This window comes from Acanthaster planci, linkage group LG02, assembly GCF_054643075.1.
Source record: "Acanthaster planci isolate LZ-2023a linkage group LG02, COTS_SCS, whole genome shotgun sequence".
Taxonomy (NCBI): domain Eukaryota; kingdom Metazoa; phylum Echinodermata; class Asteroidea; order Valvatida; family Acanthasteridae; genus Acanthaster; species Acanthaster planci.
This window is the reverse complement of record NC_141778.1, coordinates 34,821,323-34,887,832: the sequence shown is the minus strand read 5'-3', so window position 1 is coordinate 34,887,832 and position 66,510 is coordinate 34,821,323. Positions and strand designations below refer to the sequence as shown.

Genomic DNA, 66,510 nt, shown 5'->3' with positions numbered 1-66,510 from the left:
AAAGAATGTCAAAATGACAACAATTACAAATCTTCAAAACAATCAAGTGGTGACGTCAACATGACATACATGTAACCCACATTTCATAACACATTTGCATTTGTTTTTGTGCAAAATTTCAACCCACTGGGGCAAATGGTTCCAGAGATACAAGCCCGAAAAGAATTGAACTTTGTGGGTTTGTCACCTGACAACTGATGACATCATGAAGACGGATATCTTCTAGGACCATCCTAGGATGGTGGTCTAAGTATATGCAAAGTTTGAGGGCAATCACCCTTACTAAAGTGCCACAGTGTTATGGAGGAAGATTACTGACAAGAAAAACACCCAAAAAGTGGTAATTGTTAAAAAAAAATTTTTTTTTCTTTATCAAGATGTCACTATTCTGTGGGATATTTCTTTTTTTTTCAAACAGGTTTCATAACCTAAAGCACGTCTCTCTTAATCCTCTTGATACCAACTTGTGTACTTTGGAGAAGTACTTTATGCTGAAACATCTGGCCTTCAGACGTAGGTCATACTTTAACCTAGTAAAAATCACCCTATCCCCCATCCTCCCACCAGGTGTACTGACGTGTAATAAATGGGTATTGCGCAATCATACATTTTTCGCCCTCTTAATCCCAATGTTTTCTCAAAAACCGCTGCAAACTGTCTGTGACATTGTTCATTGTTAGAACTGTAGCAAAAAAGGCATTTTGAGGGGTTTCTGTTCCTGTCTCTTGATAAGTGTCCAATACTTCACCATCGTGAACCAGAAAACGAAAACAATAGCTGCTTCAGCAGTGTTGCCGAAGCAGCTAAATATGTTCAAAAAAGAGAATTAAGCGTTGGCTCAATAAGGTTGCCTTGTTCATTCCAAGGTGTAAATCAACTAATCTGAGAACATATCTGGCTGAATCAATTTCGAATACATCACTATTTGAATATTCAACCTTCAATTTGATCGAATATCCGAATATTCCGTCGCACTTGTTGATGAACAAACCTATACAAAATCAGTTGCAATAACAAACACACAATTATTAATATACACTGTAGGTTGGGTAAAGGGCAAAACCTGTTATATGAGTTAACATCTCCCCAAGGCAATCAAAAAAAAAAACATTTATCTTGAAAACACACGCAATTGTACATTATGATCAATATAACGGCTTCTCACATCTAGGAGTATCATCAGTCACAATTTAGGAAGATTTTAGAGATTAACAAGACTTCTTGCCCCGTTGAAAATTTCTACTCCTTTTAAATTGTTTAATGAATAATTTTCTTTTTAAATCGTAGGATTTCTGATGCTTGAATCTGCTTGAAACAAGCCTTCATGGTGCAATTTTTCTCATTTAAAACAAAAGAAATTTTCTCTTGCTTTGAATGAATTTTGCATTCTAGTATTCAAATTCAAAAAATAATATTTGAATATTTGACAATCAATTGAATAGTTGGTTATTCGGATATTCGGCACAGCCCTAAGAAGTAGTGAACAACAATATGTTAACTGGTTGCTGATCCATTAATAAACTTATACATTAACTTACACACTGAAAGAATTCCACTTGTCTGTTTTGGAAACCACACTAATTACACAAACATGTGCAGTAGATGAAGATCACTGGACTGATACTCCACAAACCAAGTTGGAGCATTGCTCACAGTGAATCTTGGTTGCATTTGACTTTCTCAATGACCTGAGTATCCATTCTCTGACAGTGTGGAGTGATGTGCAGTACTACATGTATTCCACCAGCTGGTAATTTTCCACTCAAACTGAAACTGGCTTGAATTCATAAAGATAAATACTCACCCTTTGCCTCAGGATAAGGAGTGATTAATATCTAGATGTGTACTTTGATCCAATTTTCATTTTATCTACCGGCAAGTGCAAACTACACTTCAGATAGACTCAAAACAAAGCCTGTCAATAAGAAAGTAAGATTTTCTCAATACAAGATTGATGAGGGGTGTGGAAGGGACCCTATGTGTTTTCTTCGCCATGACAACAGTAAGCTTCTGCACATGGACTTTTGAAGACACAGTTTTGTAAATTGTTACTTTATTCCTCTAAATTAAAAATTAATTAATTAATTTGAAACTATCGGGTACATGTTTAAGTAAAGTCCAAGATGCCACCGAAGTGACAGGAACACCATTATCTGCAGACTAGTCCGATCTGCTGTAGTAAAAGTTCACTATCAATTGTGCTTGGACTGCAATCGTCATTTTATGGGGTATCGGTAGTGCCCTACTTCTGAAAAATCAACCAGTTTGGGTCTCTCGAATTAGGCACAATTTTTCTGTGTTTAGTTCTTTGGTTTGGTGATTCAAGCTGACAAAAAAATCAACTTTTATTAGCCATACAGGTATCTTAACTTCCCATCACTTCCTCTTTCTTGTTTTAGTTTTGATTATTCAATTTAATTTCAAGTTACACAACTTACAGTGAGGCATAAATTTTCTTTCTTTCAAATGAACCATATTTGGCCTTAATTTGAGTGATTGATCTTTTTACTATTTACAAACAAACCTTCTCTTTCTGTGCATATTTCTGAAAATAGCAGTAAAATAAAATGGCCAAGATCTGAGCTCATTGGGATGGAAACCTCAAAATATAAGGGGTGCAGTTTTTAAGACCGTGTAATTTTTGCTTTTACTTTGCACATAACTGCAAAAAGAAAATGGCCAATGTGGCAATCGAATGACAGTAAATTAATGTCAGTGTTTAATTTCAAGAGATTCGCAATGACAAAGTTAGACGTGCTAATATTTGTATGTGCAAATTTACGGTACTCAAAGATACCGTCATGACCATACCTTCTTATCCATATCATCTTGTGGGTGCAGTCCACTTTAAATTCAGGTTATAACATCTGCCTAGCTTGTTAGTATGAAAAGAGCATCCCCTCCGTTTCTTTTAAAAAAGGAGTTTGTTTGGCCAACAAAATGTTCAGATTGTGTAAATATCTGCAGAGATCAACTCCGTGGTTCTTTGGGCTTCCGTCTGAGGGCACAAAAATGGGTTGAAAAATGGTCCTCAGTGCCCAAGAAAGTAGAAGGGTGACATCTGAACATGGCTGCATGCAGACTTCCAAACTATCACTTTTGGGGGGGATTTTGTTTTGCGCAAATAATGAAAAAAAATAATTGGCTACCCCACAAAAAATGTAAAAAGAAATGGAAAGATTAACAGCAAAATAATCATTTAATTGGAAAGAGTTGCAAATACGGATGCAACATGACACCTTGTGCATAAACTCTATGAGACTGGTCTCAAAAATTGTGTTTTCTACAAGAATACATCAATATTTTCCCTGCTAAAGTGGACTTATTATTGCTTTCAGATAGCTAAAGGTTAACTGTAGGGAAAATTAGTGGAATCCATATTAGTGTGAGTAACTTACTCTTTTCTTAGACTCTACATGTATGAATTGCCTTTTTAAAAACATTTTGACGTAGGCTAGCTCGGCCTATTTATGTACATGTAAGCCAATTTCCTGTTCTGTTGCCACGTTGATTTTTAGCACCCTCGAGTAAGTGAACAGAGCTAGAGGGGAACAAATTGTCTACCATGTCTACAACAGTAACAATTGCGAGCATTCAATCGCCAAACATTACGCAATGTTGCTGCAGAGCGTGCGCACATGAAACGTGAAAAAGGCTCCTTTCCATTTAATCTTTGTTTCATGGTTTGAGAAACACATGTTGGGATGTGGGCTAAGTTGCATGTTATTGAGCCCAGCACAATGATGATTTTACTCTGTTTTGAACGGGGCTTGTATTTCTGGAAAATACAAGGCGGAGATGCCCTTTATGATTTCCACAACTTAAAGTAGGCCCACAAAAATGTCACTCAGTGATGCCATGCCTTCGCCGAAGTCTGAACGTCAACTCATATGATATGAAAGATGGAACAGTCAACTCAAAATGCTGAACTTACCTCGGACATGGCTTACTGGAATGGTGACGAAAGCATTTGAACGAACACAAAAATGTATAAGTTACAATGGTTCAATAACCACGAACGGCTGTCTGCAGGATGCATGAGCATGAACACTTTTTCCTTCCATTTACATGTACAATGTACATGTGTACTGTACATGTACAACATGTACCTGTATGCATGTACATGTACTGGGTCTAGGCCTTCAATGCACGTGACGCATGGTGATCATTGAGGGCGCACTCGGTAGTTTTGCGGCCGATTTTTTTGACGCTGTCCTGATCTATCCTGTGGGGGAAGCATTATTTTGCACCCTCCTGTTAATATCAGCACAGCTTGGGGAAAGTGTGGGGTCACACGGTGAAAGAGGTTAGGCTGGGAGGAGATTCCTTCCTTCACGGGTTAGGTTAAGCGGCTTCGTTGTGACAGTCTATTCATCCCCCATATGAGATTCTCCACCAGTTGTTTTCATAAGATAATTCAGAAATGATTATTAGAGTTGAATCCCCCGGCACATGAAAAAAGAAAGAAAAAAAGTGGACTTCTGTCCACTAGTGACCGTACTTCAATCCAGTAGCGTATCCGAGTCCGGGTGTTAGGCCAGAAGGATATTTTTGAAAATGACAGTCAAATTCAGTTCCTTGCAAAATATAACACGTCTCTGATTTGCTTTGTTGAAAGATGACTTTTACTTGCACATAATTATATCTACTGTGCACTAAATAAAAGATATTTAAAATGATTTCAGATGTTGTTTGTAAGCAAGCCGGACGTAAAGAGGATTTTATAATCTTTACCTAGTTAAAGCAAAGGTAATGCTTCTGGGAGAGTTGCTGAGAGCTATTATTATTCGGCTCTTCAAAGAGTCAAGCATATACGTTGTGAGTCCTGCACTGTGTGTAAATTAACGTTTCATTAAAAAGAACGATATTGTTCAGAAATAATAACAAATTACACTTCTTCGTAGCAGTTTGTACAAATTGTGTTATTGTCATTTTGTATCTCTTGCAATAAACGCAAAAACATGCAAAATGGTCTTCCGGTTTAACAGAATCCTGAACACGGAACAGTCGTTATAAAAGTCATAAAAGAGAGAGAAGACTGCGACACAACAAAAACGACACTGCCGATTTCGAATATTGCACGATGATATGCAATGGGAAATACGAAATGCTGGAGCCTGTGAGCCCACACCGACGTTCAATAATGCATACAAAATGCAAATGAGCAAGCTGAAAGCTAAACAATAAAATAAAATTTACAAAAATGAAAATGAAAACAAAAAGAGGCAATGAATCCTCTGTACTTCAACCACTTAAATAACCCAAACTACTAGGGGTCGCAGTGATTACCAGCACATCCGCCCTTCGATCATTCTTTTGCTTTAGTAGCGGGATGACGGGGGGAACACTGATTACGTGCCCCTGTCTTTCTTTCTTTTCTCTTGCGTGAGGGTATGTGTGCAGGCGTGGCATACATAGTGTGGACTATAATGTAGGGTATGTTGTGTGGACTAGCACACGTCCACAATGTTTTTCCCTCTCTAAAAACCAGAGTTTCAGAGGTATTTTGGGTCAGGGTTATCTGTGTCAAAATGAAGAGGAACAGTCCGGGAAATCATCATCAAAAATCCCGCTCGAAGGAGTTATCCTAGTTGGAGAAAAAGGGGTATTTACCTCAAGTTTCCTTAACCACAAGAGAACAAAGGAATGTCCACACTTTGTATGTAAAACAGGGGGTGGGGGTGGGGGATACACATTTTCCTTCCCGGTTCAAAAGGGTTATCTAGTAACTTTAAAGACAAAAATTGTCCCTTGTATATGTCTGGCTTGTACCTAACAGTTTTCTTTTTGTAAATATTGGACCCGCAGCCACGTCAAATATCCAGTTGTAATAGCAAGGACTGTAGGATATTAAGAAACTAAGCTGAGATGAACACGCGTACCCATCTAATTCCCCTCGCTTTCGAGAAATTAACAACTTCTTTGGGGCAACAGTCTTAAAATAATTCTTTTTGAAAAGTTTCCTTCTTGTGTGAGATTGATTTGGGGCTTTTTGTCCAATATGCATTCTTTTACCCATAAAATAAATGAAAGCACAGGGAATGCCCAAGAAAACCCCGGAAGTCTGGCCGCCATCGAATCTCACACTGCGTCATTATTTTTCAGTGACGTGTCGGCCCTCCACCTCCGTCGAAGCATCGTTTCTTAAATCGATCCCCGAATACAGGCTTACAGTATTAAAATTGACTAGAAATACATCTACTTCATAATTTGGCTTTGTTGTATGTGCATACTAATTTGATTTGTTTCGTTAGGACTCATATTGACCTAACAACAGCAAAGTCAGACAATTTTCAAAGTTGTGGGTTATTTGAACTGCACTTGCAGCTGGCCGCAGTGGCCGGGCGGTGAATTCTTTTTCCGTAGGTGGGTGAGTTAAAAACATGAGAAGGCCTCGTGAATAATTCATAGTTTGACTCACCCACGTACGAAAAAAATCGAAGCTTGGCGCACGCACGGACGCCGCTAACAATGAAGGGCGCCCTCGTTTGGTAAGTAAAAGAATGCGATAATTTGCTATTTCCCTGTATTTATTTCTCATTACCACCTACATTTATCCTTCTATTTATTTTCTATAAAACAAAAATACTTTGAAATTTAATTTTTGATTTAAATATTATATATGTGGAAAAAGTTTTATCGTTAATTGCAGGCATTGTGGGCCTACATTACGGACGAGCCTGTCCGACAAGTCCTTGTGTGCGGCGCGAGAGGGAAATTCTGTCACTAGTATCTTTTTTGTTTCAGACTGATTTTACAGTTCTACTCTTCAAAATGTCAGACAGTGAAGAATCGCAGGGCGCACCAGCCCCACCTCTTCCTTTTGGCCAACCGGTATGAATCCTGTAGCATTACTTCATGGTTTTACTGGCAGTTTTCTCATGTTTCTAGACAATGCGAAGTGGATTTACGAAAAATGGCAGAAGGCCTATCGTCAGGGTTGCTGACGCACGACATGCGGGCCTAACTAATTACTTAGCCTTATCTCTAATACCCACATAAACGCATAGACCGTCAGTCTTGCGTTTATAACCGTGATTTCGAACAGTAAGGGCAAACGATAGGCGAAACGATGGGTGGCAGTGCGTTCAGTGCGCATTACACACAGCGCACTTACATTGCCTGTCATGCCTGTATTGTTTACATGTGCTTCCAAATAGGTTCACCTTTTTTGCTCTTCTGCACTGCTATCCCTTCATGCCCTTCTTTTCAAATGTTGCGACTGCATTGTTTTAAATCCCTATGGGCCATATTAGCCCTAACCCTCCTCAATCCTCCAACAGGTGAAGGATTGAGGAGGGTTAGGGTTAAGTATAGAGAGGGTTTTTTACAATCTACAAATGGTTTCATAGAATTTTGTGGCTGAAATTCTTCAACTGTGCATAAATTCCCTATGCCGAGGGTAGCCCCATTAATGTGGCCTATGGTACACTGTGCTCCCCTACAGCCACATGCCCATATACGGAATTCTTGTTGACTTTTTCAAGCGCTTCAAAATGAAAGTATTTTCACAAATGGAGTCCTTCACTACGTAATCTTACCTCCTGCTTTGAGAAATTTGCAGCTAATTTTTGAGCTTCATACGTTCGTGCACATTGACATTGACAGCTCGAATCATCATGGCGTCAACTTTGTGACCCCTAAACCGTGACCCCACATTATGCAAATACAGCACCAGGAGTTCAGATGCGACGGTTAGTTCCTGTTTACACACACATGGGCTGGCAGTCATGGCAGTGAGCAGTTTAGGAAAAAAGGGCACTGTTTGCTCATTTTTCCTTCCCACAATACCTTTCTGTTACTGTGTAAAATCACCCATGCTGTATTTGCGATAAGGCTTAGCCATGTTAGCCAATGAATTCAATGACCAAATTAGAAGCCATTGCTTATATATATTTATAGACAGAGTACTCAGTTGCCGAAGTGCGCATACGTGCTCAGGTTGGCGTCTCATTGGACAGTGTAGGCCTCGGCCCCATTCAACTAGGCCTAGTGGCTGCTGCTAGCGATTGGCCAATCTGCAGGATCACATGATTGCTCTTCGCAAGTTGTTGATTTGGCATGAAATACTCGTATCTCACCAGACTTCCCTTTTTGAAAAAGAAAATCTTTCACAACTGTCAGTGAGAAAGAGAAGGCAGTTGGCTGATGACAGAATTGGAAAGAGTACCATACACTGTATGGACATCACGTGACGTCTTATGCACAGACTAAAGGGACTGGTCTGAAAATTCCCAATTGTTTTCTAAGTAAATGCTTCGATATTTTCCTTGCTAAATTTACCTTGTTAGGACACGTTATGTCCTGATGGGTAGCAAACTGCTGCAAGGAGAAATTTGTGATGTCCATATATGGAACTCTTTCTGTAGAATTATCAAGCAGAAGGGCCTAAGATTGACCAGTCACAGAAAAATTTAGCAATCACACATCCCTGTTGACTAACTGTGCCAAATGTGGCCATGTTATTGTTTCGCTCCTAACCAAGGCTTTATGCCCTCATAATGCATGTGCTTGTTGAGAATTTAAAGAGGAAAGAACTCCAAGCCTCTTGAACCCCTGTGCACAAACCTCATAAGACTGGCTTGTAAAAATCTAATTGCTTTCTTAGTGAATACCTCAATATTTTCACTACTAAATTTGACAATTTAGAACATTTACTGTTTCCAGATGTTTGATAGGTCCTGTGGAAAAATTATTGTCATCCATTTAATTAATCCTTTCCTGTACAGATCCTGGCAGCCCTAGATAATGGTCAAATATCCAGATTTGGGAGTTTTTGTATGATCTATCAGCTTATCCCAACCAGATTTATCAAGAACCTTACCTCCAATTTACAAGAAATTTGGCCATTGATTGCATTTCCACAGCACCCACAACATTCAATCAATGGTGGCCATGCTTAAAATGTTCTTTTGAGGTCTCGCATGGCAGGAGGTCTGATGCAATGACTGTTTCTTGTGAACCACAATGATTTGCCAATAGCCACACAATAAGTTGCACATCTGGCCAGCAGTGAGAACTTGCATACTCGATCTGTTGGTCATACTTTACAGGCTGCTGTGTGATTCACACCAGGTTCCAGTGAAGCAAAGGAGCAGTTTGGATTAGGCCTACATCCAAGACTTGTTGATAACAGTAATGATTTGTTTTAAGCCAATGCAGCCATTTTAAGAAGTAGAAAATAGATACGTACGACCAGATTACATGTATGTAGAAAATCATTTTAAAGCCATTTTTTAGGTTTGTCGTGAACCTTAATCAAGTTTATTTTCTGTTCAAATATTCTAGCCTCCTTTCAAGTTGAAAAGTCCACCAAAGGGCAATGACACTGGAGAGACGAAAGCAGAATATGATGCCAAAATGGTAAGAACTCTGAGGGACTAGTCAATTGTGAGGTCATATTGCAATTACTTGGCTGCTGCTCGAGATATACTCATGACTGGATGGGAACTGGCTGAAGCCACGACAGAAGACTCACACTTAATTGCACGCTGTAGCCATTACTGAAGACCCACCCTCCAATTGTAGGCTGGTTCAAAATAACTTCTCAATAAGTCTTGTCCATACAAGTGTGTTAGATTTCCCATGTGAAAATTTGGTGGCCCAGGTTGAGTACATGTAATGAAATCAATCAGGCCCACCACACATGCCCATTTGCGTCAGTCCAACTTCTTTACCAAAACAGCTGATTGGCCAGTCTGGTTGGACTTAAATGCACTTTTTAAGGCCAAAAAATAGTTCTGCTTCTGGATACGTGACTGATCCTAACTTTTTGGCGTGACCGTAAAATTCATATTGGTAAGTTAGAAAAACACATTTAAAAATTAGAAAGGACAAAAAGATCTTATCTTTCCTGTCTTCACAAAATACCTCTCAACAATTTTTTCACATCTAAAAGCTTGTATTTTTGTTTGCCTGCTTACATTCACAACATTTGGAAAGAAAGTTCCATTATTTTCACAAGTTCCCTTCCCAATTTGCTATTGCTGTGGTGAAAATACACACACAGTATTTCTCGATGTATAGAAGCAAGTCTTCACTGGTTCCTGCTGTGTCGTGCCACTGCCAAAGAAGACATGATGTTAATGTGGCAACTATCCATGCATCCCAGTTAAAATAGCATTGCACAATCACCGTATACACACGCAACTCTACAGCTGCACCGCGACATCGCTGAAACCATGCTGAAACGAAGAATGCGACCCACAGCATCAGAAAGTTCATGTCTTCTGAAGATTTAAGCATGATTAGAGCAGCGACCCTTTGGACAGATTACGTTTTTCAGCACAATCTGCCATTCGTGTCGTCAGATGATTTCACAGACATAGTAGAGACGATGTTTCCAGAGAGCAAAATTGCATCCCAGTTTGCTTGTTGTAGAAAAAGTACACATTTTGGAACCTCCTAAGACACTTTTGCGATTCTAAAGGTTGGCAGGTCTGTCAGTACTCAGGTCATTCGCACGTGTATGGGCTGTATGCACGTCCGTGCAATGAACAGAATGTCGTCCCGCGTGCTACTTGTATATGTGGCACACGAGCCCGGCGCATTATAGCCTGCAATCAGGGCTGCGTGGACTATGCAATTATACCATGGACTCGAAAGTGCTGCGCCAGTGATTTGAAACACGAGTCGTAAAATGTGGTGAAAGTTTTGAAAATGTGGCACTGTTCCTCAAATGACCACTGTCCCGCCGGGCCATCTTTTTGGAGAATGCAGTAGCCCGATGAATTTCTCTGTGGCCCTGGGCCGGCAGACCACTGTGAATTTCGACCCCTGCTGTATGTAGCTGATACTCAAACTTTGCTGGGAAAATACCCTAAACTTGGTTTGCATTTTACATCTTCAACGTGCAAGTTGCATCTGTGACATGATTTGCAGACTAAGCCACAGATTCAAGTGACAACTCTTGTGCTTTCCCCAAAGGCCAAGGACCGTGCCACCAGGTTTGGATTCCTTCTCCAGCAGACAGAGATCTTCACTCATTTCATGAGTACTACTAGCAGTGTGAAGTCTCCAACAAGCCCACTCAAACTGAAACCTGGGAGACCTCGCACCAAGAAAGATGAAAAAGCCAAACTCTCCTCAGTTGGAGAGTGAGTCATTATTACACTTGGTTCATTTTCAGTGTCTGCCTTTTTAAAAAATAGTAGTACAGTCTTGTTTCTTTAATAAAGTCGTTTTGTGAACAAGGAACAGGGAGGGAAAGGAGACTCGGAATGATATTGTAAATCCAAGCCGAGGTTCATATTTAAAATCCCATGTTGAGATTGAAATTGAGATATAAGAACCTGTTTGGCTTTGTGTTCAAGAAGAGATCAGTTGAACAATCAATATGTCACTGGTTCCCTACAGCCACCGCCACCGTATGACTGAGCAGGAAGAAGATGAGGAGCTGTTGATGGAGTCTCGCAAGGCTACCAGCGTTATTACTCAGTTTGAGAAGTCGCCATCATACATCAAGAATGGAGAGATGCGTGATTACCAGATCCGAGGCCTCAACTGGATGATTTCCCTTTATGAACATGGCATTAATGGCATATTGGCAGATGAAATGGTTTGTTGCACTAAATCATAAAAATAATGTCTTACACATTTTATGCATAACTGAATTAAAAAGCCTTGATATATGTCAGTGTTACCCTTTTAAAGTGTTTGCCCCCGCCCACTTGGCTACAGATTATCTTGTGTATTTTTTTCCCCTAATCTATTCTCACAGTTGTGGAATGGACTAAACCTCTGAAATCCTTAATCCTTATGTTATTTGAAGGAAACTTTGAGCATTCTTTCTGCCCTTTGCCTGCAGGGTCTTGGTAAGACTCTTCAGACCATCTCTCTCCTGGGTTACATGAAGCATTACCGTAACATCCCCAGCCCTCATCTGATCATCTGTCCCAAGTCCACATTAGCCAATTGGATGGCAGAGATAGAACGCTGGTGTCCATCACTACGAGGGGTGTGCCTCATAGGAGATCAGAATACGAGGGTGAGTAGGATGTAGGAAACCAGGCAAGAAAAAGCATCAAAAGCATGACTATCACTTCTTAATTGAAGTTACCACTTGAAAAAAATTGAAAGATGATTATCTTTTCCACCTTCAGGCAGCAATTATACGAGATGTCATGATGCCAGGAGAGTGGGATGTTTGCATCACTTCCTATGAGATGGCAATCAGGGAGAAATCTGTCTTTAAGAAGTTCAACTGGCGTTATTTAGTCATTGATGAGGCGCACCGCATCAAGAATGAAAAGTCAAAGGTATGGCAGCATTAAGCTTTAGCAAAATATAACTTTTGAAAATGAAAGTGACTGAAAGCGTCAGTAGAACAAATAAAAAAAAATTCTGTAATGATAATGTTTAAATTGTTCGCTAATAATAACGTTTGTGTGAAATTCATGAAAACATAAGACAGCTTAGCCATTCCTTTTGATCGAGAGCCATATACTTGGCCGGTCTTCAACAGGTGATTAAGCACCAGCTGACTGTCTACCACCTCATGGAGTAAGCACCAGGTGGACCAATCCCCACATAAGGAAATTTTTATGACTGCTTGCAGGAGAAACATACCATAACATGGCTAGAGGTTTTTTCTTTTAATGAAGCAAAATTGTTAAACAAAAACATTGGACATAATTAAGGTTTAAACTTGTTATATCTTTTTCACCACAAAGGTATTTATGAATGGGAATAATAAGATGCTTGACCGGTTAACATTGTAGACCTGCTCAGGAGAATGAACGCTGACAATACCTGAACCGTTGGTCACCAAGCTAAAACTGTTGGTCACCTTGCTAAAAGCGTTGTTATGGAATACTAGCTTTTGTTCTAGAAGTATGTTTTTTACAGTTGGCAGTAGTATATTTGATACGAACTTTCTTGGTTCTGTGTTTGATAGCTTTCAGAGATTGTGCGTGAGTTCAAGACAACAAACCGTCTGCTACTGACTGGTACCCCGCTTCAGAACAACCTGCATGAGTTGTGGTCACTTTTGAACTTTCTACTCCCTGATGTCTTCAATTCTTCGGAGGACTTTGATGCCTGGTTCTCAACAGAGGGTTGTCTGGATACTGACAATACCCATTTGGTGTCTCGCTTACATGCGGTAAGTATGGACAGAAATCTCAGCTAATGAAGCCTTGTGATAAAGGACCTTGGGAACTGAAACATGGGCAAAAGACATTTAATGTTAACTGATGACACATGAGAGAATCACAGGGCATGTATCAAATTTCTGATTAATCTGCGTGCGCTATTTTCTGAACCATTTACCATAATCACCCTTGAGAAATTCAGTTTCAGTGTGGATGCTGAGCACCTTCACTTAGCAATAGCTTTTTTTCTTTTCTTAAAACTGAAAGGTCGTAAAGCAAGTGCATGGTACCCGTACTGCAGAAGTCTTGCATATTACTTTTATGCTTCGAAGCTTACAGTGTTTGAGTTCTGTTAGAAGAGTGATCCCATTGTGCAACAATGATAGAAATTTAGTATGTGCTCGCTCTTATGTTTCATGGCCTGTCTTTTCCCTTCCAGGTTCTGCGGCCATTTTTGTTGAGACGTCTGAAGTCAGATGTAGAGAGAGGCCTACTACCCAAGAAAGAAACCAAGATCTATGTCGGTCTGAGCAAGATGCAGCGAGAATGGTAGGAACTTCTTAACCTAACTCCTTAGGCATTTCTCGCTCCTCCTTGATGTAGGAAACTGGTGGCGCATTCTCTGCACTCACCTCTCAAGGAGCATCAAGCCCCAAGTGAAGTAGGGGTTTGCCTGTCAGGAGCCAAGTGTGTATGAAAAGAGCCAGTTTTCAGTGCAAGAACAGGCCAGTTTAAAGCAGAGTTGATTTTATGACTTCGTATCTGGCGTATCTCAATCAGTAGCCAGGGGTCGACATTAACCCTTTAATGACGGGATTTTTTTTCCGAAAGCCGACTCCAAGAATTCCGCCCTCGCTTGGCCACGAAGGCCACCTGCCAAACTGCAAATTCTCGGTTTGTGGCCCTGCGTGCTCTGCACGCTTTGAATTTCACAGTGAAAAGGCTCATTGTTCGGTGGCATGCGGCTTTACTCGCGCTTTCGCATTCCCGTTGCCTCTTTTCAAAGTGGGGACTATTGTGAAGCTGGTGATTATGATGCAAATTCAGTCTTTTCATTTCTGGGCTACACACAAAGGCCAATCACCATGTATACAAGAGCCAGGGTCTGCCTTCTTTCACCATGTTCACTTGAGAATAATAGCTGAAAAGAGGGCCGAGGATCTCAATTTTTATGGCGGCTCTTACCATCTCTCGGCGCGAAGGGGCTAAGCGACTGGCGCTTTTGCATCTGACAAACCATGATTAGCACCCAGTAATCTGTAATAAAGCGAGAGGTCAGGCACTGAAATTAACGCCAGGCTGTTACTGATCCTCTTTGAGGTGATGACACAATTTATTCCAAAGAAATCATCAAAATATTAACTTTGGTGAGGGTAGGTTCCACAACCTTTTCTCATGTTAAAATGCCTGATTTTATGTTTTCCTATTTACATTTGCAATTTTTGTAAGAAACAGCTGTTTTTTCTTTCAATCCTGTCTTTGTGTATCCTCAGGTACACCAAAATTCTAATGAAGGATATTGACGTTGTCAACGGGGCGGGCAAGATAGAGAAAGTTCGTTTAATGAATATTCTGATGCACCTGCGTAAATGCTGCAACCATCCTTACCTGTTTGATGGTGCTGAACCTGGCCCTCCATTCACCACTGATAAGCATCTGGTAGACAACGCAGGCAAACTCGTGGTCCTTGACAAACTCCTGGGTAAACTTAAAGAAGATGGTGAGTTTGAATACAAATAGAAGTAGGAGGTTTTATCTTGAGTTTGGTCAAAGGCTTGCAGAGTTCTGATACAAGCTAATGTTACGGGACACACCCAGAATGTATCATTTTCGAAGTCAATTAAAAGCTCTCTTGACCCTTTCTGGAACCTTTCACAGTCACTTGTAGCCTGATCAAGATTGCATTAGTTGACGTTGCGCTTGACCTTTCTTCAATTTGATTTCTTCCTCTTGTTTGTTTTCAGGCTCGCGAGTCCTCATCTTCAGCCAAATGACTCGTGTCTTGGACATCTTGGAGGATTATTGCACCTGGCGAGGTCACAGTTACTGCCGATTGGATGGACAAACCCCCCACGAGGACAGACAGGTCAGCATAGTGCTCTCTTAAGTTATTAGATATGTAAGATAAGGCTTTGCATCAAGTTATAGTTATGTTTGTAGTGTAATATGGTCTAAAAAATGTATGTAATATTTATTGACAATATGTGCCTTAGTTAAAGTTCCAGTAACTAAACAGACTCCAATAGTTTTTTACTTCAGTTAACTTGCTTTCTCAATTTTCAGAGGAGCATTAATAATTTCAACATGCCGGGTAGTGACAAATTTGTCTTCATGCTAAGCACAAGGGCCGGTGGTCTGGGTATCAACTTAGCTACTGCTGACATAGTTGTCCTGTATGACAGTGATTGGAATCCTCAGGTGGATCTTCAGGCTATGGTGAGTTGCTTCTGGCAAAACTCAGAGGGAAAAAAAGAGAAGTTGAGGAAACTCAGTATCATCCTAGTGAAAGGCCAGTACTAAAATGTTCTGAAAAAGTATTTGAAGATGGGACTGTTGAGAGGGTTTGGAACCTGTGAAATATTATTGTACTTTGGCTAATTTTGTAATAACATTTCTGTTGCCTTAACAGTCATTGTGTGGTGATAGTACTGAATTTCTCAAGGTTTATATCCTGTCAATACCAGTGATTTTCTCCCTGTGCTGAATCCAGTTGTCACTTAATAGCTGTACGCAAATCCAAGCACGTGAGTGAGTTTGTCCTTAGGAAACTGCATATTGCAGTGAGACTGTCAAATTGAACAGTGTCTCTCACCCCTAAATGTTATCAAGGCACCTCCCCTACTCCACCCCTCCACAAAAATCTAGTGTGTCTGGCCAAAAAGTGCACATACGGGGCTTTTTGTCACACCAAAATGTGTCACTCAAGATTAGCACATTAATGTCCGTTGATGATTACATCAATGTAGGATCGCGCTCATCGTATTGGACAGAAAAAGCAGGTCCGTGTCTTCCGTTTAATCACTGAGAACACCGTGGAGGAGCGCATTGTGGAGAGGGCTGAGATGAAATTACGACTTGACAATATTGTCATTCAGGCAGGTGAGTATTTCCAGAGAAACACTATAAAGAATATATGGTCGTCTTGGCCCTTTCTTGACGTGATGGTTGTTTTTTGTTTATTGAATCAAAACTAAATAAAGCATAGCAAAAATATCTGTTTGCTCTGCTTTGTGTTTTAGTTTAACTAAGGCTATTAACCTGTAGCCATTTTGACTTGGAAGATTTAAGTCAGCCCAGCTCAACACGTTATATTTTTCACCCTCTAGTAAGCTATTACCATGAATTAAAATATGCAGTATCTAGGTTGGTACCTGTGTAGTTGGGTATTTGTAGAAGGTACGGCACCTCTTGAAAAATTAGTGGGGCTGCACCTGATCATTTGAGGTTAAATGAGGTATGCTGCCTCATTCGTGTGGGAGAGTAGTTACCATTGTATGGTGTTAGTCAATAAGATTTATGATGACAAAAAACATGCATTAAATGTACTTGAGCACTTTCTGTGGGAACAGTTCGCAAGATGATCAGGTCTGCCTTTTGACCAGAAGCTAATGCCACTGTTGTAACCTGAAGTGTGATAAAATCTTTTCACCTAACAGGTCGTCTGGTGGATCAGAACGTGAAGGTAAATAAGGATGAAGCTCTTGCTATGATCCGATATGGAGCTAACTTCATCTTCTCCTCCAAGGATTCTACTGTCACAGATGAGGATATTGATGGCATCTTGGAGAGAGGTGCTAAAAAGGTACTGCCAGTCTACTATTCCAAAACAAATTACATTAACACAAAGTCAACACAAATTACTTAGTTAAGTCTTTCTTTTTTAAGAGAGTTGTGAGTCTTTTTCTTTAGAATAGACTTGATAACATCATGTGCGTGCATAGTGTTTATGTTGTCAACTCTAAAATGCAAAATGTGAGCAACGGCACCGACAAAATTAGAAAGTTTGCTTTATTTTCACAAACAGACAGAAGAGATGAAGAAGAAATTGGAGAAATTGGGCGAGTCAGCTTTGGGCAACTTTACCCTGGACACCAACGAAAGCATCTACTCCTTTGAGGGTCAAGACTTCCGAGAGAAACAGAAAAATACGAGCATCAACTGGATTGAGCCACCAAAGAGAGAACGCAAGGCAAACTACGCTGTAGATGCATACTTCAGGGAAGCACTGAGAGTCAGTGAGCCCAAAGCACCAAAGGTATGTGTCCAAATACATAAGTGACAAGGTCATTACAGACTAAAGGGTGCAATGTGGTGGTTAGCCTGGTTTCTTGGAAACTGAACGACTTACTGCCGGGGACTCCGGGATCGGAGACGTATGGTTTATATGGGTGGCCGGGGTCTCCGAACTCGGACAAAGGAAACAGGGCCCTGTAACAAAAGACCGTACTCCGAACAAAAGACCAGGCTGCTGGGCATTACCGGCATTTTTCACTCTCAAAAGTGGTGATAATCCAGCCTTGTTTTGAAACCCAATACCAGGGTTTGGGGCATTGAGAGCGAGCGGATTACCACCGGGGACAAAAGCGCTCCACCACCGCAGCGATGAGCCACACAGCACTGCTGCACGCTAATCTGGCCCCTATTGTAAAGAGGTCAGCAGTGCACTGAGCCAGGTTCGTGAACAAAAGACAGTTACATAGCACCGCACAATCTGGGCTCTGTTTACAAGGCTGCAGGCCTGGCTGAAATACTCGGGCGTCAATGAAGGTCACCTATCAACTTAGAGTGGTGCCTAAAGATTACTTTGTGGGGCCGTTAAATGAAACGATGAATTTTTGAAGGATTTTGAAAACGGAAAAAATGATAGTCATGCCAGCCCAACATCTTTAACATTGAAAAATGCCCCTGCACGAAGTGGATAACACTGAAGAATACTGTTTTGGGCAAGCTGCAAAGCAAGTGTTAGCCTATGTTTTACCGATTACCATCTTCTATCGTCCGGCCGGCCGGCCGTTCTCAAATGTTAAAGTTTTTCCTTGCAGGTCCATAGGTGTTAAAATGTGCCACTGATTGCTTGTTTGCTTCTTCTTGAAACTCCATCAGTATTTAAATAGTCTCATATGGAATTAATACTTAGCAACTTCTGAATTTAATGAAAAAATTATGAAAGTTGAATGTTAACGTTTTGAGTTGTATTGTGTACTTACCCTGTAGTACATACAGTACATCTGTACTGAGCACTCCTGTAATGTACATGTGTGTATTGAAAGACAGTGTTTAGACTCGTAAAAATGTACATGTGCAGTATGTGGGAAAAATGTAAGGGATGGGGGGTGGGGACTCCAAGTGACAGGATGTTTGTTGGGGGAGGGGTACCTGTAGGAGGAGGATCATGGGGACAAGGTACATGTATGTAGAAAGTGGATGAAATGCTGGATAAGGTTGGTGTAATGGTTGGGCTGGATTAGTGGGATGATGGGACAGCCAGAGTAAGAAGTGAAGGAAATGATGAGGAAGGGGTGAAGTAGGAGATGAATGGGGTGATGGGGAAGGGGTGGAGTAGGAGATGGATAGGATGATGGGGAGGGGGCAGAGTAGGAGATGGATAGGATGATGGGGAGGGGGCAGAGTAAGAAATGGATAGGATGATGGGAAGGGGGTAAAGTAGGAAATGGATAGGATGATGGGGAGGGGGGGGAGTAGGAGATGGATAGGATGATGGGGAAAGGGTGGAATAGGAGATGGATAGGATGATGGGAAGGGGGCAGAGTAGGAGATGGGTAGGATGATGGGAAGGGGGTAAAGTAGGAAATGGATAGGATGATGGGAAGGGGGCAGAGTAGGAAATGGATAGGATAATGGAGAAGGGGCAGAATAAGAGATGGATAGGATGATGGGAAGGGGGCAGAGTAGGAGATGGGTAGGATGATGGGAAGGGGGCAGAGTAGGAGATGGGTAGGATGATGGGAAGGGGGCAGAGTAGGAGATGGGCAGGATGATGGGAAGGGGGCAGAGTAGGAGATGGGCAGGATGATGGGGAGGGGTGGAGTAAGAGATGGGTAGGATAATGGAGGGGTGGAGTAGGATATGGATGGAAGGATAAGGTGGATGTGGGTTTGGAGATAGATGGGATTAAGGGTTGGAGTCAAAGTAGACATGGTAGATACGGGATGATGGGGTGGAATTATAGAGGATAGGATGATGGGGTTGGATACAAAGAGCAAAACTGTACTTTAGAGGAATTTTAATTATGCATCAAACTCACAAACGTGCTGCTTATATAATCATTCAGGTCTAGTCCAACTGTAATGGACCCACATTCTATAGACATTCCTCTCTCCTGTAAAGAACTGTGAAGCCTTTGTACCTGTATCTCCCCTGTTGGTGGTCTTTGTTGATTCACTTTTAAACAACAGTCACCTTTCAACACAGTCTGCACACAGCATTAACTAGGTTTTTATTGCTTAGGTCTATAAAATATCTTGTACGTCTGTATTGCAGTCATATGTCAACCTATCTTGTAAAATTTTTTGATGAAGCTTGTTTAGTGTTTCTTGTTTAATTTAGTAACCATATTTGTATAACTTGGATGTCTCTTTCTTTCCTGTTATTACAGGAAAGAAATTCAAATTCAAAACAAGCAGCGAGCCATTCTAGTTTCTTTTGAGATAGGATGCTAGTGACAAGCAACTCCCTTGCTTATGAGATATAGACATTCAGTAGTTGGAGGGATGCTTAGAAATGGATGTCCCATTACTGCCTTTGAAATCTGGATTTGATTTTCAGTAACAGCAAAAGTGAATTATATTCCTTTATTCTGCAGGCACCAAGGCCTCCTAAACAGCCCAATGTCCAAGATTTTCAATTCTTCCCTCCGAGGCTCTTTGAACTTCTGGACAAGGAGATTTATTCATACAGGAAGATGATTGGCTATAAGGTTTGTGGATCTTTTATGATTTTGTAAATTTCCCTCCAAGAAATATATGCACAATATACCAGAGCAAGACACAAATTTTGGTTCAATTTAATGAATCCCTGATCTATTATTATTTTTATTAAGTTAAGTTAAGGTAATGAAACCAAGGATTCTTCAAAAGCACCTTGGGTACTTTAGCATGCAAGCATGAAGAAATCTGTAGAGAGGAGACAGTGAGAAGCAGTTACAGTTTTAGAGGTGGGAGGAAAACCCCAGAAAAATGTTCTAAGTAAATACCTGTGGAATCAGGAAAGGACTGAAAAACCCAATCCACATGTGGACTGAACCAGGAATCAAACCCGGGCTACAGGGGCGGAAGGCAAGGAAAGAAGTTCTATGCCAACCTGACTCCCCAAAATGAAATAAATGGTGTTCTAATACAATAAAATCTTGGTTGTTTATTTGTGATTGTGAAGATTATAAATGAAGTTGGCTTTTTTTTGGTAAGTTCTAATCACAGTGGTTAAGGTCATACATTTTAATGTTTGAAAAGATCACAAGCCTTATTCAAAGATTAGATTGAATGGAATAAATGAAATGGATTGTCATTGTGTGTGATTACTCTGTAGAATATTGTCAGCTTGCTTGACTGTCCAACTAAAATTAGTATTTGTACATTATGTGAAGCCATTGATGTTTCTTCTTATAATCTTGATTAACTTTGGATTAAATGATAGGTGCCCCTGAACCCTGAGGTTCCCCATCCAGCACAGGCTCGTAAGGAGGAACAGAGGAAGATTGATGAGGCCGAGCCATTGAATGAAGAGGAAATGCAAGAGAAGGAAGATTTGCTCACTCAGGTCAGGACTTTTGCCATAGTGCTTTGACTTAAAATTTCCCTGTCCTCTGTTAGTCCAAGATTTGTCATACTTACCTGAATTGAAGTGACAGACTCTTGCACTCTGACAGACTTGAAGTAGAAGATTTTGCTGTAAGGAGTTTCTACTACAAGAACTCCTGAACAGGGTTTCTTAGGGACTGAAACATCTTCCCAAGAGTGGGAATACTCTCTGACAGCTAAAACTGTGGTTGTATTGACAAATCCGAGTTCAAATTTTTAAATGTGTCCTTCCCCAGGGTTTCACCAATTGGTCCAAGCGTGACTTCAACCAGTTCATTAAAGCCTGTGAGAAGTATGGACGAGATGATGTGGACAACATCTCCAGGGATGTAGAGGGGAAGACACCTGAAGAGGTTAGTACAAACATCTATGCCTCAAGAGTCGTGACTGGAAGATTGACACCTTATTGATTGACAAATGTTGGGTACTGTCCTTGGTCATGTGTGATGAAATACACTGGATTCTGCTCACTAACTTGGGCTTTTAGGCCACAAAAGGAATACAACTCTTTTTATTTTATTTACTTTTGTTCATCCAACAACGTATTTACTGCCAATTACAGGATGAAGTGACAATCAAGAATACAATGAAGCAATGTTCAGTTTTATAGGTGGGAGGAAAGAGGAAAACCCCAGATATATATTCTGGAGAAAACCTACAGATTCAGGCAGGGACAATCCACATGCTGACCTCAGTTTGACTTAACCTGGGTTGCAGAGGTAGATGGCGAAGAAAGAGCCACTACACCAACCCGACTCCAACTCTTGTTGGAGGTGGGGAAGAAGTAGCAGAATCTTGACAAAGCTTCCCAGTTGATTTTTTTCATAATTATCTCCCAACTCTTGTCTTTAATTTGAATGACATTCCATTCTGTTTGACTCACAAAATTTGGATATCGCTGATCAACAGCTGAGCATCGTAATTCATTGATCAAGAGATCAACCACACATTTTTGTATTGCAAGAAGAAGATTGTTCGAGTTTTTATCACTGACAATGAAAAGCTACTTTGAGTGAGAGTAGACCTCACTCAAGCCATAGAGAGTTGATATTCATTGGTGGAATTCCAATCCAGGTGCAAGAATACATGGCTGTGTTCTGGGATCGTTGTCATGAGCTGACAGATATTGAAAAGATTATGGCACAGATAGAACGAGGAGAAGCCAAGATACAACGGAAGATCAGCATCAAGAAGGCCCTAGACTCCAAGGTAAAAGCGGTGATCTCTCAAACTGGTTTGTGACAGGGCATGCAAACAATTAGTACATGAGCTGTTCAGAAACCAGAGAAATATAATAATTTGTACATTTACTACCGTGGCAAAGCCTGGTACAAAATTAATTGTTTTTTATATTTTGGTCTCTCGGTGGTTGGTTTGAAAAAAATGGAACGGAATGGATTTGCTGTTGTGCTGTGCCTACTTAATGATGCATCGGATGATCTTTTAACTCCTTCACGCTGGGATTCTTTTAAACATGATTGCTGGGCTGTGGTATGCCCAGTATGTAAAGCTCTGTCCAGCAGCAGGTCCCATTGAACAGCAGCTGCATGGTGAATAGACTGTATGTGTGGTATGCACTAATCCTCACACAAAGCCGCAACTGTGGACGGCACCCGCTATAAAGGGGTTGAATGTGATAGAAACACATAAGTTGGTACTGTGAAACATACCAAACATGACTGTTTGTGAGTGCAATTGTAAGAATAACTTCTTGAGGTGACAGATCGATTTTTCAAACAGACTTCATCTGTCACTAAAAAAATCTGTTCTTTCCATTGCTCGAATATGAAACATTGTTTCAATACAGTGCCTTACTAAATCCTAAAATTCTCTGCATTTCTTAATCCCTGGATCACCAACAAGTTCATAAATTTCTTGGGATCATGGACTAGAACTTCTATTTTTGTGGTACATGCTGTTGGAATGAATAATTCAATGACAAGTGATCAGTGACTCACCAGTCAGATCACGTGGATTTATTCAGGTGGTGTTTGACAGAAAAATTACCAGCCTGGCCTTTTTGGTTCACCTTTCAGATGGCTAGGTACCGAGCTCCCTTCCACCAGTTGCGTCTCTCCTACGGTACCAATAAAGGCAAGAACTGGACAGAGGAAGAAGATCGCTTCTTGGTCTGCATGTTGCACAAGCTGGGTTTTGACAAGGAGAATGTCTACGATGAGCTGCGGACAGCTGTCCGACAGGCACCCCAGTTCAGATTTGATTGGTTTCTGAAGTCACGAACAGCTATGGTAAACCATTTTTTATTAAAATGTATAATAATGCTGGTATGTTGTGCAGCTGAAAGAGATGTATGTCATGTTAATAATTACTGCTTTGATATGGGTCTTTGAAAATATACTGGAGTTGGATTTGGCATCAAAAAATTGTTGACCCAATGCCTCAGGTAGGGACCAATCGAGAAGTGACCTTAATTCCTATCAATTTGATTTTGAAAATTTTACTTTCAGTCTTTTCAGACCATCTTTTTCATTTTAATTTAGGAGCTGCAAAGACGCTGCAACACACTGATCACATTGATTGAGCGTGAGAACCAAGAGTTGGAAGAGCGTGAGAAGGCCGAGAAAAAGAAACAGGTCAGGGCAAAAGGAGGCATGCCAACACCAAAGGTGAAAAAAATTAGGAGGGGGGTTCTAGCTACTTAGAGCTTGACTGTGCTAGCGGCACAGATCAATTTTCTGACAGTGAAATGCGGAAGAGTTTCATTGACATCAGTTGCTATGTAGACCGTCCTTTCAAATGTGGAATTCAACAAGATACCCATGTTGGAGACGAAAGGCACATATTATTTTTGCACGTTGTCATCCTGACACACCGGATTGTCAAGAAATTGAAACCAGCAGTTGATGATAGATTTACATGTTCTCTCACAATTATCGTTTTTGTTCTGAGGAAGTGAACTTTTTGCATGACTGATTTTCCATCGTCAGGTTTTTGTTTATTCTCATTGAAGCAGAATAATGAATTGCAAAGTTGTGTCATATAACTGATTTCAGTTCTGCCTTGTCTCCAATATCAGGGGAAAGGAGAGAAGAGAAAGGCTGAAGCTGCTCCAGATCCTCGCAACAAGTCCAAGAAGAAGAAGTAAGCAGATTAATTAGATAAGAATGAAGTACTCAGTTGATAGGGCTTCACTTGTACCACGTAGTCAACTCTTGTTAAACCTTGGGTTTGCTTCAACCTGATTTATATTTACCTGGGCTCCAAATGGACCATTACTGTGAAAAAACTTGGTGTTTGACGGATCAAGTTGTCTTGAATGGGTTCTAAGTCACTGATCTGTTTCAGGTCTGGTTTGAACTGGTTCAAGTGAATCAGAATTTAAGGTATAACCTGCTTAAACTTGCTGACACATGATTGGTGATGTTCTAAGTGATTCAAGATGCTGAGATCATTTTGAACTGGTTCAAACCAAATCAGTTTTGGTTGAGCCCTTTAAAATGGCCACTTTTACAAGAAGGTAACTTGAGCACCAGCAGTTGTAATATTTGTGTGAACTGGATGCTGCTGCTTTATAGTGTTAAATTTGGCTCATAATTGTTGTGGCAGATCAGACCTATTTAAAACTGGTGTAAGAAGACCTGCCTGTTGGATTCATTAGTTAGACAGACCTTTTAGTTTAAATGGTGTGAAACCTGAGAAATGTTATGATTGATTGAACTTTTTAAGATTGGAAGCTACAGTTAGTTTGTTACGTAATGTGATTTTAAAACAGAATAAGTGTGTGTCATATCACTGAAAAAGGTCAGTCAACGGATAAATCAAATTTCAAAACTGATTGATTTTACACTGGTGTTGCCAACATACTGACTGTCTGTTATGCTTTTATTTCCTTTGTGTTCAATCATTGTTGCTATGGAAGTGTGAGATGCACAGTGGATTCGATTCCCCTGTGTTATTTATTGAGGATATTCACAGAACACTAATAGGAAAATGATGACATATTTAAGCTGAAAGACCTATTGTATATAAAACCTTAAAAAGGATTTTCATGATGCACCACTCCTTATTTAGAGTAAATCCTAGTTTCATCAGTTCCTACCAGCTTTTTTAACATTTAGTTCCCAGTTTTGAAGGTTTGTAATTCCTAAAATCACTTAGAAGAAGCAATTATGTCAATCACCCACACTCCACACTGTTTTAGCCCCTCCCCAATCCAACTCCCTCTGTCCCCCTTCTCAGTATGTAAATAATACATTGTTATGTTCAGTATCTACCCCCTCCCCCCCAAAAAAAAGTAACAGAAAGGTTACATAGGAAAGATAAGAGTCTGTAAAATGAAAAGCAGAGTGCTTTTTGTCATTTGGATCGTCTTACTGTTTTTTTTTACGTCTTGTGGCATGGTATTCAAGGGACTTGTTCCTGATTGATCCCAGTTATGAACATGTATTAGCAGTCCCTTGTAAAACATCTATTCAGAGAGGTTTCATGTGGGATTAATAGTGTAAGCGCGAGTAATTACCTGTTTAAAAATGGCTCTTTTTCATATCTGGATGCCCTATATATTGTGTATTGACTTTTGTAAGTTGTAGGCTTTAATTTGCTCATAAAATATTTATTTTGCCCTTTTTGCTTGGCTTTTAGAGGTCAGCACAGTATTGTCTGTCTTTCCTGGTTACGAATGACATGAATGCATTCCACATAATTTTTTTTATCTCAACATAAGTTTTTGAAAGTGTTGTAAGAAGTTTAACTTTAATATCTCTACTTTCTCCTGATTCAGAAAGTTTTTGAAAGCTTTCAGTTCTCAGATAACCAGACTGATACAAACAAATTTACAGAAACGTAGTGAATATTTGCCTCTTTTCATACTTTTCCCTGGTAAATATTATGAATGCAAGTATACATCAATATGTCAGCTTGATTAACAGTAACATTTGTTTTGCTTAAGTCATTGTAAAATTTAAAAATTGCTTAACAATCACTGTTTGCTACTGAAAAACGCACTGTTTCCGCATAGCTTCAAAAATGCTTTTGTTACCTTGTCACAGTGTATGTGTTACAAGTTGTGATTTTTGCTTTGTGGATTTATTTAGCAATTATGTTATTTGGCCTGCACTTACACCTTTGAAGGGCATAACTTAAGTTGACTCTGTATTTATGCATAATTATGTGCGTTTCATATCTAGTACTAGAAATAAAATACACGTTAACTGTAAACTCGGTTGTCTTTGTATGATTTATTTAGTGAGCATTGTTGCAGCATACGTGAATAAACTCCTTTATATTAAAGTGCTTGGAATTTTCGGACCAGGACTTGCGTTTCCCTTAAGTATGTGTGCAAGCCCTTGAGGAGGTCACTGATGTTGCCGAATTGCCTTGTAGCAAGGGTGGATCTAGGACCACGTTTGGGGTGGTAACAAAATAGGAATGTTTTGTGACATTTATGGCCCTTTTCGAGCGACAGTGCTACATTTGGGGTACATGTATTTTAAAAGTTTCAGTTGGGAGGAAGAGAATTGAAATCAAACCCAAAGTTGCCTTTCTCCGATTTTTTTTTTTAATATTTTTTCTTAGTTGCTTTGAGTGGCCATAACCCCTGTTGCCTCCCCCAGATTGGTTCTGCTGTGTTTCAACATTTTATGAACGTTAAATTATGTTTGATTATAGACTGTAGCCTAAGTAAAAGTTGGCGAATAGCCAAGACAAATTCAGTTTCTAATGACTTCTTTGTACATCGAGTTAATTTTGAAGTTACTGATTCTGAAAAAAGGCACCCTCCCCTATTTTCATTGCCCAAATAGCAAAAAACCAGACTGCTGCCAACGTACTTGGCTGTGACTGTTGGGCGCTTTGCACGAAGCCACTGGCTGGCGGCTTCCACTGGTGTGTGTAGTATATGAGCCATAGCCAGGTAATTAGGACAGTCTCCGGCGCACACCGGGGGAATGCGCGCACAAAGACCTAATCATTTGTCGTCTGCCATTCAACCTACCTATTTAAGAGGGTCTAATCCAATCAAATTGACATATTCACGTTTTGTGGTCATACTTCCAACCAATTGTAATAGCCCTTTGCAATTACGTCATGGGCAGAAAGTATAGTGCTTTGTACCTCGTGATGTATCCAATTTTTTATGATAAGCCTATAAAAATTAATTACATTAATCATTTCTTCTTAAATTAAAAAGGACGCAAGTTTTTCTCGATGTTACTTTAAAATAAGGATTTTTAAAATAAAGATTACGAAAAATTATTTCCCGCGGATAAATATAACGGGAGTAGTTGTATCCGGGTGCCCGCGGACATGAATATCGGCGCAAAATGTCTGTTTGTCTTCTTGCCGACGGTCATTAGACAGCCGAAGTTCTGCGTGTAAGGGTCTGTGTGACGTGTTCTTCGTTCATCACACGGGGAGCAATAGTTATAATTATATAATTTCAGCATTTCTGCAAAATTCACTCTGCGCACAACATGAAGGCAGGGAGATATCCACAGTACCAACGAACATGAGAAAACTGTTTCATCATAACAACGCACTGAGCTGGTGTTTTTCCATTAGTTTCGGACGAGGAAACAAACGGGGTCCAATACTCGAGGAGGCTGCATCTCTGCCATGCATCCCCATGTCTGCTTTGTGATTTGCAAGAGTCGAGGTGTAAATGAAACAACTCTGAACTTTCGTTAAACATAAGTTAGACCGCAAACCGAACTGTGAGCCTACGAAACTCTTGTGACTGTCGACATGTTGTGGTTATAAGCTCATGTTGTCATGGTTGTCGAATGATCAGAAAGATGATTTTGGACATATTGAGGAAACGTTGACATTTCAAAGACAAGATATTGGTGAGGTCGTCGTAGGTAAGTCTTTAAGCGACAACGGTAAGGTGAGTGAAAATTTGAGACATAATTCCTGTGAGTGTTTCCTATTTCACGAACGGTTGGTCTTTCTAATTGTTGTAAAATTTAAATAAAAATTCACACCCCAAAAGAAAAAAAACAAAAACAAATAAGCCGCCGTCAGTTTCCCCCACTTGTGCCTTCTGTCAACGATTCAAAATTAATCGTTTAATGCACAGACGAATACACTGTGTAGTGTGTAGGGTAGCATTAGCAATAAATGATTTTGCCGCTTAAGTCGATCCGTATTGATTTTTATTATTTGCACATGAATAACAGGTCAAGTAATGTCACCTTTTCGCCCAGAGGTGTTGGGTTTTCGCGCTTATTTACAATGTGAATTTCGTCTGCTTCTTTTCGGTAATAGGTTGTACAGTAATTCTTAGTTACTTTTTGCAGGCAGTGAGCCTGAAGTTTCAAGGACCAATTAAATTTCGTCTTGCAGGTGAATTTGCATTTGAATAAAGTCGAACAGTGACAAGTGGACTCACTCGCGTGTCAGTGGGCGTGGTTAGTGCCACTACAGTTACGACAAAGCACCAATGAAATTCGACGGTTGTTATGATTTGCATATGAATATGACGGTCAGTCAATGAGTGCGTGCAGTTGGCTATTATTGTTTTTGTGTGTTTGAAGCACTGAGTGCTGAAGAGCCAAAAAAAATCGGGTAGTTCTGTCATTGCATTAAAAAGACTGCACGTGCCTTAGTGCGTGCTGGAAAAAGTCACTCCTGTTGCAGTGTTTATGTGTGTACACATGTACACAACTGTACATATACATGTACATATTATGTACTTGTCCATGTAAAATATTCCTTGACTGCACAATGTTAATAAATGTTGATGACAAATTTCCTAGAGGACTCTACTTGATCACCATGTTTTTTGTATATGAAAATGGATGCTTGTCATTTCAAGGAGTGACTTAAATTTGCATGAACTAACCAATAGAAGGCCTGAGGCCAAGTCACGTGGCTGAATAATACACTAAGTTGTTCTCGGTTGACATTGTGAGACCTAGAAATACTTTTTCATCTCAATCTAATTTTGGGTGGGTTAAGTGGTGAATTGTTTCATCACGTTATAGACTTAAGCTTTCAGGATTGCTGTGAAAACTTTGATTATTAAAAGCTATAGCTGCTCAGTTATGACATATATTTTGGTTTATCTGTTGTACTGTGCTTGAAATGTACAAATTGACGCAGACGTTGCTTAGCTGAATAATTTGAGGAAGGAAAGGGGACCACAAATCATTATTTTATCAGTCTTTTTCTTGTGTGGCTTTGTTATTGAACATATGTTGTGAAATCTGAAAAATGTTCCGTCTCAGAAAGCTTAAATTTCTTTTCCATAAAATAAACAGTTTGTTATGTGCAAGACATCTAAATATGTTATGGCAAGCATGATGCATTATCAGGCATGTCAGAGCTATAGCAACCACTCGTAATCTGATATTGACCACAAGTCATGTGCTTATTGTAATTACATGCATCATTAATATCTTTACATTAATTTTCTTAAACATTATTAGCAAGTCCAGTTTTCTGAGATTAGCAGTGACATTTTCTTTTGATATTGTATGTTTCACATGTGAAGATGGAAAATTTGACTAAATAGCGTAAATGACTAAATAGTGTAAAAATACTGCATTTCTTCTGTTCCAAGGAAGTGAATTCAGATTAGTTACTGGTGTGAGATGTGACTTGCCAGCTGTCACATGCAGTGGAGTTACTACCATGCTAATTTTGATCAAATAACTGTAAACCCAAACAAGTGTAGGTTGATAAAAAAGAACTCTCTTTTTGATCCACTAGCTAAAATTTAAGATGGCAAAAATTGGGCCCCAAACATCGTAATGCTCATGTTTAGAATGAAAAATTTGTTTTCTCTGAATAGAAATGTGGCATACATGGCCACTGTATGAGCTGGATGCTACCACATCAATCTGCCATTAAAAGTTTCATCTATCACTTGTGCACTGGTACAAATTGAAATTTTGGGCACTTTTTTTTCTTGTTTGAATGCATCTCCACTTTCCATCACATAAATTTTGGTTTTATGATTGTAACTCAAATAAGCACATATTGGCAAGGTTACATATTGAATCTTCAGTGCATGTTTTGTCATGTGTAACCTCCAAATTTTTTTTTGCTCTTCTATCTGACTGGAGGTGAAGTTCCCACTGCTAGCCCTAGTGGTGTGATACTGCTTTCCTTTTTTTTTTTTAATATTTTGTTTTTTCCCTCTGACTTGAAGGCCCTTGTTTGTGTTTCTTGAGACCATAGAAAATCCTTTTTTGTCCTCCTCTAAAATTTGTGTTTACAAATTCCGAGCACCAATTCATAAAAAATACTCCCCTTGTGTGAGAAAAAATTACAATCACATGTAGGGCCAGTGCTGTAGCCTGCGTACCATGTTTTCAGATGGATCGATCGATCGATTTATCTGTTGCTCCAGTATTTCTGATGGATGGTGCAGAAAAAAACAATATGCAGTTGAAACCTTAAATGTAGGAAACATGGCTGGCCCTTGTGTGTTAGCTAGGCTTACAATTTAATCTGAAGCTATATCTACTTTTCATGATTAAGATTAATTCATTAATTGTGGTAAAATAGACTTAGAATAGGAAGTAAAATTATCTCTATAATTCTTTAATATAATACATATCTGTTTTGATTTCAAAGTAATTCTTTGCAGGCCTATATCTAAAGAACTATTTGTCTGACCAAGTTGAAACGTGGTACAAATACAAACCATGGCATGTTATAGATAAAAATGGGAGTGATGATGTCATAACCTGATTTTTAATGAATTTTCAAATTTTCACTTGTTCATATATTAAAGATTCATTTTTGCCATTTTGTAGTTTTTGTACCTATATGTATAAAGTCTTTGGCAATTTCATCCATCTGATTGACAACTCTTGGCACAAACTTAGACCATCATCCAGATCATTGTAACATTATCTTGTGTCACATGACAACGCATTAAAGGTGCATTTATCAAAGACCTTTAACCAAAGAAATAAAGGTCGGATTAAATTCGAATTTGGCATGCACCTAGAAGAGAATGTATTAAAAATGAAATAGGCACATGTCACATGATGTCATGTGAAGGGTATTTCTCAAGCCTACATACAGATCCGATGAGAATCAAATTTGAAATCCAACCAGAGAGTAATGTATTTTGACAGATGAAAATTGACGTCACATTAAGATGACATTGTCACATATTATGTGATGTTATGTTGAAGGCGTAGTTTTGATATGTACATGTATCTGCGGGATCAATTCACAAATAACTTTTATGAGGTGTTAAACATAAAATAAATTGACAAAGTATGGGATATTACAAGTTGCATAAACATATTTCTTGTTTTCTCTATATTTCTGTTTTTGAAAATATACGTCTACAGTCTAAAAGCTTGTGCAGCATTGTTTTCAGTAAGTGAAATTGTAATAACCTGAAATGTCTTGTTAGGCGAAGGACATCCAAGGATGTGGTGTAAAGTATGATGCACATCAAGTACCTCATACTAAACTCAGCTGAAAATAAACTTCACCTTGTACTAATTGAGCTGTAAGTCACGTGACTTAATTTTCTCACACGCAATGTGCATTCCTCAAATACATTTTTCTTGAGTTTGTATTTACATTTACCCCCTTATTGTCATTCAAAAACACTTCAGACAGTGGTTGACTGCAGATATGAGATGTGACTAAAAATAGAGGATGTGGCACTAAATATTAGGATTGGAGTATGTAAAACTGTGATTTATTTGTAATATAAATATGAATCATATCCTGTATATGTCTCTGGGTGTTGTTATTTGATGCATACACCCTGTACATGAAGTAGAGACCCATCTTGTCTGTCGTCATGAAAAGAAAAGTTGGTAGGAATTAGTGAAGTTGTGAAATTTGAGGGAATCTGTTTTTGTTCTAACAGGTGTATGTAATGTGAACAGTTTGCCCCATCTGTATATGATGGATTGAAGTGTAAGTCACGTGTCTATGTTTAATCACATGAACATCCTGAATTTATGTGATATAAATGTTTGTCTGTGTATTGTAAGACTGATCTGCAGATATTACCATAACATGCAAACCCCCATCTATATAGGAGCAGGAGCTTCCAACCATCGAGGCTGATCAAAAGTCAATTTGAAATAATCTCACTGAAAGATTTAATGTGAAGTGTACTTCCATTCCTCAGCATTTTGCATAAGGTCCGTAGACGAATCTAACCAGTTATGTCTTGTAATGTACAAGACATCCCTGGTTTGTCAAGCATGATTTCTCTAATACATAAGTATTTGAGATCAATCCGTCAATTGCTTCAATGATGCCTGTAACACTGAGGGACAGAGGACTGCACACAAGGAAAGGGTGATCATGCAGTTGCAGCTAAATTTACTTGTAGGAGAGGTAGCTAGGCACTGTAGTCAGCTAGGCTTAGACTATACTTCAATCTGTTTTGTTTTTCAATTTTTGTTTGGCACAACTGGATTTCAAGTTGAATCCATCCTGGTAGGTTAGGCTTAGACTGAGAAGTATTAAAAAATCCCTGTCAGGTCAAGTCAGGAGACTTGCTACTGGTAACCTGTAGTCCGGTACAACCTGTTTCAGGGTCGGGTCGTCGGCGACTAAACTGGCGTCCCCACCAGATTCCCTCGGGAGGCTGGTGAGGAGGGTGGCTGGACACCCTGGTGGAACTAAAGAAAAAATCCATCTCTAAGGGCGTCGGCTCAGGAGAGTCAACGACGGCCATCCAGCAACTCCAAGCTTTATTATGGGCTCAGTAAACTGACCTTTTTCTTGTTTCTTTGTTTAAGGATGCTGCTGAAGCCCAGGTACCGGAAACAGGGATGCCACAGAGGAAGTCCGACAGACGGCTGCCGACCCCTCATGCTGAGCATCCCACGCATACGTTTCTTGAGGTTAGTCTGTTATTGAAGAGCACTGACAAATGTCTGAAAATAAGGATTGCTTGTGCTTGTCTAGTGGACGCAAATGATGAAAAGCAAATGATGACAACCGTGGCCAAGTCCAATACGGAATTAAACTTTGGAATTCCAATACAGACAGTCTGAGAAACTGTTAAAACGTCTTCAGAGAAAAGTAACGCTGAATTTTTCTCCTCATTTTATTTCACATTCATTTCTTTCAATGCACAGCTTGGAAGCAACTTTTGGCAGTTGGAGTTCATCTCGGATGCGGAGTTGACCAGTTCACTAGACAATGAAGGTAAAGGACAAGATTGTAAAATCTTGAGTTGACCGAAAATAATGAGGCCCAAGCTTGCCTGCATTGAGAAGTGTTTTAGTGTTTCTCAGTACAGGATCTGAAGCTGGACTTCTTGAAGATGAAGAGACAGCTGAGGAGCCGATGTGAGAGGACAGCATCCCTGACATTGTCAGGAGCCAGGAGCTGGGAGGAAGGACAAATGACAGTGTTGACAGCATGTAATCACCATTTTATTCAGTGTTGACAATTTCTAGGATTCGAGGGGTAGAAACGTACCGAAAGATCAGGTGGGTAAAGGCAGAGCAGCAGTTGCAGTAGGTGAATATAGCGTTGCGAAGCAGTTGGCAGCTTGCTTGAATGTGAGTCAGTGTGCGTTTGTGTGTGCTTAAGAGAGGTTATTTATACCAAGTCAAGTAAAACCACTAATAAATCCGATCTCGGAAACAAGCTTTAACCAATTCACCAAGAAGTATCTTAAAAATTAGATCATAAAAATTAAACGACGATGTCAGTGCACAGGCCGCGACACACCCGTCTGTAGTTAATTGATTAAATAGTTCAAGTAATTAGGCGATGGTTTGACTGAGAATTGCATCGAGTCAAGAAGTATGCTATTTGTTTTTTCAGTCAGAAGGTTTGGTGATTAGAGACAGGTAAAAAGGTGCTTAAGCAAGTTGCTGATGGTAACCGAGTTGGTCATGTGGTTGGTCAGTTGCTTGTACGGGAGTAGACGTAAGCTAGTATAAGAAACTAGATATACTGGTGTCGTTGAGAATAAGGATGGAAGTAAATGCACAGTCATCAATGTGTCAGTCAGTCGGTTGGTGGACAAGTACGAGTAAGTGTGTGGCTAAGTAGGTAAAATAACGTAAATGTATATGCAGACTAAGTGAACCGGTCAGGTGTCAGGAGTTCAGGTTGGTGGTCAGTCAGTAATCGTAAGTTCGGATGTACCGCAGTGATGTAAAGTTAGTGAAATAATAGTTAAAATGTACCAGGTAAATAAGGTTGTGGTGTGTTGATCGGTCAGTCAGTAAGTAAAAGTAATCCGTGTACATGTATGTAACTAAAATGAAGTGACAGTAATCAAGTAAGTAGTGGTAAGCTGTAACAGTATAAAAGTGTAAGCAGTAGTTTTTAAGTATGTGTATGTAATTAAGTAAATAAGTTGGTTCAGGTCATTGGTTGGTCTGTTGGTCGACCAGTCATTTGTCGGTCGGGGAAAAAAAAGGAAAGTGGCTAAGATTCAGCGCTGGGTGTTATTAATTTACTTGACTGTTCGGTTGATTATTCCAAAATAATAAATCTGCTATCTGTTTCTTCATCAGAAATAAACCGTCTTGTGAATAAGCTGCAAAGCAAAAATAAATAATAGGAATATGAAAACACTTGAATGTTAAAAGTTGAGTCGGTAAAATCAAATGAAGCTAACAATTAAACTCACCGATATAAAAAGCAGTAATGTTTCAAACAGAAATTTTGGACTGTGGGATAGTGCGAGTACAAATTGGAAAGCAAGTGATGAGAATGTTGAAGCCTGCAAGCGGTGCAGTCAACTTGCAAAGCTAAAAATATGGCACCCGAGCAAGCGAAGCAGCTTAGTGAGCGCATGACAGACAGACGCCAGGGATAGGTTCTGAAAAGAGAGAGGGTAGGGCTGTTAAAAAGATCATTTTGTAGGATGCACACATACTGTCAAATATTTCTACTAAAGAGACAGCAGTACTTTGAGGATGGAGTGAGGTGATGAGAAGAAAGACTTTGAAGTGAATTGGCATATTAAATGAAGCCCATCCAGTCTGGGTGGAGAAGTTTCACTTTTGCAGAGTTTGGGACAAGTTCTGTGGTGGGACTTCACGAGGCTGGAATCCACACGGTTGACGATGAAGGGGAAGGCATCCTTGCCAGCCTTACAGGATCCGGAAGCGGGGAGGAGGAACGACAGATGACCGATGACCCTGCTTGCTGAGCGAGCCGTTTCTACTTTTCGAGGTGAGTCGATATGGAGAAAGCTAGGACAAAGATTCGGCATGGATGAGGAATACCTTCAAGGAAATAGGACGGAAGACCTTCAGATTAGTTGTGCACGTCCCACTTTCAAGTGGCAAAGTCTTTTGTGGTATTTTCTTGGGCTTTCAATAACACTGCCTCGAAAAACAATCCGCCTTGATTCAATGTGCACAGAGTTTGAACGTGCATCTGTATAATCTTGGTAATTTGGCAAAAGATGAGTTTACCCACAGAGCACTGGCAATGGAATGGGGCAGAGGCGGGACAGTGTCCCCTCCGCATTTTGGACTGGGGCATCCCCTCCCCCCACTTTTATCAGTTCCTGTGATGGGTTAGGACTTAAGGGATCAGCCTATTAATGGCCGATGCCCAATGGTCTCACAACTGGCCCCTCATTCCGATGCCATTTCTCCAGATCGAATATCGGATTTCACTTCTGTGTTCTTTCATATTTGCAGTTCACAGCAAAGTGCATCGCCCAGCCCAGGAGTTACTGCACGGATGAACCCCAGATGCCAGGTCTCTAATCAAGACTGTGGTTGGTAGATTGGCTATGTGTCATTGTGACGTTAGGTTAACAGGTTTCTTGTTGGCCTTGACTTTTCTTTGTGTTTTGGAGGTTTGGCTTGCTGCACATTTACTAATCTCCTTGCAAAGAAGGTTTCTTCTTATAAACGCTGATAAGCATCTTTTTGTCTTTACTTGTAGATTCTTCTTGCTGAAAGGAAGTGACAGCAACCGAACCCACACCCCTTAAATGAAGCAAGAAATTTCAGGAAGAATGAAAAATAAAAAGATTTCGGAGCGTTGTGTTGTATTCCTAGGGCAAGGAAGTCTCTTTCCCACCTGGGCCTCGTTAGGCCCGTTTAGCCCCGCCCTTGCTGTGGACTACTGTGGTCCTGTGAAGAGGTTGTAAACTTGTTTCAGGACCAGGCAGAGGTATTGTCGGCCTTCCTCTTCTTAATCTTCAGAGTGTTCCTTTTCAGTAAATGAATATTTTCAACAAATGAGTTTCTAATCTAACCAGTAATGTCTTGTAATGTACAAGACATCCCAGGTTGCAGTGTCAAGCATGACTTCTGAAATACGTAAGTCCAGTCGGTAACGACAGGCAAAAGCAACATATTTTGAAATGTTTATCTTTCAAAAGTCCTCTTGAAGCTGTTGTTCCCATGATAGTTTTTGGTTAAAGGACTGTGAAACCAATCAGTAGAGATTGGAAAAGGGAAAGGAATGTGTGCGATATAAATGTTCATCTATTCGTTGTAAGTCCAATCGCAAAGATTGGCAAAAAGTGAAAACCCCATCGTCTCAGGAGCAGGAGCTTGTAGCCACTGGGACTAATCAAAATTCATTTCTGAAATATTATCGCAGAACTATTTAGTGAGAAGTCTACTTCCATTCCCCGGCATTCCGTATAGCCTTTGTGGATTTGCGTGAGAAAAATACTCTCACTCCTCAGTTGCATATCGCGCTTTGAGATGGATCCATCAAGTGCTTCAATGATGCGGCCTGTAACACTGAGGGACAGAGGACTGCACACAAGGAAAGGGTGATCATGCAGTTGCAGCTAAATTTACTTGTAGGAGAGGTAGCTAGGCACTGTAGTCAGCTAGGCTTAGACTATACTTCAATCTGTTTTGTTTTTCAATTTTTGTTTGGCACAACTGGATTTCAAGTTGAATCCATCCTGGTAGGTTAGGCTTAGACTGAGAAGTATTAAAAAATCCCTGTCAGGTCAAGTCAGGAGACTTGCTACTGGTAACCTGTAGTCCGGTACAACCTGTTTCAGGGTCGGGTCGTCGGCGACTAAACTGGCGCCCCCACCAGATTCCCTCGGGAGGCTGGTGAGGAGGGTGGCTGGACACCCTGGTGGAACTAAAGAAAAAATCCATCTCTAAGGGCGTCGGCTCAGGAGAGTCAACGACGGCCATCCAGCAACTCCAAGCTTTATTATGGGCTCAGTAAACTGACCTTTTCCTTGTTTCTTTGTTTAAGGATGCTGCTGAAGCCCAGGTACCGGAAACAGGGATGCCACAGAGGAAGTCCGACAGACGGCTGCCGACCCCTCATGCTGAGCATCCCACGCATACGTTTCTTGAGGTTAGTCTGTTATTGAAGAGCACCGACAAATGTCTGAAAATAAGGATTGCTTCTGCTTGTCTAGTGGACGCAAATGATGAAAAGCAAATGATGACAACCGTGGCCAAGTCCAATACGGAATTAAACTTTGGAATTCCAATACAGACAGTCTGAGAAACTGTTAAAACGTCTTCAGAGAAAAGTAACGCTGAATTTTTCTCCTCATTTTATTTCACATTCATTTCTTTCAATGCACAGCTTGGAAGCAACTTTTGGCAGTTGGAGTTCATCTCGGATGCGGAGTTGACCAGTTCACTAGACAATGAAGGTAAAGGACAAGATTGTAAAATCTTGAGTTGACCGAAAATAATGAGGCCCAAGCTTGCCTGCATTGAGAAGTGTTTTAGTGTTTCTCAGTACAGGATCTGAAGCTGGACTTCTTGAAGATGAAGAGACAGCTGAGGAGCCGATGTGAGAGGACAGCATCCCTGACATTGTCAGGAGCCAGGAGCTGGGAGGAACGACAAATGACAGTGTTGACAGCATGTAATCACCATTTTATTCAGTGTTGACAATTTCTGGGATTCCAGGGGTAGAAACGTACCGAAAGATCAGGTGGGTAAAGGCAGAGCAGCAGTTGCAGTAGGTGAATATAGCGTTGCGAAGCAGTTGGCAGCTTGCTTGAATGTGAGTCAGTGTGCGTTTGTGTGTGCTTAAGAGAGGTTATTTATACCAAGTCAAGTAAAACCACTAATAAATCCGATCTCGGAAACAAGCTTTAACCAATTCACCAAGAAGTATCTTAAAAATTAGATCATAAAAATTAAACGACGATGTCAGTGCACAGGCCGCGACACACATGTCTGTAGTTAATTGATTAAATAGTTCAAGTAATTAGGCGATGGTTTGACTGAGAATTGCATCGAGTCAAGAAGTATGCTATTTGTTTTTTCAGTCAGAAGGTTTGGTGATTAGAGACAGGTAAAAAGGTGCTTAAGCAAGTTGCTGATGGTAACCGAGTTGGTCATGTGGTTGGTCAGTTGCTTGTACGGGAGTAGATGTAAGCTAGTATAAGAAACTAGATATACTGGTGTCGTTGAGAATAAGGATGGAAGTAAATGCACGGTCATCAATGTGTCAGTCAGTCGGTTGGTGGACAAGTACGAGTAAGTGTGTGGCTAAGTAGGTAAAATAACGTAAATGTATATGCAGACTAAGTGAACCGGTCAGGTGTCAGGAGTTCAGGTTGGTGGTCAGTCAGTAATCGTAAGTTCGGATGTACCGCAGTGATGTAAAGTTAGTGAAATAATAGTTAAAATGTACCAGGTAAATAAGGTTGTGGTGTGTTGATCGGTCAGTCAGTAAGTAAAAGTAATCCGTGTACATGTATGTAACTAAAATGAAGTGACAGTAATCAAGTAAGTAGTGGTAAGCTGTAACAGTATAAAAGTGTAAGCAGTAGTTTTTAAGTATGTGTATGTAATTAAGTAAATAAGTTGGTTCAGGTCATTGGTTGGTCTGTTGGTCGACCAGTCATTTGTCGGTCGGGGAAAAAAAAGGAAAGTGGCTAAGATTCAGCGCTGGGTGTTATTAATTTACTTGACTGTTCGGTTGATTATTCCAAAATAATAAATCTGCTATCTGTTTCTTCATCAGAAATAAACCGTCTTGTGAATAAGCTGCAAAGCAAAAATAAATAATAGGAATATGAAAACACTTGAATGTTAAAAGTTGAGTCGGTAAAATCAAATGAAGCTAACAATTAAACTCACCGATATAAAAAGCAGTAATGTTTCAAACAGAAATTTTGGACTGTGGAATAGTGCGAGTACAAATTGGGAAGCAAGTGATGAGAATGTTGAAGCCTGCAAGCGGTGCAGTCAACTTGCAAAGCTAAAAATATGGCACCCGAGCAAGCGAAGCAGCTTAGTGAGCGCATGACAGACAGACGCCAGGGATAGGTTCTGAAAAGAGAGAGGGTAGGGCTGTTAAAAAGATCATTTTGTAGGATGCACACATACTGTCAAATATTTCTACTAAAGAGACAGCAGTACTTTGAGGATGGAGTGAGGTGATGAGAAGAAAGACTTTGAAGTGAATTGGCATATTAAATGAAGCCCATCCAGTCTGGGTGGAGAAGTTTCACTTTTGCAGAGTTTGGGACAAGTTCTGTGGTGGGACTTCACGAGGCTGGAATCCACACGGTTGACGATGAAGGGGAAGGCATCCTTGCCAGCCTTACAGGATCCGGAAGCGGGGAGGAGGAACGACAGACGACCGATGACCCTGCTTGCTGAGCGAGCCGTTTCTACTTTTCGAGGTGAGTCGATATGGAGAAAGCTAGGACAAAGATTCGGCATGGATGAGGAATACCTTCAAGGAAATAGGACGGAAGACCTTCAGATTAGTTGTGCACGTCCCACTTTCAAGTGGCAAAGTCTTTTGTGGTATTTTCTTGGGCTTTCAATAACACTGCCTCGAAAAACAATCCGCCTTGATTCAATGTGCACAGAGTTTGAACGTGCATCTGTATAATCTTGGTAATTTGGCAAAAGATGAGTTTACCCACAGAGCACTGGCAATGGAATGGGGCAGAGGCGGGACAGTGTCCCCTCCGCATTTTGGACTGGGGCATCCCCTCCCCCCACTTTTATCAGTTCCTGTGATGGGTTAGGACTTAAGGGATCAGCCTATTAATGGCCGATGCCCGATGGTCTCACAACTGGCCCCTCATTCCGATGCCATTTCTCCAGATCGAATATCGGATTTCACTTCTGTGTTCTTTCATATTTGCAGTTCACAGCAAAGTGCATCGCCCAGCCCAGGAGTTACTGCACGGATGAACCCCAGATGCCAGGTCTCTAATCAAGACTGTGGTTGGTAGATTGGCTATGTGTCATTGTGACGTTAGGTTAACAGGTTTCTTGTTGGCCTTGACTTTTCTTTGTGTTTTGGAGGTTTGGCTTGCTGCACATTTACTAATCTCCTTGCAAAGAAGGTTTCTTCTTATAAACACTGATAAGCATCTTTTTGTCTTTACTTGTAGATTCTTCTTGCTGAAAGGAAGTGACAGCAACCGAACCCACACCCCTTAAATGAAGCAAGAAATTTCAGGAAGAATGAAAAATAAAAAGATTTCGGAGCGTTGTGTTGTATTCCTAGGGCAAGGAAGTCTCTTTCCCACCTGGGCCTCGTTAGGCCCGTTTAGCCCCGCCCTTGCTGTGGACTACTGTGGTCCTGTGAAGAGGTTGTAAACTTGTTTCAGGACCAGGCAGAGGTATTGTCGGCCTTCCTCTTCTTAATCTTCAGAGTGTTCCTTTTCAGTAAATGAATATTTTCAACAAATGAGTTTCTAATCTAACCAGTAATGTCTTGTAATGTACAAGACATCCCAGGTTGCAGTGTCAAGCATGACTTCTGAAATACGTAAGTCCAGTCGGTAACGACAGGCAAAAGCAACATATTTTGAAATGTTTATCTTTCAAAAGTCCTCTTGAAGCTGTTGTTCCCATGATAGTTTTTGGTTAAAGGACTGTGAAACCAATCAGTAGAGATTGGAAAAGGGAAAGGAATGTGTGCGATATAAATGTTCATCTATTCGTTGTAAGTCCAATCGCAGAGATTGGCAAAAAGTGAAAACCCCATCGTCTCAGGAGCAGGAGCTTGTAGCCACTGGGACTAATCAAAATTCATTTCTGAAATATTATCGCAGAACTATTTAGTGAGAAGTCTACTTCCATTCCCCGGCATTCCGTATAGCCTTTGTGGATTTGCGTGAGAAAAATACTCTCACTCTTCAGTTGCATATCGCGCTTTGAGATGGATCCATCAAGTGCTTCAATGATGCGGCCTGTAACACTGAGGGACAGAGGACTGCACACAAGGAAAGGGTGATCATGCAGTTGCAGCTAAATTTACTTGTAGGAGAGGTAGCTAGGCACTGTAGTCAGCTATGCTTAGACTATACTTCAATCTGTTTTGTTTTTCAATTTTTGTTTGGCACAACTGGATTTCAAGTTGAATCCATCCTGGTAGGTTAGGCTTAGACTGAGAAGTATTAAAAAATCCCTGTCAGGTCAAGTCAGGAGACTTGCTACTGGTAATCTGTAGTCCGGTACAACCTGTTTCAGGGTCGGGTCGTCGGCGACTAAACTGGCGCCCCCACCAGATTCCCTCGGGAGGCTGGTGAGGAGGGTGGCTGGACACCCTGGTGGAACTAAAGAAAAAATCCATCTCTAAGGGCGTCGGCTCAGGAGAGTCAACGACGGCCATCCAGCAACTCCAAGCTTTATTATGGGCTCAGTAAACTGACCTTTTCCTTGTTTCTTTGTTTAAGGATGCTGCTGAAGCCCAGGTACCGGAAACAGGGATGCCACAGAGGAAGTCCGACAGACGGCTGCCGACCCCTCATGCTGAGCATCCCACGCATACGTTTCTTGAGGTTAGTCTGTTATTGAAGAGCACCGACAAATGTCTGAAAATAAGGATTGCTTCTGCTTGTCTAGTGGACGCAAATGATGAAAAGCAAATGATGACAACCGTGGCCAAGTCCAATACGGAATTAAACTTTGGAATTCCAATACAGACAGTCTGAGAAACTGTTAAAACGTCTTCAGAGAAAAGTAACGCTGAATTTTTCTCCTCATTTTATTTCACATTCATTTCTTTCAATGCACAGCTTGGAAGCAACTTTTGGCAGTTGGAGTTCATCTCGGATGCGGAGTTGACCAGTTCACTAGACAATGAAGGTAAAGGACAAGATTGTAAAATCTTGAGTTGACCGAAAATAATGAGGCCCAAGCTTGCCTGCATTGAGAAGTGTTTTAGTGTTTCTCAGTACAGGATCTGAAGCTGGACTTCTTGAAGATGAAGAGACAGCTGAGGAGCCGATGTGAGAGGACAGCATCCCTGACATTGTCAGGAGCCAGGAGCTGGGAGGAAGGACAAATGACAGTGTTGACAGCATGTAATCACCATTTTATTCAGTGTTGACAATTTCTAGGATTCCAGGGGTAGAAACGTACCGAAAGATCAGGTGGGTAAAGGCAGAGCAGCAGTTGCAGTAGGTGAATATAGCGTTGCGAAGCAGTTGGCAGCTTGCTTGAATGTGAGTCAGTGTGCGTTTGTGTGTGCTTAAGAGAGGTTATTTATACCAAGTCAAGTAAAACCACTAATAAATCCGATCTCGGAAACAAGCTTTAACCAATTCACCAAGAAGTATCTTAAAAATTAGATCATAAAAATTAAACGACGATGTCAGTGCACAGGCCGCGACACACCCGTCTGTAGTTAATTGATTAAATAGTTCAAGTAATTAGGCGATGGTTTGACTGAGAATTGCATCGAGTCAAGAAGTATGCTATTTGTTTTTTCAGTCAGAAGGTTTGGTGATTAGAGACAGGTAAAAAGGTGCTTAAGCAAGTTGCTGATGGTAACCGAGTTGGTCATGTGGTTGGTCAGTTGCTTGTACGGGAGTAGACGTAAGCTAGTATAAGAAACTAGATATACTGGTGTCGTTGAGAATAAGGATGGAAGTAAATGCACGGTCATCAATGTGTCAGTCAGTCGGTTGGTGGACAAGTACGAGTAAGTGTGTGGCTAAGTAGGTAAAATAACGTAAATGTATATGCAGACTAAGTGAACCGGTCAGGTGTCAGGAGTTCAGGTTGGTGGTCAGTCAGTAATCGTAAGTTCGGATGTACCGCAGTGATGTAAAGTTAGTGAAATAATAGTTAAAATGTACCAGGTAAATAAGGTTGTGGTGTGTTGATCGGTCAGTCAGTAAGTAAAAGTAATCCGTGTACATGTATGTAACTAAAATGAAGTGACAGTAATCAAGTAAGTAGTGGTAAGCTGTAACAGTATAAAAGTGTAAGCAGTAGTTTTTAAGTATGTGTATGTAATTAAGTAAATAAGTTGGTTCAGGTCATTGGTTGGTCTGTTGGTCGACCAGTCAGTTGTCGGTCGGGGAAAAAAAAGGAAAGTGGCTAAGATTCAGCGCTGGGTGTTATTAATTTACTTGACTGTTCGGTTGATTATTCCAAAATAATAAATCTGCTATCTGTTTCTTCATCAGAAATAAACCGTCTTGTGAATAAGCTGCAAAGCAAAAATAAATAATAGGAATATGAAAACACTTGAATGTTAAAAGTTGAGTCGGTAAAATCAAATGAAGCTAACAATTAAACTCACCGATATAAAAAGCAGTAATGTTTCAAACAGAAATTTTGGACTGTGGGATAGTGCGAGTACAAATTGGAAAGCAAGTGATGAGAATGTTGAAGCCTGCAAGCGGTGCAGTCAACTTGCAAAGCTAAAAATATGGCACCCGAGCAAGCGAAGCAGCTTAGTGAGCGCATGACAGACAGACGCCAGGGATAGGTTCTGAAAAGAGAGAGGGTAGGGCTGTTAAAAAGATCATTTTGTAGGATGCACACATACTGTCAAATATTTCTACTAAAGAGACAGCAGTACTTTGAGGATGGAGTGAGGTGATGAGAAGAAAGACTTTGAAGTGAATTGGCATATTAAATGAAGCCCATCCAGTCTGGGTGGAGAAGTTTCACTTTTGCAGAGTTTGGGACAAGTTCTGTGGTGGGACTTCACGAGGCTGGAATCCACACGGTTGACGATGAAGGGGAAGGCATCCTTGCCAGCCTTACAGGATCCGGAAGCGGGGAGGAGGAACGACAGATGACCGATGACCCTGCTTGCTGAGCGAGCCGTTTCTACTTTTCGAGGTGAGTCGATATGGAGAAAGCTAGGACAAAGATTCGGCATGGATGAGGAATACCTTCAAGGAAATAGGACGGAAGACCTTCAGATTAGTTGTGCACGTCCCACTTTCAAGTGGCAAAGTCTTTTGTGGTATTTTCTTGGGCTTTCAATAACACTGCCTCGAAAAACAATCCGCCTTGATTCAATGTGCACAGAGTTTGAACGTGCATCTGTATAATCTTGGTAATTTGGCAAAAGATGAGTTTACCCACAGAGCACTGGCAATGGAATGGGGCAGAGGCGGGACAGTGTCCCCTCCGCATTTTGGACTGGGGCATCCCCTCCCCCCACTTTTATCAGTTCCTGTGATGGGTTAGGACTTAAGGGATCAGCCTATTAATGGCCGATGCCCGATGGTCTCACAACTGGCACCTCATTCCGATGCCATTTCTCCAGATCGAATATCGGATTTCACTTCTGTGTTCTTTCATATTTGCAGTTCACAGCAAAGTGCATCGCCCAGCCCAGGAGTTACTGCACGGATGAACCCCAGATGCCAGGTCTCTAATCAAGACTGTGGTTGGTAGATTGGCTATGTGTCATTGTGACGTTAGGTTAACAGGTTTCTTGTTGGCCTTGACTTTTCTTTGTGTTTTGGAGGTTTGGCTTGCTGCACATTTACTAATCTCCTTGCAAAGAAGGTTTCTTCTTATAAACACTGATAAGCATCTTTTTGTCTTTACTTGTAGATTCTTCTTGCTGAAAGGAAGTGACAGCAACCGAACCCACACCCCTTAAATGAAGCAAGAAATTTCAGGAAGAATGAAAAATAAAAAGATTTCGGAGCGTTGTGTTGTATTCCTAGGGCAAGGAAGTCTCTTTCCCACCTGGGCCTCGTTAGGCCCGTTTAGCCCCGCCCTTGCTGTGGACTACTGTGGTCCTGTGAAGAGGTTGTAAACTTGTTTCAGGACCAGGCAGAGGTATTGTCGGCCTTCCTCTTCTTAATCTTCAGAGTGTTCCTTTTCAGTAAATGAATATTTTCAACAAATGAGTTTCTAATCTAACCAGTAATGTCTTGTAATGTACAAGACATCCCAGGTTGCAGTGTCAAGCATGACTTCTGAAATACGTAAGTCCAGTCGGTAACGACAGGCAAAAGCAACATATTTTGAAATGTTTATCTTTCAAAAGTCCTCTTGAAGCTGTTGTTCCCATGATAGTTTTTGGTTAAAAGACTGTGAAACCAATCAGTAGAGATTGGAAAAGGGAAAGGAATGTGTGCGATATAAATGTTCATCTATTCGTTGTAAGTCCAATCGCAGAGATTGGCAAAAAGTGAAAACCCCATCGTCTCAGGAGCAGGAGCTTGTAGCCACTGGGACTAATCAAAATTCATTTCTGAAATATTATCGCAGAACTATTTAGTGAGAAGTCTACTTCCATTCCCCGGCATTCCGTATAGCCTTTGTGGATTTGCGTGAGAAAAATACTCTCACTCTTCAGTTGCATATCGCGCTTTGAGATGGATCCATCAAGTGCTTCAATGATGCGGCCTGTAACACTGAGGGACAGAGGACTGCACACAAGGAAAGGGTGATCATGCAGTTGCAGCTAAATTTACTTGTAGGAGAGGTAGCTAGGCACTGTAGTCAGCTAGGCTTAGACTATACTTCAATCTGTTTTGTTTTTCAATTTTTGTGTGGCACAACTGGATTTCAAGTTGAATCCATCCTGGTAGGTTAGGCTTAGACTGAGAAGTATTAAAAAATCCCTGTCAGGTCAAGTCAGGAGACTTGCTACTGGTAACCTGTAGTCCGGTACAACCTGTTTCAGGGTCGGGTCGTCGGCGACTAAACTGGCGCCCCCACCAGATTCCCTCGGGAGGCTGGTGAGGAGGGTGGCTGGACACCCTGGTGGAACTAAAGAAAAAATCCATCTCTAAGGGCGTCGGCTCAGGAGAGTCAACGACGGCCATCCAGCAACTCCAAGCTTTATTATGGGCTCAGTAAACTGACCTTTTCCTTGTTTCTTTGTTTAAGGATGCTGCTGAAGCCCAGGTACCGGAAACAGGGATGCCACAGAGGAAGTCCGACAGACGGCTGCCGACCCCTCATGCTGAGCATCCCACGCATACGTTTCTTGAGGTTAGTCTGTTATTGAAGAGCACCGACAAATGTCTGAAAATAAGGATTGCTTCTGCTTGTCTAGTGGACGCAAATGAGGAAAAGCAAATGATGACAACCGTGGCCAAGTCCAATACGGAATTAAACTTTGGAATTCCAATACAGACAGTCTGAGAAACTGTTAAAACGTCTTCAGAGAAAAGTAACGCTGAATTTTTCTCCTCATTTTATTTCACATTCATTTCTTTCAATGCACAGCTTGGAAGCAACTTTTGGCAGTTGGAGTTCATCTCGGATGCGGAGTTGACCAGTTCACTAGACAATGAAGGTAAAGGACAAGATTGTAAAATCTTGAGTTGACCGAAAATAATGAGGCCCAAGCTTGCCTGCATTGAGAAGTGTTTTAGTGTTTCTCAGTACAGGATCTGAAGCTGGACTTCTTGAAGATGAAGAGACAGCTGAGGAGCCGATGTGAGAGGACAGCATCCCTGACATTGTCAGGAGCCAGGAGCTGGGAGGAAGGACAAATGACAGTGTTGACAGCATGTAATCACCATTTTATTCAGTGTTGACAATTTCTGGGATTCGAGGGGTAGAAACGTACCGAAAGATCAGGTGGGTAAAGGCAGAGCAGCAGTTGCAGTAGGTGAATATAGCGTTGCGAAGCAGTTGGCAGCTTGCTTGAATGTGAGTCAGTGTGCGTTTGTGTGTGCTTAAGAGAGGTTATTTATACCAAGTCAAGTAAAACCACTAATAAATCCGATCTCGGAAACAAGCTTTAACCAATTCACCAAGAAGTATCTTAAAAATTAGATCATAAAAATTAAACGACGATGTCAGTGCACAGGCCGCGACACACCCGTCTGTAGTTAATTGATTAAATAGTTCAAGTAATTAGGCGATGGTTTGACTGAGAATTGCATCGAGTCAAGAAGTATGCTATTTGTTTTTTCAGTCTGAAGGTTTGGTGATTAGAGACAGGTAAAAAGGTGCTTAAGCAAGTTGCTGATGGTAACCGAGTTGGTCATGTGGTTGGTCAGTTGCTTGTACGGGAGTAGACGCAAGCTAATATGAGAAACTAGATATACTGGTGTCGTTGAGAATAAGGATGGAAGTAAATGCACAGTCATCAATGTGTCAGTCAGTCGGTTGGTGGACAAGTACGAGTAAGTGTGTGGCTAAGTAGGTAAAATAACGTAAATGTATATGCAGACTAAGTGAACCGGTCAGCTGTCAGGAGTTCAGGTTGGTGGTCAGTCAGTAATCGTAAGATCGGATGTACCGCAGTGATGTAAAGTTAGTGAAATAATAGTTAAAATGTACCAGGTAAATAAGGTTGTGGTGTGTTGATCGGTCAGTCAGTAAGTAAAAGTAATCCGTGTACATGTATGTAACTAAAATGAAGTGACAGTAATCAAGTAAGTAGTGGTAAGCTGTAACAGTATAAAAGTGTAAGCAGTAGTTTTTAAGTATGTGTATGTAATTAAGTAAATAAGTTGGTTCAGGTCATTGGTTGGTCTGTTGGTCGACCAGTCATTTGTCGGTCGGGGAAAAAAAAAGGAAAGTGGCTAAGATTCAGCGCTGGGTGTTATTAATTTACTTGACTGTTCGGTTGATTATTCCAAAATAATAAATCTGCTATCTGTTTCTTCATCAGAAATAAACCGTCTTGTGAATAAGCTGCAAAGCAAAAATAAATAATAGGAATATGAAAACACTTGAATGTTAAAAGTTGAGTCGGTAAAATCAAATGAAGCTAACAATTAAACTCACCGATATAAAAAGCAGTAATGTTTCAAACAGAAATTTTGGACTGTGGGATAGTGCGAGTACAAATTGGAAAGCAAGTGATGAGAATGTTGAAGCCTGCAAGCGGTGCAGTCAACTTGCAAAGCTAAAAATATGGCACCCGAGCAAGCGAAGCAGCTTAGTGAGCGCATGACAGACAGACGCCAGGGATAGGTTCTGAAAAGAGAGAGGGTAGGGCTGTTAAAAAGATCATTTTGTAGGATGCACACATACTGTCAAATATTTCTACTAAAGAGACAGCAGTACTTTGAGGATGGAGTGAGGTGATGAGAAGAAAGACTTTGAAGTGAATTGGCATATTAAATGAAGCCCATCCAGTCTGGGTGGAGAAGTTTCACTTTTGCAGAGTTTGGGACAAGTTCTGTGGTGGGACTTCACGAGGCTGGAATCCACACGGTTGACGATGAAGGGGAAGGCATCCTTGCCAGCCTTACAGGATCCGGAAGCGGGGAGGAGGAACGACAGATGACCGATGACCCTGCTTGCTGAGCGAGCCGTTTCTACTTTTCGAGGTGAGTCGATATGGAGAAAGCTAGGACAAAGATTCGGCATGGATGAGGAATACCTTCAAGGAAATAGGACGGAAGACCTTCAGATTAGTTGTGCACGTCCCACTTTCAAGTGGCAAAGTCTTTTGTGGTATTTTCTTGGGCTTTCAATAACACTGCCTCGAAAAACAATCCGCCTTGATTCAATGTGCACAGAGTTTGAACGTGCATCTGTATAATCTTGGTAATTTGGCAAAAGATGAGTTTACCCACAGAGCACTGGCAATGGAATGGGGCAGAGGCGGGACAGTGTCCCCTCCGCATTTTGGACTGGGGCATCCCCTCCCCCCACTTTTATCAGTTCCTGTGATGGGTTAGGACTTAAGGGATCAGCCTATTAATGGCCGATGCCCGATGGTCTCACAACTGGCCCCTCATTCCGATGCCATTTCTCCAGATCGAATATCGGATTTCACTTCTGTGTTCTTTCATATTTGCAGTTCACAGCAAAGTGCATCGCCCAGCCCAGGAGTTACTGCACGGATGAACCCCAGATGCCAGGTCTCTAATCAAGACTGTGGTTGGTAGATTGGCTATGTGTCATTGTGACGTTAGGTTAACAGGTTTCTTGTTGGCCTTGACTTTTCTTTGTGTTTTGGAGGTTTGGCTTGCTGCACATTTACTAATCTCCTTGCAAAGAAGGTTTCTTCTTATAAACACTGATAAGCATCTTTTTGTCTTTACTTGTAGATTCTTCTTGCTGAAAGGAAGTGACAGCAACCGAACCCACACCCCTTAAATGAAGCAAGAAATTTCAGGAAGAATGAAAAATAAAAAGATTTCGGAGCGTTGTGTTGTATTCCTAGGGCAAGGAAGTCTCTTTCCCACCTGGGCCTCGTTAGGCCCGTTTAGCCCCGCCCTTGCTGTGGACTACTGTGGTCCTGTGAAGAGGTTGTAAACTTGTTTCAGGACCAGGCAGAGGTATTGTCGGCCTTCCTCTTCTTAATCTTCAGAGTGTTCCTTTTCAGTAAATGAATATTTTCAACAAATGAGTTTCTAATCTAACCAGTAATGTCTTGTAATGTACAAGACATCCCAGGTTGCAGTGTCAAGCATGACTTCTGAAATACGTAAGTCCAGTCGGTAACGACAGGCAAAAGCAACATATTTTGAAATGTTTATCTTTCAAAAGTCCTCTTGAAGCTGTTGTTCCCATGATAGTTTTTGGTTAAAGGACTGTGAAACCAATCAGTAGAGATTGGAAAAGGGAAAGGAATGTGTGCGATATAAATGTTCATCTATTCGTTGTAAGTCCAATCGCAGAGATTGGCAAAAAGTGAAAACCCCATCGTCTCAGGAGCAGGAGCTTGTAGCCACTGGGACTAATCAAAATTCATTTCTGAAATATTATCGCAGAACTATTTAGTGAGAAGTCTACTTCCATTCCCCGGCATTCCGTATAGCCTTTGTGGATTTGCGTGAGAAAAATACTCTCACTCTTCAGTTGCATATCGCGCTTTGAGATGGATCCATCAAGTGCTTCAATGATGCGGCCTGTAACACTGAGGGACAGAGGACTGCACACAAGGAAAGGGTGATCATGCAGTTGCAGCTAAATTTACTTGTAGGAGAGGTAGCTAGGCACTGTAGTCAGCTAGGCTTAGACTATACTTCAGTCTGTTTTGTTTTTCAATTTTTGTGTGGCACAACTGGATTTCAAGTTGAATCCATCCTGGTAGGTTAGGCTTAGACTGAGAAGTATTAAAAAATCCCTGTCAGGTCAAGTCAGGAGACTTGCTACTGGTAACCTGTAGTCCGGTACAACCTGTTTCAGGGTCGGGTCGTCGGCGACTAAACTGGCGCCCCCACCAGATTCCCTCGGGAGGCTGGTGAGGAGGGTGGCTGGACACCCTGGTGGAACTAAAGAAAAAATCCATCTCTAAGGGCGTCGGCTCAGGAGAGTCAACGACGGCCATCCAGCAACTCCAAGCTTTATTATGGGCTCAGTAAACTGACCTTTTCCTTGTTTCTTTGTTTAAGGATGCTGCTGAAGCCCAGGTACCGGAAACAGGGATGCCACAGAGGAAGTCCGACAGACGGCTGCCGACCCCTCATGCTGAGCATCCCACGCATACGTTTCTTGAGGTTAGTCTGTTATTGAAGAGCACCGACAAATGTCTGAAAATAAGGATTGCTTCTGCTTGTCTAGTGGACGCAAATGATGAAAAGCAAATGATGACAACCGTGGCCAAGTCCAATACGGAATTAAACTTTGGAATTCCAATACAGACAGTCTGAGAAACTGTTAAAACGTCTTCAGAGAAAAGTAACGCTGAATTTTTCTCCTCATTTTATTTCACATTCATTTCTTTCAATGCACAGCTTGGAAGCAACTTTTGGCAGTTGGAGTTCATCTCGGATGCGGAGTTGACCAGTTCACTAGACAATGAAGGTAAAGGACAAGATTGTAAAATCTTGAGTTGACCGAAAATAATGAGGCCCAAGCTTGCCTGCATTGAGAAGTGTTTTAGTGTTTCTCAGTACAGGATCTGAAGCTGGACTTCTTGAAGATGAAGAGACAGCTGAGGAGCCGATGTGAGAGGACAGCATCCCTGACATTGTCAGGAGCCAGGAGCTGGGAGGAAGGACAAATGACAGTGTTGACAGCATGTAATCACCATTTTATTCAGTGTTGACAATTTCTAGGATTCGAGGGGTAGAAACGTACCGAAAGATCAGGTGGGTAAAGGCAGAGCAGCAGTTGCAGTAGGTGAATATAGCGTTGCGAAGCAGTTGGCAGCTTGCTTGAATGTGAGTCAGTGTGCGTTTGTGTGTGCTTAAGAGAGGTTATTTATACCAAGTCAAGTAAAACCACTAATAAATCCGATCTCGGAAACAAGCTTTAACCAATTCACCAAGAAGTATCTTAAAAATTAGATCATAAAAATTAAACGACGATGTCAGTGCACAGGCCGCGACACACCCGTCTGTAGTTAATTGATTAAATAGTTCAAGTAATTAGGCGATGGTTTGACTGAGAATTGCATCGAGTCAAGAAGTATGCTATTTGTTTTTTCAGTCAGAAGGTTTGGTGATTAGAGACAGGTAAAAAGGTGCTTAAGCAAGTTGCTGATGGTAACCGAGTTGGTCATGTGGTTGGTCAGTTGCTTGTACGGGAGTAGACGTAAGCTAGTATAAGAAACTAGATATACTGGTGTCGTTGAGAATAAGGATGGAAGTAAATGCACGGTCATCAATGTGTCAGTCAGTCGGTTGGTGGACAAGTACGAGTAAGTGTGTGGCTAAGTAGGTAAAATAACGTAAATGTATATGCAGACTAAGTGAACCGGTCAGGTGTCAGGAGTTCAGGTTGGTGGTCAGTCAGTAATCGTAAGTTCGGATGTACCGCAGTGATGTAAAGTTAGTGAAATAATAGTTAAAATGTACCAGGTAAATAAGGTTGTGGTGTGTTGATCGGTCAGTCAGTAAGTAAAAGTAATCCGTGTACATGTATGTAACTAAAATGAAGTGACAGTAATCAAGTAAGTAGTGGTAAGCTGTAACAGTATAAAAGTGTAAGCAGTAGTTTTTAAGTATGTGTATGTAATTAAGTAAATAAGTTGGTTCAGGTCATTGGTTGGTCTGTTGGTCGACCAGTCATTTGTCGGTCGGGGAAAAAAAAGGAAAGTGGCTAAGATTCAGCGCTGGGTGTTATTAATTTACTTGACTGTTCGGTTGATTATTCCAAAATAATAAATCTGCTATCTGTTTCTTCATCAGAAATAAACCGTCTTGTGAATAAGCTGCAAAGCAAAAATAAATAATAGGAATATGAAAACACTTGAATGTTAAAAGTTGAGTCGGTAAAATCAAATGAAGCTAACAATTAAACTCACCGATATAAAAAGCAGTAATGTTTCAAACAGAAATTTTGGACTGTGGGATAGTGCGAGTACAAATTGGAAAGCAAGTGATGAGAATGTTGAAGCCTGCAAGCGGTGCAGTCAACTTGCAAAGCTAAAAATATGGCACCCGAGCAAGCGAAGCAGCTTAGTGAGCGCATGACAGACAGACGCCAGGGATAGGTTCTGAAAAGAGAGAGGGTAGGGCTGTTAAAAAGATCATTTTGTAGGATGCACACATACTGTCAAATATTTCTACTAAAGAGACAGCAGTACTTTGAGGATGGAGTGAGGTGATGAGAAGAAAGACTTTGAAGTGAATTGGCATATTAAATGAAGCCCATCCAGTCTGGGTGGAGAAGTTTCACTTTTGCAGAGTTTGGGACAAGTTCTGTGGTGGGACTTCACGAGGCTGGAATCCACACGGTTGACGATGAAGGGGAAGGCATCCTTGCCAGCCTTACAGGATCCGGAAGCGGGGAGGAGGAACGACAGATGACCGATGACCCTGCTTGCTGAGCGAGCCGTTTCTACTTTTCGAGGTGAGTCGATATGGAGAAAGCTAGGACAAAGATTCGGCATGGATGAGGAATACCTTCAAGGAAATAGGACGGAAGACCTTCAGATTAGTTGTGCACGTCCCACTTTCAAGTGGCAAAGTCTTTTGTGGTATTTTCTTGGGCTTTCAATAACACTGCCTCGAAAAACAATCCGCCTTGATTCAATGTGCACAGAGTTTGAACGTGCATCTGTATAATCTTGGTAATTTGGCAAAAGATGAGTTTACCCACAGAGCACTGGCAATGGAATGGGGCAGAGGCGGGACAGTGTCCCCTCCGCATTTTGGACTGGGGCATCCCCTCCCCCCACTTTTATCAGTTCCTGTGATGGGTTAGGACTTAAGGGATCAGCCTATTAATGGCCGATGCCCGATGGTCTCACAACTGGCCCCTCATTCCGATGCCATTTCTCCAGATCGAATATCGGATTTCACTTCTGTGTTCTTTCATATTTGCAGTTCACAGCAAAGTGCATCGCCCAGCCCAGGAGTTACTGCACGGATGAACCCCAGATGCCAGGTCTCTAATCAAGACTGTGGTTGGTAGATTGGCTATGTGTCATTGTGACGTTAGGTTAACAGGTTTCTTGTTGGCCTTGACTTTTCTTTGTGTTTTGGAGGTTTGGCTTGCTGCACATTTACTAATCTCCTTGCAAAGAAGGTTTCTTCTTATAAACACTGATAAGCATCTTTTTGTCTTTACTTGTAGATTCTTCTTGCTGAAAGGAAGTGACAGCAACCGAACCCACACCCCTTAAATGAAGCAAGAAATTTCAGGAAGAATGAAAAATAAAAAGATTTCGGAGCGTTGTGTTGTATTCCTAGGGCAAGGAAGTCTCTTTCCCACCTGGGCCTCGTTAGGCCCGTTTAGCCCCGCCCTTGCTGTGGACTACTGTGGTCCTGTGAAGAGGTTGTAAACTTGTTTCAGGACCAGGCAGAGGTATTGTCGGCCTTCCTCTTCTTAATCTTCAGAGTGTTCCTTTTCAGTAAATGAATATTTTCAACAAATGAGTTTCTAATCTAACCAGTAATGTCTTGTAATGTACAAGACATCCCAGGTTGCAGTGTCAAGCATGACTTCTGAAATACGTAAGTCCAGTCGGTAACGACAGGCAAAAGCAACATATTTTGAAATGTTTATCTTTCAAAAGTCCTCTTGAAGCTGTTGTTCCCATGATAGTTTTTGGTTAAAGGACTGTGAAACCAATCAGTAGAGATTGGAAAAGGGAAAGGAATGTGTGCGATATAAATGTTCATCTATTCGTTGTAAGTCCAATCGCAGAGATTGGCAAAAAGTGAAAACCCCATCGTCTCAGGAGCAGGAGCTTGTAGCCACTGGGACTAATCAAAATTCATTTCTGAAATATTATCGCAGAACTATTTAGTGAGAAGTCTACTTCCATTCCCCGGCATTCCGTATAGCCTTTGTGGATTTGCGTGAGAAAAATACTCTCACTCTTCAGTTGCATATCGCGCTTTGAGATGGATCCATCAAGTGCTTCAATGATGCGGCCTGTAACACTGAGGGACAGAGGACTGCACACAAGGAAAGGGTGATCATGCAGTTGCAGCTAAATTTACTTGTAGGAGAGGTAGCTAGGCACTGTAGTCAGCTAGGCTTAGACTATACTTCAATCTGTTTTGTTTTTCAATTTTTGTGTGGCACAACTGGATTTCAAGTTGAATCCATCCTGGTAGGTTAGGCTTAGACTGAGAAGTATTAAAAAATCCCTTTCAGGTCAAGTCAGGAGACTTGCTACTGGTAACCTGTAGTCCGGTACAACCTGTTTCAGGGTCGGGTCATCGGCGACTAAACTGGCGCCCCCACCAGATTCCCTCGGGAGGCTGGTGAGGAGGGTGGCTGGACACCCTGGTGGAACTAAAGAAAAAATCCATCTCTAAGGGCGTCGGCTCAGGAGAGTCAACGACGGCCATCCAGCAACTCCAAGCTTTATTATGGGCTCAGTAAACTGACCTTTTCCTTGTTTCTTTGTTTAAGGATGCTGCTGAAGCCCAGGTACCGGAAACAGGGATGCCACAGAGGAAGTCCGACAGACGGCTGCCGACCCCTCATGCTGAGCATCCCACGCATACGTTTCTTGAGGTTAGTCTGTTATTGAAGAGCACCGACAAATGTCTGAAAATAAGGATTGCTTCTGCTTGTCTAGTGGACGCAAATGATGAAAAGCAAATGATGACAACCGTGGCCAAGTCCAATACGGAATTAAACTTTGGAATTCCAATACAGACAGTCTGAGAAACTGTTAAAACGTCTTCAGAGAAAAGTAACGCTGAATTTTTCTCCTCATTTTATTTCACATTCATTTCTTTCAATGCACAGCTTGGAAGCAACTTTTGGCAGTTGGAGTTCATCTCGGATGCGGAGTTGACCAGTTCACTAGACAATGAAGGTAAAGGACAAGATTGTAAAATCTTGAGTTGACCGAAAATAATGAGGCCCAAGCTTGCCTGCATTGAGAAGTGTTTTATTTTTCTCAGTACAGGATCTGAAGCTGGACTTCTTGAAGATGAAGAGACAGCTGAGGAGCCGATGTGAGAGGACAGCATCCCTGACATTGTCAGGAGCCAGGAGCTGGGAGGAAGGACAAATGACAGTGTTGACAGCATGTAATCACCATTTTATTCAGTGTTGACAATTTCTAGGATTCGAGGGGTAGAAACGTACCGAAAGATCAGGTGGGTAAAGGCAGAGCAGCAGTTGCAGTAGGTGAATATAGCGTTGCGAAGCAGTTGGCAGCTTGCTTGAATGTGAGTCAGTGTGCGTTTGTGTGTGCTTAAGAGAGGTTATTTATACCAAGTCAAGTAAAACCACTAATAAATCCGATCTCGGAAACAAGCTTTAACCAATTCACCAAGAAGTATCTTAAAAATTAGATCATAAAAATTAAACGACGATGTCAGTGCACAGGCCGCGACACACCCGTCTGTAGTTAATTGATTAAATAGTTCAAGTAATTAGGCGATGGTTTGACTGAGAATTGCATCGAGTCAAGAAGTATGCTATTTGTTTTTTCAGTCAGAAGGTTTGGTGATTAGAGACAGGTAAAAAGGTGCTTAAGCAAGTTGCTGATGGTAACCGAGTTGGTCATGTGGTTGGTCAGTTGCTTGTACGGGAGTAGACGTAAGCTAGTATAAGAAACTAGATATACTGGTGTCGTTGAGAATAAGGATGGAAGTAAATGCACGGTCATCAATGTGTCAGTCAGTCGGTTGGTGGACAAGTACGAGTAAGTGTGTGGCTAAGTAGGTAAAATAACGTAAATGTATATGCAGACTAAGTGAACCGGTCAGGTGTCAGGAGTTCAGGTTGGTGGTCAGTCAGTAATCGTAAGTTCGGATGTACCGCAGTGATGTAAAGTTAGTGAAATAATAGTTAAAATGTACCAGGTAAATAAGGTTGTGGTGTGTTGATCGGTCAGTCAGTAAGTAAAAGTAATCCGTGTACATGTATGTAACTAAAATGAAGTGACAGTAATCAAGTAAGTAGTGGTAAGCTGTAACAGTATAAAAGTGTAAGCAGTAGTTTTTAAGTATGTGTATGTAATTAAGTAAATAAGTTGGTTCAGGTCATTGGTTGGTCTGTTGGTCGACCAGTCAGTTGTCGGTCGGGGAAAAAAAAGGAAAGTGGCTAAGATTCAGCGCTGGGTGTTATTAATTTACTTGACTGTTCGGTTGATTATTCCAAAATAATAAATCTGCTATCTGTTTCTTCATCAGAAATAAACCGTCTTGTGAATAAGCTGCAAAGCAAAAATAAATAATAGGAATATGAAAACACTTGAATGTTAAAAGTTGAGTCGGTAAAATCAAATGAAGCTAAAAATTAAACTGACCGATATAAAAAGCAGTAATGTTTCAAACAGAAAATTTGGACTGTGGGATAGTGCGAGTACAAATTGGAAAGCAAGTGATGAGAATGTTGAAGCCTGCAAGCGGTGCAGTCAACTTGCAAAGCTAAAAATATGGCACCCGAGCAAGCGAAGCAGCTTAGTGAGCGCATGACAGACAGACGCCAGGGATAGGTTCTGAAAAGAGAGAGGGTAGGGCTGTTAAAAAGATCATTTTGTAGGATGCACACATACTGTCAAATATTTCTACTAAAGAGACAGCAGTACTTTGAGGATGGAGTGAGGTGATGAGAAGAAAGACTTTGAAGTGAATTGGCATATTAAATGAAGCCCATCAGTCTGGGTGGAGAAGTTTCACTTTTGCAGAGTTTGGGACAAGTTCTGTGGTGGGACTTCACGAGGCTGGAATCCACACGGTTGACGATGAAGGGGAAGGCATCCTTGCCAGCCTTACAGGATCCGGAAGCGGGGAGGAGGAACGACAGATGACCGATGACCCTGCTTGCTGAGCGAGCCGTTTCTACTTTTCGAGGTGAGTCGATATGGAGAAAGCTAGGACAAAGATTCGGCATGGATGAGGAATACCTTCAAGGAAATAGGACGGAAGACCTTCAGATTAGTTGTGCACGTCCCACTTTCAAGTGGCAAAGTCTTTTGTGGTATTTTCTTGGGCTTTCAATAACACTGCCTCGAAAAACAATCCGCCTTGATTCAATGTGCACAGAGTTTGAACGTGCATCTGTATAATCTTGGTAATTTGGCAAAAGATGAGTTTACCCACAGAGCACTGGCAATGGAATGGGGCAGAGGCGGGACAGTGTCCCCTCCGCATTTTGGACTGGGGCATCCCCTCCCCCCACTTTTATCAGTTCCTGTGATGGGTTAGGACTTAAGGGATCAGCCTATTAATGGCCGATGCCCGATGGTCTCACAACTGGCCCCTCATTCCGATGCCATTTCTCCAGATCGAATATCGGATTTCACTTCTGTGTTCTTTCATATTTGCAATTCACAGCAAAGTGCATCGCCAAGCCCAGGAGTTACTGCACGGATGAACCCCAGATGCCAGGTCTCTAATCAAGACTGTGGTTGGTAGATTGGCTATGTGTCATTGTGACGTTAGGTTAACAGGTTTCTTGTTGGCCTTGACTTTTCTTTGTGTTTTGGAGGTTTGGCTTGCTGCACATTTACTAATCTCCTTGCAAAGAAGGTTTCTTCTTATAAACACTGATAAGCATCTTTTTGTCTTTACTTGTAGATTCTTCTTGCTGAAAGGAAGTGACAGCAACCGAACCCACACCCCTTAAATGAAGCAAGAAATTTCAGGAAGAATGAAAAATAAAAAGATTTCGGAGCGTTGTGTTGTATTCCTAGGGCAAGGAAGTCTCTTTCCCACCTGGGCCTCGTTAGGCCCGTTTAGCCCCGCCCTTGCTGTGGACTACTGTGGTCCTACTGTGGTCCTGTGAAGAGGTTGTAAACTTGTTTCAGGACCAGGCAGAGGTATTGTCGGCCTTCCTCTTCTTAATCTTCAGAGTGTTCCCTTTCAGTAAACGAATATTTTCAACGAATGAGTTTCTAATCTAACCAGTAATGTCTTGTAATGTACAAGACATCCCAGGTTGCAGTGTCAAGCATGACTTCTGAAATACGTAAGTCCAGTCGGTAACGACAGGCAAAAGCAACATATTTTGAAATGTTTATCTTTCAAAAGTCCTCTTGAAGCTGTTGTTCCCATGATAGCTTTTGGTTAAAGGACTGTGAAACCAATCAGTAGAGATTGGCAAAGGTAAAGGAATGTGTGCGATATAAATGTTCATCTATTCGTTGTAAGTCCAATCGCAGAGATTGGCAAAAAGTGAAAACCCCATTGTCTCAGGAGCAGGAGCTTGTAGCCACTGGGGCTAATCAAAATTCATTTCTGAAATATTATCGCAGAACTATTTAGTGAGAAGTCTACTTCCATTCCCCGGCATTCCGTGTAGCATTTGTGGATTTGCGTGAGAAAAATACTCTCACTCTTCAGTTGCATATCGCGCTTTGAGATGGATCCATCAAGTGCTTCAATGATGCGGCCTGTAACACTGAGGGACAGAGGACTGCAGACAAGGAAAGGGTGACCATGCAGTTGCAGCTAAATTTACTTGTAGGAGAGGTAGCTAGGCACTGTAGTCAGCTAGGCTTAGACTATACTTCAATCTGTTTTGTTTTTCAATTTTTGTTTAGCACAACTGGTTTTCAAGTTGAATCCATCCTGGTAGGTTAGGCTTAGACTAAGAAGTATTAAAAAATCCCTGTCAGGTCAAGTCAGGTGACTTGCTACTGGTAACCTGTAGTCCGGTACAACCTGTTTCAGGGTCGGGTCGTCGGCGACTAAACTGGCGCCCCCACCAGATTCCCTCGGGAGGCTGGTGAGGAGGGTGGCTGGACACCCTGGTGGAACTAAAGAAAAGATCCATCTCTAAGGGCGTCGGCTCAGGAGAGTCAACGACGGCCATCCAGCAACTCCAAGCTTTAATATGGGCTCAGTAAACCCTTGTTTCTTTGTTTAAGGATGCTGCTGAAGCCCAGGTACCGGAAACAGGGATGCCACAGAGGAAGTCCGACAGACGGCTGCCGACCCCTCATGCTGAGCATCCCACGCATACGTTTCTTGAGGTTAGTCTGTTATTGAAGAGCACCGACAAATGTCTGAAAATAAGGATTGCTTCTGCTTGTCTAGTGGACGCAAATGATGAAAAGCAAATGATGACAACCGTGGCCAAGTCCAATACGGAATTAAACTTTGGAATTCCAATACAGACAGTCTGAGTAACTGTTAAAACGTCTTCAGAGAAAAGTAACGCTGAATTTTTCTCCTCATTTTATTTCACATTCATTTCTTTCAATGCACAGCTTGGAAGCAACTTTTGGCAGTTGGAGTTCATCTCGGATGCGGAGTTGACCAGTTCACTAGACAATGAAGGTAAAGGACAAGATTGTAAAATCTTGAGTTGACCGAAAATAATGAGGCCCAAGCTTGCCTGCATTGAGAAGTGTTTCAGTGTTTCTCAGTACAGGATCTGAAGCTGGACTTCTTGAAGATGAAGAGACAGCTGAGGAGCCGATGTGAGAGGACAGCATCCCTGACATTGTCAGGAGCCAGGAGCTGGGAGGAAGGACAAATGACAGTGTTGACAGCATGTAATCACCATTTTATTCAGTGTTGACAATTTCTAGGATTCGAGGGGTAGAAACGTACCTAAAGATCAGGTGGGTAAAGGCAGAGCAGCAGTTGCAGTAGGTGAATATAGCGTTGCGAAGCAGTTGGCAGCGTGCTTGAATGTGAGTCAGTGTGCGTTTCTGTGTGCTTCAGAGAGGTTATTTATACCAAGTCAAGTAAAACCACTCATAAATCAGATCTCGGAAACAAGCTTTAACCAATTCACCAAGAAGTATCTTAAAAATTAGATCATAAAAATTAAACGACGATGTCAGTGCACAGGCCGCGACACACCCGTCTGTAGTTAATTGATTAAATAGTTCAAGTAATTAGGCGATGGTTTGACCGAGAATTGCATCCAGTCAAGAAGTATGCTATTTGTTTTTTCAGTCAGAAGGTTTGGTGATTAGAGACAGGTAAAAAGGTGCTTAAGCAAGTTGCTGATGGTAACCGAGTTGGTCATGTGGTTGGTCAGTTGCTTGTACGGGAGTAGACGTAAGCTAGTATAAGAAACTAGATATACTGGTGTCGTTGAGAATAAGGATGGAAGTAAATGCACAGTCATCAATTTGTCAGTCAGTCGGTTGGTGGACAAGTACGAGTAAGTGTGTGGCTAAGTAGGTAAAATAACGTAAATGTATATGCAGACTAAGTGAACCGGTCAGCTGTCAGGAGTTCAGGTTGGTGGTCAGTCAGTAATCGTAAGATCGGATGTACCGCAGTGATGTAAAGTTAGTGAAATAATAGTTAAAATGTACCAGGTAAATAAGGTTGTGGTGTGTTGATCGGTCAGTCAGTAAGTAAAAGTAATCCGTGTACATGTATGTAACTAAAATGAAGTGACAGTAATCAAGTAAGTAGTGGTAAGCTGTAACAGTATAAAAGTGTAAGCAGTAGTTTTTAAGTATGTGTATGTAATTAAGTAAATAAGTTGGTTCAGGTCATTGGTTGGTCTGTTGGTCGACCAGTCATTTGTCGGTCGGGGAAAAAAAAGGAAAGTGGCTAAGATTCAGCGCTGGGTGTTATTAATTTACTTGACTGTTCGGTTGATTATTCCAAAATAATAAATCTGCTATCTGTTTCTTCATCAGAAATAAACCGTCTTGTGAATAAGCTGCAAAGCAAAAATAAATAATAGGAATATGAAAACACTTGAATGTTAAAAGTTGAGTCGGTAAAATCAAATGAAGCTAAAAATTAAACTGACCGATATAAAAAGCAGTAATGTTTCAAACAGAAAATTTGGACTGTGGGATAGTGCGAGTACAAATTGGAAAGCAAGTGATGAGAATGTTGAAGCCTGCAAGCGGTGCAGTCAACTTGCAAAGCTAAAAATATGGCACCCGAGCAAGCGAAGCAGCTTAGTGAGCGCATGACAGACAGACGCCAGGGATAGGTTCTGAAAAGAGAGAGGGTAGGGCTGTTAAAAAGATCATTTTGTAGGATGCACACATACTGTCAAATATTTCTACTAAAGAGACAGCAGTACTTTGAGGATGGAGTGAGGTGATGAGAAGAAAGACTTTGAAGTGAATTGGCATATTAAATGAAGCCCATCCAGTCTGGGTGGAGAAGTTTCACTTTTGCAGAGTTTGGGACAAGTTCTGTGGTGGGACTTCACGAGGCTGGAATCCACACGGTTGACGATGAAGGGGAAGGCATCCTTGCCAGCCTTACAGGATCCGGAAGCGGGGAGGAGGAACGACAGATGACCGATGACCCTGCTTGCTGAGCGAGCCGTTTCTACTTTTCGAGGTGAGTCGATATGGAGAAAGCTAGGACAAAGATTCGGCATGGATGAGGAATACCTTCAAGGAAATAGGACGGAAGACCTTCAGATTAGTTGTGCACGTCCCACTTTCAAGTGGCAAAGTCTTTTGTGGTATTTTCTTGGGCTTTCAATAACACTGCCTCGAAAAACAATCCGCCTTGATTCAATGTGCACAGAGTTTGAACGTGCATCTGTATAATCTTGGTAATTTGGCAAAAGATGAGTTTACCCACAGAGCACTGGCAATGGAATGGGGCAGAGGCGGGACAGTGTCCCCTCCGCATTTTGGACTGGGGCATCCCCTCCCCCCACTTTTATCAGTTCCTGTGATGGGTTAGGACTTAAGGGATCAGCCTATTAATGGCCGATGCCCGATGGTCTCACAACTGGCCCCTCATTCCGATGCCATTTCTCCAGATCGAATATCTGATTTCACTTCTGTGTTCTTTCATATTTGCAGTTCACAGCAAAGTGCATCGCCCAGCCCAGGAGTTACTGCACGGATGAACCCCAGATGCCAGGTCTCTAATCAAGACTGTGGTTGGTAGATTGGCTATGTGTCATTGTGACGTTAGGTTAACAGGTTTCTTGTTGGCCTTGACTTTTCTTTGTGTTTTGGAGGTTTGGCTTGCTGCACATTTACTAATCTCCTTGCAAAGAAGGTTTCTTCTTATAAACACTGATAAGCATCTTTTTGTCTTTACTTGTAGATTCTTCTTGCTGAAAGGAAGTGACAGCAACCGAACCCACACCCCTTAAATGAAGCAAGAAATTTCAGGAAGAATGAAAAATGAAAAAGATTTCGGAGCGTTGTGTTGTATTCCTAGGGCAAGGAAGTCTCTTTCCCACCTGGGCCTCGTTAGGCCCGTTTAGCCCCGCCCTTGCTGTGGACTACTGTGGTCCTGTGAAGAGGTTGTAAACTTGTTTCAGGACCAGGCAGAGGTATTGTCGGCCTTCCTCTTCTTAATCTTCAGAGTGTTCCTTTTCAGTAAATGAATATTTTCAACAAATGAGTTTCTAATCTAACCAGTAATGTCTTGTAATGTACAAGACATCCCAGGTTGCAGTGTCAAGCATGACTTCTGAAATACGTAAGTCCAGTCGGTAACGACAGGCAAAAGCAACATATTTTGAAATGTTTATCTTTCAAAAGTCCTCTTGAAGCTGTTGTTCCCATGATAGTTTTTGGTTAAAGGACTGTGAAACCAATCAGTAGAGATTGGAAAAGGGAAAGGAATGTGTGCGATATAAATGTTCATCTATTCGTTGTAAGTCCAATCGCAGAGATTGGCAAAAAGTGAAAACCCCATCGTCTCAGGAGCAGGAGCTTGTAGCCACTGGGACTAATCAAAATTCATTTCTGAAATATTATCGCAGAACTATTTAGTGAGAAGTCTACTTCCATTCCCCGGCATTCCTTATAACCTTTGTGGATTTGCGTGAGAAAAATACTCTCACTCTTCAGTTGCATATCGCGCTTTGAGATGGATCCATCAAGTGCTTCAATGATGCGGCCTGTAACACTGAGGGACAGAGGACTGCACACAAGGAAAGGGTGATCATGCAGTTGCAGCTAAATTTACTTGTAGGAGAGGTAGCTAGGCTAGGCACTGTAGTCAGCTAGGCTTAGACTATACTTCAGTCTGTTTTGTTTTTCAATTTTTGTGTGGCACAACTGGATTTCAAGTTGAATCCATCCTGGTAGGTTAGGCTTAGACTGAGAAGTATTAAAAAATCCCTGTCAGGTCAAGTCAGGAGACTTGCTACTGGTAACCTGTAGTCCGGTACAACCTGTTTCAGGGTCGGGTCGTCGGCGACTAAACTGGCGCCCCCACCAGATTCCCTCGGGAGGCTGGTGAGGAGGGTGGCTGGACACCCTGGTGGAACTAAAGAAAAAATCCATCTCTAAGGGCGTCGGCTCAGGAGAGTCAACGACGGCCATCCAGCAACTCCAAGCTTTATTATGGGCTCAGTAAACTGACCTTTTCCTTGTTTCTTTGTTTAAGGATGCTGCTGAAGCCCAGGTACCGGAAACAGGGATGCCACAGAGGAAGTCCGACAGACGGCTGCCGACCCCTCATGCTGAGCATCCCACGCATACGTTTCTTGAGGTTAGTCTGTTATTGAAGAGCACCGACAAATGTCTGAAAATAAGGATTGCTTCTGCTTGTCTAGTGGACGCAAATGATGAAAAGCAAATGATGACAACCGTGGCCAAGTCCAATACGGAATTAAACTTTGGAATTCCAATACAGACAGTCTGAGTAACTGTTAAAACGTCTTCAGAGAAAAGTAACGCTGAATTTTTCTCCTCATTTTATTTCACATTCATTTCTTTCAATGCACAGCTTGGAAGCAACTTTTGGCAGTTGGAGTTCATCTCGGATGCGGAGTTGACCAGTTCACTAGACAATGAAGGTAAAGGACAAGATTGTAAAATCTTGAGTTGACCGAAAATAATGAGGCCCAAGCTTGCCTGCATTGAGAAGTGTTTCAGTGTTTCTCAGTACAGGATCTGAAGCTGGACTTCTTGAAGATGAAGAGACAGCTGAGGAGCCGATGTGAGAGGACAGCATCCCTGACATTGTCAGGAGCCAGGAGCTGGGAGGAAGGACAAATGACAGTGTTGACAGCATGTAATCACCATTTTATTCAGTGTTGACAATTTCTAGGATTCGAGGGGTAGAAACGTACCTAAAGATCAGGTGGGTAAAGGCAGAGCAGCAGTTGCAGTAGGTGAATATAGCGTTGCGAAGCAGTTGGCAGCGTGCTTGAATGTGAGTCAGTGTGCGTTTGTGTGTGCTTCAGAGAGGTTATTTATACCAAGTCAAGTAAAACCACTCATAAATCAGATCTCGGAAACAAGCTTTAACCAATTCACCAAGAAGTATCTTAAAAATTAGATCATAAAAATTAAACGACGATGTCAGTGCACAGGCCGCGACACACCCGTCTGTAGTTAATTGATTAAATAGTTCAAGTAATTAGGCGATGGTTTGACCGAGAATTGCATCGAGTCAAGAAGTATGCTATTTGTTTTTTCAGTCAGAAGGTTTGGTGATTAGAGACAGGTAAAAAGGTGCTTAAGCAAGTTGCTGATGGTAACCGAGTTGGTCATGTGGTTGGTCAGTTGCTTGTACGGGAGTAGACGTAAGCTAGTATAAGAAACTAGATATACTGGTGTCGTTGAGAATAAGGATGGAAGTAAATGCACAGTCATCAATTTGTCAGTCAGTCGGTTGGTGGACAAGTACGAGTAAGTGTGTGGCTAAGTAGGTAAAATAACGTAAATGTATATGCAGACTAAGTGAACAGGTCAGCTGTCAGGAGTTCAGGTTGGTGGTCAGTCAGTAATCGTAAGTTCGGATGTACCGCAGTGATGTAAAGTTAGTGAAATAATAGTTAAAATGTACCAGGTAAATAAGGTTGTGGTGTGTTGATCGGTCAGTCAGTAAGTAAAAGTAATCCGTGTACATGTATGTAACTAAAATGAAGTGACAGTAATCAAGTAAGTAGTGGTAAGCTGTAACAGTATAAAAGTGTAAGCAGTAGTTTTTAAGTATGTGTATGTAATTAAGTAAATAAGTTGGTTCAGGTCATTGGTTGGTCTGTTGGTCGACCAGTCATTTGTCGGTCGGGGAAAAAAAAGGAAAGTGGCTAAGATTCAGCGCTGGGTGTTATTAATTTACTTGACTGTTCGGTTGATTATTCCAAAATAATAAATCTGTTATCTGTTTCTTCATCAGAAATAAACCGTCTTGTGAATAAGCTGCAAAGCAAAAATAAATAATAGGAATATGAAAACACTTGAATGTTAAAAGTTGAGTCGGTAAAATCAAATGAAGCTAAAAATTAAACTGACCGATATATAAAGCAGTAATGTTTCAAACAGAAAATTTGGACTGTGGGATAGTGCGAGTACAAATTGGAAAGCAAGTGATGAGAATGTTGAAGCCTGCAAGCGGTGCAGTCAACTTGCAAAGCTAAAAATATGGCACCCGAGCAAGCGAAGCAGCTTAGTGAGCGCATGACAGACAGACGCCAGGGATAGGTTCTGAAAAGAGAGAGGGTAGGGCTGTTAAAAAGATCATTTTGTAGGATGCACACATACTGTCAAATATTTCTACTAAAGAGACAGCAGTACTTTGAGGATGGAGTGAGGTGATGAGAAGAAAGACTTTGAAGTGAATTGGCATATTAAATGAAGCCCATCCAGTCTGGGTGGAGAAGTTTCACTTTTGCAGAGTTTGGGACAAGTTCTGTGGTGGGACTTCACGAGGCTGGAATCCACACGGTTGACGATGAAGGGGAAGGCATCCTTGCCAGCCTTACAGGATCCGGAAGCGGGGAGGAGGAACGACAGATGACCGATGACCCTGCTTGCTGAGCGAGCCGTTTCTACTTTTCGAGGTGAGTCGATATGGAGAAAGCTAGGACAAAGATTCGGCATGGATGAGGAATACCTTCAAGGAAATAGGACGGAAGACCTTCAGATTAGTTGTGCATGTCCCACTTTCAAGTGGCAAAGTCTTTTGTGGTATTTTCTTGGGCTTTCAATAACACTGCCTCGAAAAACAATCCGCCTTGATTCAATGTGCACAGAGTTTGAACGTGCATCTGTATAATCTTGGTAATTTGGCAAAAGATGAGTTTACCCACAGAGCACTGGCAATGGAATGGGGCAGAGGCGGGACAGTGTCCCCTCCGCATTTTGGACTAGGGCATCCCCTCCCCCCACTTTTATCAGTTCCTGTGATGGGTTAGGACTTAAGGGATCAGCCTATTAATGGCCGATGCCCGATGGTCTCACAACTGGCCCCTCATTCCGATGCCATTTCTCCAGATCGAATATCGGATTTCACTTCTGTGTTCTTTCATATTTGCAATTCACAGCAAAGTGCATCGCCCAGCCCAGGAGTTACTGCACGGATGAACCCCAGATGCCAGGTCTCTAATCAAGACTGTGGTTGG

The 66,510-nt window shown here is 41.4% G+C and overlaps 2 protein-coding genes and 3 long non-coding RNA genes across 13 annotated transcripts in view; 4 read left to right on the top strand and 1 right to left on the bottom strand.

Moving 5' to 3' along the window:
* LOC110990659 (proton-coupled amino acid transporter 1-like) overlaps positions 1 to 4,118 on the bottom strand; it is a 21,629-nt gene extending 17,511 nt beyond the window's left edge. The window contains exons 1-2 of one of the 3 annotated variants that reach the window (XM_022255736.2): positions 3,935 to 4,118; positions 1,805 to 1,915 (exon numbers count right to left, since the gene is read on the bottom strand). Coding sequence is in view for 1 of the 3 variants with exons in the window: in XM_022255735.2 (XP_022111427.1) it covers positions 3,935 to 3,943 (9 nt within the window). In the remaining 2 variants the exon portion in view is untranslated. Of the gene's footprint in view, positions 1 to 1,538; positions 1,770 to 1,804; positions 1,916 to 3,934 lie in introns of those variants that run through there. The other 2 variants (XM_022255735.2, XM_087133370.1) reach the window with 2 other exon arrangements.
* A 2,559-nt stretch (positions 4,119 to 6,677) lies between these two features.
* LOC110990658 (SWI/SNF-related matrix-associated actin-dependent regulator of chromatin subfamily A member 5-like) lies at positions 6,678 to 26,086 on the top strand. Of its 2 annotated transcripts, none has more exons than XM_022255732.2 (21): positions 6,678 to 6,834; positions 9,289 to 9,363; positions 10,927 to 11,096; positions 11,356 to 11,557; positions 11,807 to 11,986; positions 12,102 to 12,257; positions 12,896 to 13,102; positions 13,531 to 13,640; positions 14,585 to 14,811; positions 15,056 to 15,177; positions 15,375 to 15,527; positions 16,058 to 16,190; positions 16,748 to 16,893; positions 17,116 to 17,346; positions 19,915 to 20,028; positions 20,745 to 20,867; positions 21,145 to 21,261; positions 21,983 to 22,117; positions 22,945 to 23,157; positions 23,410 to 23,502; positions 23,946 to 26,086. In XM_022255732.2, the coding sequence occupies exons 1-21, from the start codon at positions 6,775 to 6,777 to the stop codon at positions 24,012 to 24,014; spliced, it is 3,036 nt and encodes a 1,011-aa protein (XP_022111424.1). In that variant the 5' UTR covers positions 6,678 to 6,774; the 3' UTR covers positions 24,015 to 26,086. The 2 variants fall into 2 exon arrangements, with proteins under 2 accessions (XP_022111424.1, XP_022111423.1); XM_022255731.2 differs by having other exon boundaries at positions 23,410 to 23,535.
* A 1,145-nt stretch (positions 26,087 to 27,231) lies between these two features.
* On the top strand, positions 27,232 to 37,615 carry LOC147800186 (uncharacterized). 4 transcript variants are annotated; one of them, XR_015424547.1, is made up of 8 exons: positions 27,232 to 27,726; positions 32,599 to 32,703; positions 32,941 to 35,002; positions 35,486 to 35,539; positions 35,729 to 35,959; positions 36,395 to 37,123; positions 37,361 to 37,430; positions 37,525 to 37,615. It is a non-coding gene; the product is annotated as an uncharacterized LOC147800186 (long non-coding RNA). The 4 variants fall into 4 exon arrangements; XR_015424544.1 differs by having other exon boundaries at positions 35,486 to 35,558; XR_015424546.1 differs by having other exon boundaries at positions 35,479 to 35,558.
* Positions 37,616 to 59,110: 21,495 nt separating this feature from the next.
* Positions 59,111 to 61,515, top strand: LOC147800185 (uncharacterized). Its single transcript, XR_015424549.1, has 3 exons — positions 59,111 to 59,224; positions 59,462 to 59,531; positions 59,626 to 61,515. It is a non-coding gene; the product is annotated as an uncharacterized LOC147800185 (long non-coding RNA).
* A 2,870-nt stretch (positions 61,516 to 64,385) lies between these two features.
* LOC147800184 (uncharacterized) overlaps positions 64,386 to 66,510 on the top strand; it is a 4,302-nt gene continuing 2,177 nt past the window's right edge. For 2 of the 3 annotated variants that reach the window (XR_015424399.1, XR_015424401.1), the window contains exons 1-2: positions 64,386 to 65,949; positions 66,433 to 66,505. This is a non-coding gene — a long non-coding RNA (uncharacterized LOC147800184). The remainder of the gene's footprint in view (positions 65,950 to 66,432; positions 66,506 to 66,510) is intronic. The other variant, XR_015424400.1, reaches the window with a different exon arrangement.

Bases quoted from the DNA above. Each gene is read 5' to 3' on its own strand.
- LOC110990658 (XM_022255731.2), top strand. From the start codon at position 6,775: ATGTCAGACAGTGAAGAATCGCAGGGCGCACCAGCCCCACCTCTTCCT. The intron at 20,868-21,144 runs GTCAGGACTTTT...GTCCTTCCCCAG, and splicing joins AGGAAGATTTGCTCACTCAG to GGTTTCACCAATTGGTCCAA. The intron at 23,158-23,409 runs GTAAACCATTTT...ATTTTAATTTAG, and splicing joins TGAAGTCACGAACAGCTATG to GAGCTGCAAAGACGCTGCAA.